The sequence below is a fragment of the Globicephala melas genome, chromosome 8 (assembly GCF_963455315.2).
Source record: "Globicephala melas chromosome 8, mGloMel1.2, whole genome shotgun sequence".
Classification (NCBI taxonomy): domain Eukaryota; kingdom Metazoa; phylum Chordata; class Mammalia; order Artiodactyla; family Delphinidae; genus Globicephala; species Globicephala melas.
In genome coordinates, this window is record NC_083321.1 from 30,308,531 (window position 1) to 30,380,619 (window position 72,089).

The 72,089-nt window shown below is 38.6% G+C and overlaps 1 protein-coding gene across 1 annotated transcript; it reads left to right on the forward strand.

Annotated features, from left to right (window-relative positions):
• The first annotated feature begins 1,585 nt into the window (after positions 1-1,585).
• Positions 1,586-55,668, forward strand: CCDC34 (coiled-coil domain containing 34). Its single transcript, XM_030864844.2, has 6 exons — positions 1,586-2,040; positions 6,803-6,938; positions 26,944-27,051; positions 47,160-47,318; positions 47,878-48,019; positions 49,441-55,668. Exons 1-6 carry the CDS (start codon positions 1,586-1,588, stop codon positions 49,653-49,655), a joined length of 1,215 nt encoding a protein of 404 aa, XP_030720704.2. The 3' UTR covers positions 49,656-55,668.
• The last annotated feature ends 16,421 nt before the right edge of the window (positions 55,669-72,089 follow it).

The window sequence follows — 72,089 nt, forward strand, 5'->3', positions numbered from 1 at the left end:
ATTTTAGATCCCATAGCAAGAGGTTACAGTGGAACAGTTTTGGAGTTTAAATGATACAAGTTACCATTTACCATTTTCTCTTGTCTGGTCCTGTGCTAGAAGCTTTGAGAATTAATAAAATATGACTGGGAGATAGATTATTTCCCTATTTTACAGAGGAGTAAGTCAGAACTTGGAAAGGCAAAACAGCTTGTTTAGGGAAAACTAGCAAATAAGAGGAAAACCATGGATTCAAATACAGGTCTCTTACATACTAAAACTTGGTGTTTTTTTTTCCTACTATGCTTCAGTAATGTGGGGTGATGTTTGTTGGGAATAGCTTCTCAAGTTTACCCCCTTATGAAGCCCTAAAGTGGCCCAGGGTGATGCTGTTGTTATTGATTCGAGAGATGCTCTCCTAAAAGGTTTTAACCAGATACACCAATATTGAGTAATTGGGATACAGAATGAAAACTCAAAGCCATTTTATTCCTCCATCAATTCTATCACTCATTTAAATTGCTCTAGTTTTCTTCCATTTTCATTGTTTTTACTGAAAATTTTAACAAAACTTACATTCCATTTAAATAGTTTTAACCATGTCATATTTTATTAACCATAGCTTCTGTCTTCTGGATTGCCCTTAGTTACTATTATTTCTACTATAATTCTTTGGTGTCAAATTTTGCAGATCTAAATTTCATTGAAGATTTCATATCACTCTTTGGTCAGTGACAAATCCTGTGTGCTGTTTTAGCCATTGTCAGTTTTCATTGTGTGGTATTTCTACAGCAATATGCATTATGAGCTGGATAAAGCCCATTTACTTAGAAGTGTACACAGTTCTGTCAGCATGAATAAAGGAACCAGCTTTAATATCTATCACCTCTTCCTTACTACCTTCATCCCCATCCCCAATCCCTGAAGAGAGTTCTCCTTCTGAAGTCCCACAAAATGTTTTCATTCCTCACAAAATGCATATAACAGAATATTTTAACGGTATGACTCTTCACCACAAAAGAATGAGGAGCTTGTAACGGCTTGTTAACGGCAAGGCTTGTATTTTATATATCTCCAGTGCTTAGCACAGACCGTAGTACACTAGAGCCTTCAGAAAGGCCCCGATGTTCATATGCACTAAACAAACGAGTTCCTGTAAGATGCTAGGCAGATGAAAGGCTACCAAAAACAATGAAAGATTGTACCAAAAGTGCATTTTTAGATACACCTCTAAACTTGGATAATGTTCGCCCCCCACCCCCTAAAATACGGCCGTGTGCTGAGAGAAATCACGGCTGATCCTTGTAACCCTGACCTTGTAATGATACGGGGTTAGTTCTCGCTCCTGCTTTTCCCCCTCAAAATATCTGCCTTACTCAGTGATAGCACATTTCCTGTACCGAATGAACCACAGCAAACAAGGGACGGGCCCTCCAAGCTGTCAGCCGGGAGCGGGACCTTATCCGTGAGCGGAGCGCGGGTTTAAGTCAGAAGAAGCAGCGCAGGTCCAGGCCAGGGAGGAGAGCGGGCTGCCAAGAGCCTGCAGGGCGCCGGAAGCCACCTTCTACAGGGCTGGACAAAGCCCAGGCGGCCTCCACGCGTCGCCATGGCAACGCAAAGTCAGCGCCCGTCCGGATTGGCCGCGCCGCCGCGCGCGGGGCCTGCTGGGAGAGCACGTCCCCGCCGCCGTAGCGCTGCCGGTTTGAAGTTGGCGGGCTCCATGAGGGCTGTGGGGCGGTGGGGGGTTGTTTTGCCCCTTCCCGACTCCCGGTTCTTGGCCGACTGCAGGTCCAGGCCTCGGCCCTCCTCGGGCTCCTTCTCCGTCCTCATGGCGGGCGCCCGGGGGCAGGGGCTAGAGGCGGTGGAGGTGTGCTCGCTGTCGCCGCCGCTGAGCTGCGGCTATTCCACCATGTCGCTGTTGTCTCCCCTCGGCCACAAGAGCTTCCCGTTTGACGACGACGACGGTGACGGGGAGGAGGAGGTAGATGTGAACGAAGATGCTCATGACTCAGAGGCCAAGGTGGAGAGCCTGAGAGGAATGGAGTTACAGGGGTGTTCCAGGTAAACCCGAGGCCGCCGGCCGATACAGCCTCTCTCAAGATTTCTTAGACCTTTCTAAGTACTTTCTTCTGGCGGCCAAACACCCTCTTGTCTTCCCTCTCAAAGGCTGCACGGGCACCTGCATCCACAGGTGCTGCTGCTTTTGGCGCATAGAGTCTGGGCCGGTTCTTACACATGACCACAGATTTATCATCGTTCTTAATCCTTTTTCCTGAGAATGTGATGATTCCTACAGTCTTGCTCCCCAGAGAAACGCACCTAGTCTTAAACATAAACTTTTGCTGCAATTTCAGGAGTTTTATGAAAACTCAGAAAACAGATTGGGGACACTAGAACTCTTGTCCAAACCCTTAATACCAAAATGTAGTTGACTGCACCTTAGTGATACCTGGAGCTATTTTGAAAACAGTGTGATTGTCAGTGAAGTATGTTGTAGTAAGCAGTATACTTTTTATGTCATAGATTAAGAGCTGAAGCTTGGAGGCTAGCAATGTCAACTTCAGCATCCAGAGACAATGTTGGGTCTGCTCTGAGCACTTAACAGTAGAAAAGAAGTCATTGAATCAGAGAATGTTAGAATCAAAGGGATTATTAAAGCCATCTTAATTTATTTATTTCTGCAGTTCATTCGGCAAACAGTTTGTGCCATATGGGGCCCATAAACAAGATAGGCATTGTCTTTACTCTCATGGAATTAAAGCCTACATCTAGCCACTCATTTTACAGATAACAAAACTGGCTCAGGATACAAATAAAAAGTCTAATTCAAAGGCATACACCTAGTTATTAGCAAAGCTGGGCCTAGTCCCAAGGTATATTGCTCGTGTTTTCTCTTCCCTATGCTACGTGCCTATTGTTGGGCATAAAGAAATAGGAGCAAAGGGCCTATCCCTGCAGGAATATCTTTTTCTGGGACAGACTTAGTGATGCAGGTCCATTCAGAGGTAGACTCATTGTGTCATCTAAAGGAAGCATTTACAAGTTTCTGATTGTCAAGCTGCACAAGGCACAATACAGGAGATCTAAGACATACAGACCAAAGAACCCATGCTTTATGTGTAAGCAACCAGTTAAACCCCTTTGCTATAAGACATGCATACACAGAGTGAGTAAATGGAATATGGAACCATATGAAGTGACTCACATACACAGTTACAACAGTGAGTCTCTTAAGAATGAGAAGTAAACATTAGTACTTTGGTAGGAATGGAGATCAGTAAGAGTGACCAAGCAAGCCACTTGTCCAGACTGGTTGTAACAACAAGAAAGTTTCAGGAGTCCGTTTTCATGTGGGCCTTTGTACAGATTCTTCAGGATCGAGTTGGTCTCAGTGATTTTTAAAATAAATGATTTTAAAAATAATTTTAAAATAAAGTACCTTCTGAGCCTAATCAGCAGGACTAAGCAATGTAGACAGTTTAGCAACCCAAGGAATGATGGCCATGAAAACTACAGCTCAGCTACTGAGACCTTGCATTAGCTTCCAAGAGCCAAAGCCCTGACCAAATGGAGCTCATTACAGGAGGAGCCAGTCATATTTATGTCAAACCTTAGCCAAAGCACGAATGAGCTGGTAACACCCCAGGGCCATAGCTGCCTTCCTATCACAGTTCATCCCCTCTGAATCAAGGCAATAGGTAAGATGTGGTCTGGAGAGAATGCAGGAATTGTCAGGCCTGTGTGTGGCAAGTGTCAGATGCTTATTAGGTGTTCAATAAACATATGCTGAAGAAATGCCTATTTCCCACTTCCTAGAGAACAGATAGTTGTGGTGATTGTTTTCAAATGCTTCAGAAAACCCAGCACTTCTTTTCAGGAAAGAGAAGTGTTTAGAACATTTCCTTATTCCTCCTCCCTACCTCTCACCTTTAGTTGGTGCCCTGACAGTTTGGGGGTGATGGGATGAAGAGGGCAGGTGCCTGAGCTGTAGCGGTGAGCATCCTCTTGTGGACCAGAGTGTGGAATTTTATGCCTTTTTTTTTTTTCCATCCTTCACCTGCCACAGGGATCTGACTGTGGCAAAACCAATAGGGTGAGGCTTTCTTGGGATAGACTCAGGCATCAGCTGCACATGATGGGGTTGAGCTGCAGGTATTTTCGGTGTATAGAGCTGTGCTTAGAGGACGCACTGACCTTCAGGTGTGTTGGATAGCACTGCGGTAAATAAAGCTCACAGGTGACTTCAGACAAGATAATGAGAAATATTTTCCTGGAGTCTTTTGTAATATGCATTGGGCCTGCTGTTTGTTCAGCTTTATCCTGGAAACCCATTAGGAAACCTGTGCCTTAATAAACGTCTTGGTCATAAACAGCTGCTTATCAAGCCTCTCTTGATTATGAGTAGAGCTGTAGTATATATGCCACACATTTTGAATATATTTGTTAAAACTGATGAGGCAAGAAATGTAATATTTAAAGTGTCATTTTAAAAAGAAAACACTGATCTCACTGATTTCTTCTTTCAACAAACATTTCTTAGGAGCCTACTATATTCTAGGCTCTAAGCTAGACTCTTGAAATAAAAAATGAGTTAAGACATGTTTTCCGTCTCTTAGGAATTCATGGTTTCTGGCAGAGATGGACAAGTGACAGAAAGCCTAAGGCACTTAGTCCAGATTTTTTGCAGAATGAGGCAATAAAGGTTAAAACCTGAGCTAAATCTTAAAGGGAGAGTAGGAATTAGCTATACTCCTCCTAGTAGTACTAACTGACACGTTCCAAATGCTTACTGAGTGCCTGCAACTGAGGTAAGTGCTGTAGTGTGGATCGTTCATGCCACAGTACCTGTGAGGTAGCCACTACTATGTTCTCCACTTAACAGATGAGAAACGGAGGCTTAAAGAAACGGAGGCTTAAAGAGGGTAAAAAATGTACATAGCTAGGAAGCAGCAGGTAGAGATTCACCCAAATGTTTTACTCCCAAATCTAAACTCTTACTTTGGCCGTGTGTGGAGGTGGAGGAAAAGAATTTCAGAATTTTAAGCAAAGCTGCAGAGCACAAGGGCGTGGCATATTCATCAACGTGCCTAAGTTCCATAAGACTGAAACGTAGAGTCCAGATCAGCTATTGGTGGAAGAAGAGGCTGGAAGATAAGCAGGGCCGATTCATGGGTGTCAGGCTGTGGAGTGTGGATTTCATCCTATGGGCAGAGGAGCACTGAAGAATTTTGAGATGGGGAGTGACATGTCGGAAGGATGCATTTGAAGGATGAATCTGGCAACGGTGGAGAATAGTTTGAAATGGAGGGAGAAAGGCCGGTTATGACCAGACAGCAGTTGTGAGGTTGTAGAAGAGAAGAATGGCTTGAGAAAACTGAAAGAAGTAAAATAGACAGGATGGGGTGATTATATGGGTGTGGGACCTAGAGGTACCAAATGTGGACGGGAAGCAGGAGTCAAAGATCTGGCTTCTGGCTTGGCTAACTGGGTGGGTGTTGGTACTCTTCCCCGAGGTAGGATTATAAGAGGAGGAGTAAGATTCTTCTTGTTGGGGAGGGTAGTGAGTGGGTGGTAGATGATTCGACTTGTTTTAGACTGGTTGAGTTTGGTATTTAAGTGGAGCTGTCTATTGGATGGTTGAAAATGAAAGTTTGGAGCTGAAGGGCAAGGTTTAGCCTGGAATGCCCGATCCGGGCCTCATCAGCACCTAGTGACAGTGGAAGCTCCGGGAGGGTAAGGTGGTGCTCTGCAAGACTGGCAAGGAAAGATATAGGAAATAAATGACACATCAACAGTGTCCCTTTCCCACTAGAATACAAATTCCATAATGACATGGATGAATGAAGAAACAGCAGAAAAAAACAAGTAAATGGAAGCTACAAGGCAGAAAAAGCTGAGCATGGCAGTGGATGAGGCAGTTGGTTGCCTGAGGCAGGAATGTTAGGGACAAAGAGGGGCTGAGTCTATAGTAATGTAGTGTTTTGAGCTGCCTCGGGTCCTGAACAAGCTTTCTTTCCATGCGTGCTCATGGTTCAGCTGTTCCTGCTTTATGGGGCTTGTGTATCTGGCCAAGGCCCTGTGTTCTTTATGTATGTATGTTCTCACAGTACTTCTCCTCTCCTCTTCTTTTGAGCTTGAGTGAGTGCTTACTTTTCCACATACCCAGAAGAGACAGACTGACAGAGGTTCGTGGTGGAGACTATGGTAGGAGGTAACCCAACTCTGGGGAGCTGTGGACACCCTATCTGAGAACTGGCAAAAGGGAGTCCACCAAAACATGAAAGATTACAAGGACCATATATTTTTGATACCTTTTTATTTCAAAACAATTTCAAACTTACAGAAAAGTTGAGAGTGTAAAGAACTCTGTCTGCCCTTCACACCAAAACCTTAATTGTTACCACATTCGCTTTACCATCCTCGCTGTGTAGGTATGTATTCTTCCCTTCGTGAAGTATTTAAAGGAGGAAAAGGGAAAAGTCTGCTCCAGGATCTGGCTAGACACATGTGTTGTAATTAGTAGTCCAGATATAAGATTTTTAAGAATAAAAAAAAATTGAGGCAAATGGACTGGGTGTGATTTTAGAACATGAGAGAATTCAAAGGCAGTCCGAAGGGTAAACTAATTCAAACATTGGACTTTCTGATCATGGTTTTTCAAGTGTATATTTATATATGATTAATTCAGCATATTTATATATAAAAATCACAGTATTGTAAATTTGTTGTGGAATTCTGCTTTCATTGTACAGCTAAGTGACTTTGACTGCTAAGCCAAAGAGTTTTGAGTACAAGTGCTGTAGTATCCTCTCTTTTGCAATAGTGTGGTTGGACCCGAAGATAACCAAGAAGAACAGAAACAGGTGCAGTTACCAGAAAGCAGCCTGACACCGTGGGAAGTGTGGTTTGTTGGCAAAGAAAAAGTAGAACGTGACCGTCTGCAACGGAAGGCTCTAGAGGTAAAACTAGACAGTATTCTTTCTGTTTAGTCCATGAACTCACAAAGTAGAGCTGCTGTCGAAATTAAAATGTTATTGTTATTATCCCTCACAACAGACTTTTTGCATTTTCTTGTATCAGTTTTGCTATATTGATATTAATAACTTACTGGAGAAATAATACATGTTCATTATAAGAACATCTGGAAGATACAGCTAAGCATAATTAGGAAAATGAAAATCTCTAATCTTGTCCCCTGGAGATAACTATTGTTTGTTTTTGTGGTTTTTTAAATTATTTATTTATTTATTTATTTTTGGCTGCAATGAGTCTTGGTTACTGCACTTGGGCTTTTTCTAGTCGTGGTAAGCGGGGGCTACTCTTTGTTGTGGTGCGCGGGCTTCTCATTGCAGTGGCTTCTCTTGTTGCAGATGGAGCATGGGCTCTAGGCGCGCGGGCTTCAGTAGTTGTGGCACGCAGGCTCTAGAGCGCAGGCTCAGTAGTTGCGGCACATGGGCTTAGTTGCTCCACGGCATGTGGGATCTTTCCGGACCAGGGCTCGAACCTGTGTCCCTGCATTGTCAGGCAGACTCCCAACCACTGTGCCACCAGGGAATTCCCCATAACTATTGTTAATATTATGGCATATAGCCTTCCACATTTTCTTCTATGTAAATTTTAAAAAACATGTGCAAATGTATATTCATATAGTGTCACCATATGTACATTTAACTAAAGTCAGCTGCATATACTTGGTAAAATTTTTAAGAGAAATAAAAATTGAAGTAGAGGCTGGAAATCTATCCCCATATCACTCAGAGCATGTGTCCCAGAGTGAGTTTGTGCTGGGAGATGGGAATCTTCTGGGCTTTCAGGTTTTTTCAGTTTCTTTTTGCCTCCCTGCCTCACTTGTGGACATTTTTGTATTCGTAATTCTCTCTGAACTCTGTCCAAACTCAAAAAATAGTTTGAGATACATTTTCACATGAATCCGTCATTCTTTGAACTCTTATCATTTGCTGTTTAGAACCTAGCAGCCAAATAGATTTGGATAGTTTGGCATCCTCCAGTATCTAGACCAACTGAATTCTCTCTATCCAGACACAGAAACCAGGTAGATTTGAGTGGTGAGGGATATGTCTTGTTTTTAATAAATAGGATCACTCTTTTGTAACCTGCTTTTTTCTGCTTATTGCATTATTAATGTTTCTGTATCATTAAATATTTTTATAGCATCATTTAAAAATGGCTAAGATTATTAAAATATATTTAGAATGTATTGAATATATAATAGAATATAGTTAACCAGTTCACTATTGTTGCATATTTAAGTTTATTCTAATTTATTACTCTCCCTGTTACTGTAAAATCCTTGGAATTGAAACTTCGCCCTCCATGATCTTCTTGGAGTAAATTTTCCATTTCAGTTTTGAAACTAGTTGTTCTTTCTGTGATGGCTTTCTAGCCAGGTAGGCAGTCTTGGCATGATTCAAATGATTGTAGAAGCCAGTACATTCTGCAATTTCCCTATTGCAGTATACTTTGTATTCTAAGTACAAATTTATTCCTGGAAAAGTACACAGTAGTATTTGTTTCTGCTTAGAAGGGCACAGGACTTGAGAAAGACCTTATGGTTTGATGTCAGGCAGGCTTATTTAAACTTTTACACTACCATTTCCTCATCTCTACAGTAAGGATAAAATAATGCTATCTGGTCACAGGGTTTTTTAGAGCAGCGGTCCCCAGCCTTTTTGGCACCAGGGACCAGTTTCATGGAAGACAGTTTTCCCATGGATTTGGGGAGGGGGGGATGGTTCAGGCGGTAATGCAAGTGATGGGGAGCAGCAGATGAAGCTTTGCTCACTTGCCCACCACTCACCTCCTGCTGTGCGGCCCAGTTCCTAACAGGCTGCAGACCAGTACTAGTCCACAGCCTGGGGGTTGGGGGACCCCTGTTTTAGAGGATTAAATGAGACAAATTATAAAGATGGCTGGTGTTTTTATTGGTATTATTATTGATATAATTGCTAGTCACAGTCTTTTTCTTTCTCTTTTATTGAATTATGGTTGATTTACAATGTTGTATTAGTTTCAGATGTATAGCAAGCTGATTCAGTTTTATATATACATATGTACACATACATATACACATTTTCAGATTCTTTTCCATTATAGGTTATTACAAGATATTGAATATAGTTACCTGTGCTATAGAGTAAATCCTCGTTGCTTATGTATTTTATATACAGTAGTGTGTATCTGTTAATCCCCAACTCCTAATTTTTCCCTCCCCCATCTTTCCCCTTTGGTAACCATAAGTTTGTTTTCTATGTCTGTGAGTCTATTTCTGCTTTGTAAATACATTCATTTGTATCATTTTTTTAGATTCCACATATAAGTGATATCATATGATATTTGTCTTTCTCAGTCTGACTTCACTTAGTGTGATAATTTCTAGGTCCATCCATGTGCTACAAATGGCATTATTTCATTCATTTTTATGGCTGAGTAATATTCCATTGTGTGTGTGTATACACACGTGTGTGTGTGTGTGTGTGTGTGTGTGTATGTATGTGTGTATATATATATCCCACATCTTTTTTATCCATTCATCTGTTGATGAACATTTAGGTTGCTTCCATGTCTTGACTATTTGAAATAGTGGTGCTGTGAACATTGGGATGCATGTATCTTTTCAAATTAGAGTTTTCATCTGTTCTGAATATATACCCAGGAGTGGAATTGTTGGATCATATGGTAACTCAATTTTTAATTTTTTAAGGAACCTCCGTACTGTTCTCCCTAATGGGTACACCAATTTACATTCCTACCAACAGTGTAGGAGGGTTCCCTTTTCCTCCTCACCCTCTCCAGCATTTATTATTTGTAGATTTTTTGATGATGGCCATTCTGACCAGCGTGAGATGATACTTTATTGTAGTTTTGATTTGCATTTCTCTGTAATTAGCTATGTTGAGCATCTTTTCGTGTGCCTGTGGGTCATCTGTATGTCTTTGGAGAAATGTCTATTTACATTTTCTGCCTATTTTTTGATTCTGTTGTTTCTTTTTTTTGATAATAAGCTGTATGAGCTTTTTGTATATTTTGGAAATTAATCCCTTGTTAGTTGTATCATTTGCAAATATTTTCTCCCATTCCGTAGGTTGTCTTTTCATTTTGTTTATGGTTTCCTTTTCTGTGTATATAAGCTTTTAAGTTTAATTAGGTCCCATTTATTTGTTTTTGCTTTTATTTCCATTACTATAAAAGACAGATCCAAAAAAGTATTGCTGCAGTTTATGTCAAAGAGTGTTCTGCCTATGTTTTCCTCTAAGAGTTTTATAGTATCTGGCTTTACATTTCGGGCTTTAATCCTTTTTGAGTTTATTTTTGTGTATGGTGTTAGAGAACGGTCTAATATTATTCACTTACATGTAGCTATCCAGTTTTCCCAGCACCACTTATTGAAGAGACTGTCTTTTCTCCATTGTATATTCTTGCTTGTTTTGTCAAAGCTTAACTGACCATAGGTGCGTGGGTTTATTTCTGGGCTTTCTATCCTGTTCCATTGAACTATATTTCTGTTTTTTGCACCAATACTATACTGTTTTGATTACTGTAGCTTTGTAGTATAGCCTGAAGTCAGGGAGCCAGATTTCCTCTTGCACTGTTTTTCTTTCTCAGGACTGCTATTGGGGTCTTTTGGCTATTTGGGATCTTTTATATTTCCTTACAAATTTTAAGATTCTTTTGTTCTAGTTCTATGAAAAATGCCATTGGTAATTTGGTAGGGATTACATTGAATCTGTAGATTGCCTTCGATAGTGTAGTCATTTAGACAATATTGATTCTTCCAACCCAGGAACATGGTATATCTTTCCACATGTGTGTGTCATGTTTGGTTTCTTTCATCAGGGTCTTATAGTTTTCTGAGTACAGGTCTTTTGGCTCCTTAGGTAGGTTTATTCCTAGGTATTTTATTCTTTTTGATGTGATGGTAAATGGAATTGTTTCCTTAATTTCTCTTTCTGCTCTTTCATTGTTAGTGTATAGACATGCAGCAGATTTCTGTGTATTAATTTTGTATCCTGTAATTTACTGAATTCATTGATGAGCTCTAGTAGTTTTCTGGTAGCATCATTAGGATTTTCTATGTATAGTATTATGTCATCTGCAAACAGTAACAGGATTACTTCTTCTTTTCCAATTTGGATTCCTCTTATTTCTTCTCTGATTGCTGTGGCTGGAACTTCCAGAACTATGCTGAATAAAAGTGGCAACGTGGACATCCTTGTCTTGTTCCTAAATCCTAGAAGAAATGCTTTCAGCTTTTCACCATTGAGTATGATGTTAGCTGTGGGTTTATCATATATGGCCTTTAGTTTCTTGAGGTAGGTTCCCTCTAAGCCCACTTTCTGAAGAGTTTTTTTTTGTTTTGTTTTGTTTTTTTAACATCTTTTTTAGAGTATAATTGCTTTACAATGGTGTGCTAGTTTCTGCTTTATAACAAAGTGAATCAGTTATACATATACATATGTTCCCATATCTCTTCCTTCTTGCGTCTCCCTCCCTCCCACCCTCCCTATCCCACCCCTCTAGGTGGTCACAGAGCACCCAGCTGATCTCCCTGTGCTATGCGGCTGCTTCCCACTAGCTATCTGTTTTATGTTTGGTAGTGTATATATGTCCATGCTACTCTCTCGCTTTGTCACAGCTTACCGTTCCCCCTCCCCATATCCTCAAGTCCATTCTCTAGTAGGTCTGTGTTTTTATTCCTGTCTTACCCCTAGGTTCTTCATGACTTTTTTTTTCTTAAATTCCGTATATATATGTTAGCATATGGTATTTGTCTTTCTCTTTCTGACTTACTTCACTCTATATGACAGACTCTGGGTCCATCCACCTCATTACAAATAGCTCAATTTCGTTTCTTTTTATGGCTGAGTAATATTCCATTGTATATATGTGCCACATCTTCTTTATCCATTCATCCGATGATGGACACTTAGGTTGTTTCCATCTCCTAGCTATTGTAAATAGAGCTGCAATGAACATTTTGGTATATGACTCTTTTTGAATTATGGTTTTTTCAGGGTATATGCCCAGTAGTGGGATTGCTGGGTCATATGGTAGTTCTATTTGTAGTTTTTTAAGGAACCTCCGTACTGTTCTCCATAGTGGCTGTACCAATTCACATTCCCACCAGCAGTGCAAGAGTGTTGCGTTTTCTCCCCACCCTCTCCAGCATTCATTCTTTCTAGATTTTTTGATGATGGTCATTCTGACCGGTGTGAGATGATATCTCATTGTAGTTTTGATTTGCATTTCTCTAATGATTAATGATGTTGAGCATTCTTTCATGTGTTTGTTGGCAGTCTGTATATCTTCTTTGGAGAAATGTCTATTTAGGTCTTCTGCCCATTTTTGGATTGGGTTGTTTGTTTTTTTGTTATTGAGCTGCCTGAGCTTCTTGTATATCTTGGAGATTAATCCTTTGTCAGTTGCTTCATTTGCAAATATTTTCTCCCATTCTGAGGGTTGTCTGTTGGACTTGTTTATGGTTTCCTTTGCTGTGCAAAAGCTTTGAAGTTTCATTAGGTCCCATTTGTTTTATTTTTGTTTTTATTTCCATTTCTCTGGGAGGTGGGTCAAAAAAGATCTTGCTATGATTTATGTCATAGAGTGTTCTGCCTATGTTTTCCTCTAAGAGTTTGATAGTGTCTGGCCTTACATTTAGGTCCTTAATCCATTTTGAGCTTGTTTTTGTGTATGGTATTAGGGAGTGAGCTAATCTCATACTTTTACATGTACCTGTCCAGTTTTCCCAGCACCACTTATTGAAGAGGCTGTCCTTTCTCCACTGTACATTCTTGCCTCCTTTATCAAAGATAAGGTGACCATATGTGCATGGGTTTATCTCTGGGCTTTCTATCCTGTTCCATTAATCTATATTTGTGTTTTTGTGCCAGTACCATACTGTCTTGATTACTGTGGCTTTGTAGTATCGTCTGAAGTCCAGGAGCCTGATTCCTCCAGCTCCGTTTTTTGTTCTCAAGATTGCTTTGGCTATTCGGGGTCTTTTGTGTTTCCATACAAATTGTGAAATTTTTTGTTCTAGTTCTGTGAAAAATGCCAGTGGTAGTTTGATAGAGATTGCATTGAATCTGTAGATTGCTTTGGGTAGTAGAGTCATTTTCACAATGTTGGTTCTTCCAATCCAAGAACATGGTATGTCTCTCCATCTATTTGTATCATCTTTAATTTCTTTCATCAGTGTCTTATAATTTTCTGCATACAGGTCTTTTGTCTCCTTAGGTAGGTTTATTCCTAGATGTTTTATTCTTTTTGTTGCAATGGTAAATGGGAGTGTTTTCTTGATTTCACTTTCAGATTTTTCATCATTATTGTATAGGAATGCCAGAGATTTCTGTGCATTAATTTTGTATCCTGCTACTTTACCAAATTCATTGATTAGCTCTAGTAGTTTTCTGGTGGCATGTTTAGGATTCTGTATGTATAGTATCATGTCATCTGCAAACAGTGACAGCTTTACTTCGTCTTTTCTGATTTGGATTCCTTTTCTTCTCTGATTGCTGTGGCTAAAACTTCCAAAACTATGTTGAATAAGAGTGGTGAGAGTGGGCAACCTTGTCTTGTTCCCGATCTTAGTGGAAATGCTTTCAGTTTTTCACCATTGAGGATGATGTTGGCTGTGGGTTTGTCATATATGGCCTTTATTATGCTGAGGAAAGTTCCCTCTATGCCTACTTTCTGCAGGGTTTTTATCATAAATGGGTGTTGAATATTGTCGAAAGCTTTCTCTGCATCTATTGAGATGATCACATGGTTTTTCTCCTTCAGTTTGTTAATAGGTGTATCACATTGATTGATTTGCATATATTGAAGAATCCTTGCATTCCTGGAATAAACCCCACTTTATCATGGTGTATGATCCTTTTTATGTGCTGTTGGATTCTGTTTGCTAGTATTTTGTTGAGGATTTTTGCATCTATGTTCATCAGTGGTATGGGCCTATAGTTTTCTTTCTTTGTGACATCCTTGTCTGGTTTTGGTATCAGGGTGATGGTGGCCTCGTAGAATGAGTTTGGGAGTGTTCCTCCCTCTGCTATATTTTGGAAGAGTTTGAGAACGATAGGTGTTAGCTCTTCTCTAAATATTTGATAGAATTCGTCTGTGAAGCCATCTGGTCCTGGGCTTTTGTTTGTTGGAAGATTTTTAATCACAGTTTCAATTTCAGTGCTTGTGATGGGTCTGTTCATATTTTCTATTTCTTCCTGATTCAGTCTTGGCAGGTTGTGCTTTTCTAAGAATTTGTCCATTTCTTCCAGGTTGTCCATTTTATTGGCATAGAGTTGCTTGTAGTAATCTCTCATGATCTTTTGTATTTCTGCAGTGTCAGTTGTTACTTCTCCTTTTTCATTTCTAATTCTATTGATTTGAGTCTTCTCCCTTTTTTTCTTGATGAGTCTGGCTAATGGTTTATCAATTTTGTTTATCTTCTCAAAGAACCAGCTTTTAATTTTATTGATCTTTGCTATTGTTTCCTTCATTTCTTTTTCATTTATTTCTGATCTGATTTTTCTGATTTCTTCTGCTAACTTTGGGGTTTTTTTGTTTTTCTTTCTCTAATTGCTTTAGGTGCAAGGTTAGGTTGTTTATTTGAGATGTTTCCTGTTTCTTAAGTTAGGATTGTATTCCTATAAACTTCCCTCTTAGAACTGCTTTGCTGCATCCCATAGGTTTTGGGTCGTCATGTCTCCGTTGTCATTTGTTTCTAGGTATTTTTTTATGTCCTCTTTGATTTCTTCCGTGATCACTTCGTTATTAAGTAGTGTATTGTTTAGCCTCCTTGTGTTTGTATTTTTTACAGATCTTTTCCTGTAATTGATCTCTAGTCTCATAGCATTGTGGTCGGAGAAGATACTTGATACAATTTCAATTTTCTTAAGTTTACCAAGGCTTGATTTGTGACCCAAGAGATGATCTATCCTGGAGAATGTTCCATGAGCACTTGAGAAAAATGTGTATTCTGTTGTTTTTGTATGGAATGTCCTATAAATATCAATTAAGTCCATCTTGTTTAATGTATCATTTAAAACTTGTGTTTCCTTATTTATTTTCATTTTGGATGATCTGTCCAGGGGTGAAAGTGGGGTGTTAAAATCCCCTACTATGAATGTGTTACTGTCGATTTCCCCTTTTATGGCTGTTAGTATTTGCCTTATGTATTGAGATGCTCCTATGTTGGGTGCATAAATATTTACAATTGTTATATCTTCTTCTTGCATCGATCCCTTGATCATTATGTAGTGTCCTTTGTCTCTTCTAATAGTCTATTTTAAAGTCTATTTTGTCTGATATGAGAATTGCTACTCCAGCTTTCTTTTGGTTTCCATTTGCATGGAATATCTTTTTCCATCCCCTCACTTTCAGTCTGTATGTGTCCCTAGGTCTGAAGTGGGTCTCTTGTAGACAGCATATATATGGGTCTTGATTTTGTATCCATTCAGCCAGTCTGTGTCTTTTGGTGGGAGCATTTAGTCCATTTACATTTAAGGTAATTATCAATATGTGTGTTCCTATTCCCATTTTCTTAATTGTTTTGGGTTTGTTATTGTAGGTCTTTTCCTTCTCTTGTGTTTCTTGCCTAGAGAAGGTCCTTTAGCATTTGTTGTAAAGCTGGTTTGGTGGTGCTGAACTCTCTCAGCTTTTGCTTGTCTGTAAAGATTTTAATTTCTCCATTAAATCTGAATGAGATCCCTGCTGGGTGGAGTAATCTTCGTTGTAGATTTTTCTCCTTCGTCACTTTAAATATGTCCTGCCAGTCCCTTCTGGCTTGCAGAGTTTCTGCTGAAAGATCAGCTGTTAACCTTATGGGGATTCCCTTGTGTGTTATTTGTTGTTTTTCCCTTGCTGCTTTTAATATGTTTTCTTTGTACTTAATTTTTGACAGTTCGATTAGTATGTGTCTTGGTGTGTTTCTCCTTGGATTTATCCTGTATGGGACTCTCTGTGCTTCCTGGACCTGATTAACTATTTCCTTTCTCATATTAGGGAAGTTTTCAACTATAATCTCTTCCAATATTTTCTCAGTCCCTTTCTTTTTCTCTTCTTCTTCTGGAACCCCAGTAATTCGAATGTTGGTGCGTTTAGTGTTGTCCCAGCGGTCTCTGAGACTGTCCTCAGTTCTTTTCATTCTTTTTTCTTTATTCTGCTCTGCAGTAGTTATTTCCACTATTTTTTCTTCCAAGTCATTTATCCGTTCTTCTACCTCAGTTATTCCGCTATTGATCCCATCTAGAGTATTTTTAATTTCATTTATTGTGTTGTTCATCATTGCTTGTTTCATCTTTAGTTCTTCTAGGTCCGTGTTAAATGTTTCTTGCATTTTGTCTATTCTGTTTCCGACATTTTGGATCATCTTTACTATCATTATTCTGAATTCTTTTTCAGGTAGACTGCCTATTTCCTCTTCATTTGTTAGGTCTGATGGGTTTTTATCTTGCTCCTTCATCTTGTGTGTTTTTCTGTCTTCTCATTTTGCTTATCTTACTGTGTTTGGGGTCTCCTTTTTGCAGGTTGCAGTTTCATACTTCCCGTTGTTTTTGATGTCTGTCCCCAGTGGCTAAAGTTGGTTCAGTGGGTTGTGTAGGCTTCCTGGTGGAGGGGACTAGTGCCTGTGTTCTGGTGGATGAGGCTGGATCTTGTCTTTCTGGTGGGCAGGTCCACGTCTGGTGGTGTGTTTCGGGGTGTCTGTGGACTTATTATGATTTTAGACAGCCTCTCTGCTAATGGGTGGGGTTGTGTTCCTGTCTTGCTAGTTTGGCATAGGGTGTCCAGCACTGTAGCTTGCTGGTCGTTGAGTGAAGCTGGGTGCTGGTGTTGAGATGGAGATCTCTGGGAGATTTTCGCCATTTGATATTATGTAGAGCTGGGAGGTGTCTTGTGGACCAGTGTCCTGAAGTTGGCTCTCCCACCTCAGAGGCACAGCATTGACTCCTGGCTGCAGCACCAAGAGCCTTTCATCCACACGGCTCAGAATAAAAGGGTGAAAAAGTAGAAAGAAAGGAAGGAAGGGAGGAAGGAAGGAAGAAGGGAGGGAGGGAAGCAGGGAAGAAAGAAAGAAAAGAAAGAAAGAAAGAGGAGAGAGGATAAAATAAAATAAAGTAAGATAAAATAAAGTTATTAAAATAAATATAATTATTAAGAAAAAAAATTTTTTTAAGAGAAAGAAAAACAGATGGATAGAACCCTAGGACAAATGGTGACAGCAAAGCTATATAGACAAACTCTCACATAGAATCATACACATACACACAAAAAGAGGAAAAGGGGAAAAAATAGTAAATCTTGCTCTCAAAGTTCACCTCCTCAATTTGGGATGATTTGTTGTCTATTCATGTATTCCACAGGTGCAGGTACATCAAGTTGATTGTGGAGCTTTAATCCGGTGCTTCTGAGGCTGCTGGGAGAGATTTCCCTTTCTCTTCTTTGTTCTCATAGCTCCTGGGGCTCAGCTTTGGATTTGGCCCCACCTCTGTGTGTAGGTCGCGGGAGGGCATTTGTTCTTCGCTCAGACAGGACGGGGTTAAAGGAGCAGCTGCTTTGGGGACTCTGGCTCACTCAGGCCGGGGGTAGGGAGGGATGTGGATGCAGTGCGAGCCTGCGGCGGCACAGGCCGGCAGGACGTTGCACCAGCCTGAGGCACGCCATGCGTTTTCCCGGGGAAGTTGTCCCTGGATCCCGGGACCCTGGCAGTGGCGGACTGCACAGGCTCCCTGGAGGGGAGGTGTGGATAGTGACCTGTGCTCACACACAGGCTTCCTGGTGGCGGCAGCAGCAGCCTTAGCGTCTCATGCCTTTCTCTGTTGTCCGTGCTGTTAGCCGTGGCTCGTGCCCGTCTCTGGAGCTCCTTTAAGCAGCGCTCTTAATCCCCTCTTCTCGCGCACCAGGAAACAAAGAGGGAAAAAAAAGTCTCTTGCCTCTTCGGCAGGTCCAGACTTTTTCCCGGACTCCCTCCCGGCTAGCCATGGTGCACTGACCCCCTGCAGGCTGTGTTCACACCGCCAACCCCAGTCCTCTCCCTGGGATCCGACCTCCGAAGCCCGAGCCTCAGCTCCCAGCCCCGCCTGCCCCGGCGGGTGAGCAGACAAGCCTCTCGGGCTGGTGAGAGCCATTTGGCACTGATCCTCTGTGTGGGAATCTCTCCGCTTTGCCCCCTGCACCCCTGTTGCTATGCTCTCCTCCGCGGCTCCGAAGCTTCCCCCTCCGCCACCCGCAGTCTGTGCTCGTGAAGGGGCTTCCTAGTGTGTGGAAACTTTTCCTCCTTCACAGCTCCCTCCCAGTGGTGCAGGTCCTGTCCCTATTCTTTTGTCTGTGTTTATTCTTTTTTCTTTTGCCCTACCCAGGTACGTGTGGAGTTTCTTGCCTTTTGGGAGGTCTGAGGTCTTCTGCCAGCGTTCAGTAGGTGTTCTGTAGGAGTTGTTCCACGTGTAGATGTATTTCTGGTGTATCTGTGGGGAGGAAGGTGATCTCCGCGTCGTACTCTTCCGCCATTTTCCCGATCTCTCAAGATTCGGGAATTTTTAAATCACAGTTTCAGTTTCAGTACTTGTGATTGGTGTGTTCGTATTTTCTATTTCTTCTGGTTCAGTCCTGGAAAATTGTACCTTTCTACGAGTTTGTCCATTTCTTCTAGGTTGTCCATTTATTGACATATAGTGGCTTATAGTAGTCTCTTATGGTCCTTCGTATTTCTGTAGTGTCAGTTGTAACTTCTCATTTTCATTTCTAATTTTATTAATTTCAGCCCTCTCCCTATTTTTCTTGATGAGTCTGGCTAATGGTTTATCAATTTTGTTTATCTTTTCAAAGAACCAGTTTTTACTTTCATTGATCTTTTCTATTTTCTTTGTGTCTATTTCATTTATCTCTACTCTGGTCTTTATGATTTCTTTCCTTCTACTAACTTTGGGTTTTGTTTGTTCTTTCTCTAGTTGCTTTAGGTGTAAGGTTAGGTTGTTTATTTGAGATTTTCTTGTTTCCTGATGTAAATTTGTATTGACCTAAACTTTCCTCTTAGAACTGCGTTTGTTACATCTCGCAGCGTTCGGATCATTGTGTTTTCGTTTTCGTTTGTCTCTAAGTTTTTTTTTTATTTCCTCTTTAATTTTTTCAGTGATCTATGTTTAGTAACATATTGCTTAGCCTCGACATGTTTGTGTTTTTTACACTTTTTTTCTTGCAGTTGATTTCTCATCTCATAGCATTGTGGTCAGAAAAGATGATTGGTATGTTTTCAGCTTTCTTAAATTTACCAAGGTTTGCTTTGTGGCCCAGCATGTGATCTGTCCTGGAGAATGTTCCATGTGCACTTGAGAAGAATATGTAGTCTGCTGCTCTCGATGGAATGTTCTATAAATATCAATTAAGTCTCTCTGGTCTAAAGTGTCATTTAAGGCCTGTGTTTCCTTACTGATTTTCTGTCTGGATGATCTGTTCAGTGATGTAAGTGGGATTTTAAAGTCCCCCACTATTGTGTTACTGTTGATTTCTCCTTTTATGCCTGTTACCAGTTGCCTTATATATTGTGGTGCTCCTGTGTTGGGTGCATATATATTTACCATTGTTATATCTTCTTCGTGGATTGATCCCTTGATCATTATGTAGTGTCCTTGTCTCTTTTAACAGTCTTTATCTTAAAGTCTATTTTGTCTGATATGAGTTTTGCTACTACAGCTTTCTTTTGATTTCCGTTTGCATGGAATACCTTTTTCGATCCCCTCACTTTTAGTATGTGTCCCTAGATCTGAAGTGGATCTCTTGTAGACAGCACATATATGGGTCTTGTTTTTGTATGCGTTCAGCCAGTCTGTATCTTTTGGTTGGAGCGTTTAGTTCATCTACATTTAATGTAATTGTCGATATGTATGTTCTTCTTGCCATCTTGTTAATTGTTTAGGATTTGTTTTTGTAGGTTTTTTTTCTTCCCTTTCTCTTTTGTTCTCTTCTCCTGATTTGATGACTATCTTTTGAGGTGTGTTTGGTTACTTTTTCTATTTTACGTGTGTATCTATTGTAGATTTTTTGTTAGTGCTTCCCATGAGGCTTTGATACAGCATTCTATATGTATACACAAGGTTTAAGTTGCTGGTCTCTTAATTTCAAATGCATTTCCAATATCTTGCATTTGTAATTTCTTCTCACGATTGCTGGTTTTGATATCATGTTTGTGTGTGGATATTTTCCTATCTTTATGTTTGCCTTTACCAGGGAGCTTTTTCATTTTGTAATTTTCTTCTTTCTAGTTGTGGCCTTTTTTTTTCGCCCAGAGAAGTTTCTTTTACATTTGTTGTAACACTGGTTTGGTGGTGCTGAATTCTTTTAGCTTTTGCTTGTCTGAAAAGTTTCTGATTTCTCCATTTAATCTGAATGAGAGCCTTGCTGGGTAGAGCATTCTTGGTTGTAGGTTTTTCCCTTTCATAACTTTAAACATATCATGCCACTCCCTTCTGGCCTGCAGAATTTCTGCTGAAAACTCAGTGGATAGCCTTAAGGGAGTTTCCTTGTACGTTATTTGTTGCTTTTCCCTTGCTGCTTTTAATATTCTCTTTTTATCCTTAATTTTTGGTTACAATGTGTCTTGGTATGTTCCTCTTTAGGTTCATCCTGTATGGGACACTGTGCTTCCTGGCCTTGGGTAACATTTTCCTTTCCCAGGTTAGGGAAGTTTTCAGCTATTATGTCTTTAAATATTTTCTCTGGCCCTTTCTCTCTCTCTTATCCTTCTGTCACCCCTATAATGCAAGTATTTATATGCTTGATGTTGTCCCAGATGTCTCTTATACTGACCTCATTTCTTTTCATTCTGTTTTCTCTTCAGTGGCAGTGATTTCTACTACTCTGTCTTCCAGCTCACTGATCTGTTCTTCTGCCTCATTTAGTCTACTGTTGATTCCTTCTAGGGTATTTTTCATTTCAGTTATTGTATTCATCTCTGTTTGGCTGTTCTTTATATTTTCTAACTCTTTGTTAAAAACTTCTAAGTTCTCGCTGTGGCATCCATTCTCCTCTCAAGTTCTTTCCTCATCTTTATGATCATTACTCTTAACTCTTTCTTGGGTAGATTGCCTATCTCCACTTCACTTAGTTCTTTTGGGGTTTTATCTTGTTCCTTCATCTGGAACATATTCATTTGCTGTCTGTGTTGGTATTTGTATTTTTATGTATGTGGCAGGGTAGTTACCTTTCTCGACCTTGCAGAAGTAGTCTTCTATAGGAGACGTCCTATGTGTTCCAGTAGTACACTCCTGTCTCGTCACCCAAGCTATATGCCTGCACGGGTCCTTCTGTTCTGGCAGGCTGACTGTGTGGGTGGTCTAGTAGGCTTGGTTGGCCACTAGTCTATTTGGTTGCCAGGCACTGCGTTGTGTGGATACTGCTGGCTGTTGTTCAGTGGGGCCTGGTCATGAGGCAGCTTTTGCAGAACCTTAGGGGGTCCTGGGGGTAGTGCTGGCTCACTGGTGGCTGGAGTCAGGATCCTGAAGACTCTGGAGTGTTGCCCCTCTACTGGCAGGTGAAGCCAGATCCTGGGGTTAGTGCGGGACTACTGGCAGACAGAGCTGGGTCCTGGAGCCTGGCTTCAGGGCCCAGGGATACCAGAGCTTGTTTTAAATCTGGTGTTGGGGGGCTGGTTCCCGACACAGTTGGGTATGGGGTCCAGGGTGTCCCAAAGGTTACGTTAGCCTGCTAGTGGGCAGGGCCAGGGCCCAGGTGGTCCCAGGGTAGGGTCTGGCCTGCTGTTGCTGGACTCAGTGTGCGACCTGTGGTATTGTATTTTTCTTGCTTCTGGTCTGCCCCCTGGTGGATGAGGTGGTCCAGAGGCTTGTGCAGGCTTCCTGGTGGGAAGGGCCTGTGCCTGCCCACTCGTGCGTAGAGCTGGGTCTTGGCCCTCTGATGGGGAAAGCTGTGTTTAGGGCCTTGTCTGGAGGTGGCTGTTTGTTCAGGAAGTCTTTAGGCAGCCTGTCTGTTGGTAGGTGAGTCTGTGTCTCTGTTCAGTTAGTTTGGCTGGAGGCATCCCAGCACTGGCACCTACAGGGTTTTGGGTGGGTCCAGGTCTCGGTGATAGTGAGCCAAGATGGCAGCCTCCATCAGCTCACAGCTGAATGCCCTCAAATGTGTCTGTCACCAGTGTCCATGTCCCCAGGGTGAGTCGCAGCCACCTCATGCATCCCTAGGAGACTCTCCAAGACCAGTAGGTAGGTCTGACCCAGGCTCCTATCAAATTACTGCTTTTGCCCTGGGTCCCAGTATGCATAATATTTTGTATGCACCCTTTAAGTTTGAAATCTCTTTTCCCCTAATTCTGTGAGGCTCCTGCAGTTAAGACCCGCTGACCTTCAAAGCCAAATGCTCTGGGGACTCGTATTCCCAGTGCTGGACCCCAGGGCTGGGGAGCCTTACCTGGGGCTCAGAACTCTCATTCCTGTGGGAGAGCCTTTGCAGTGTATTTATTCTCTACTTTGTGGGTTGCCCACCCTTGGGGGGTAATGTGAGTCTGTCCCTCCTACCTGTCATTGTGGTTCCTTCTTTATGTCTTTAGTGGTAGAAGATCTTTTCTGGTAGGTTCCAGTCTTTTTCATTGATTGTTATTCTGTAGATAGTTGTGATTTTTTTTGTTGTGCTTGTGAGAGGAGGTGAGCTCAGGGTCTCTCTCCTCCATCGTCTTGGCCACTCTCTTTGGTCATAGTCTTCATATTTTCAGAATTAGTGTGTTGTTGAGACCCCAGACTCTTACTTCTCTTACTTCAACCTCAAGTTTTAACATTACTAATTCCATTATTTAGTAGCTTTCAAAATATTTGTTCACAGTGAGAAATCTACTTTGCTTCATGTCACACACAAATGCATACATATATGTAATGCCTGCTTACATATGTATCTGAAATATCTTAATTTTGTGCAGAACCTGGTAATATTCTATTCTATTCTATTTTTTCTTTTCTTTTTTAAATGCTAGTCATAACCCAGACATTGGTTTTAGACTCACAGTTGGGAAACACTGATCTAGTGAATCAGTGGTATTGTGGAGCTCACTTATGGTATTTAGCTTCATCTCTAGCCTCACTAGAAGTCACTTGTTACACTAAGAAAAGGAGGGTCACTTCAAGTCATTTTTAGAGTCATCATTACCATAAAGTTAATTAAATTACACTAAATTATAAGGAACCCTGGGCTTTGGAGTAACATGGAACTAGGCTCAAATTCTAGTCTTGCTGTTCTAAATCTGTGATCTTGGAAAAGTTACTTAACTTCTCTGAGCCTCAGTCTCTTCATCTATAAGCCACATGTTAGAGAGGCAGTAGTAGAGAGGTTAAAAACATAAATTCTTGAGTCGTACATCCTGGATTCAAAACTGAGACCTTGGATCTTTAACCTCTCTGCCTGGATTATCAGTGAAAGCGGAGAATAACATTCACCTCATAGTGTTTTGGGGACTAAGTGAACAGCAGGATGTGGCCTAATATATAGGAAGCACTTAGTAAAAGTTAGTTGTTGTTACGTGTTAAAGGAGATGATAGTAACTACTAAAGATTTATTTTGAGAACAGATTAAAATAATGAATATAAAGTTCCTACCTCAATGATTAAGCAGGTAGCAGAGTATAATTGAATGATTTAAACCTTTTCACATATTTAGTAGTTGGACATTTCTTATATCTATGTCATTACTCAACTCTGAAGCAGTTAAAATATTTTAGCATGAGTCTTAACCATATCAGTTATGCCAGGGATATCATAACATATGGGTAAACTACTCACTTTGGTATAAACTTATTTTGAGCTCTTGCGGTATTCACATTTTTTTCATGCCTTTCCCTTTGTTTTATTTTCTAAGTCATGTTTTCCTTATTTTCTGTCCTTATTTACTGTATTCTCTAACTTATTTATAAATCATATCATTAAAAGCACAGATTTTTAACCACAAGGAACAATTCATCTCAGATCCCTATTAAAACATGAGAGCCAGAGAGTAGCTTTGCCAAGGTTTTTTCAGTTAGTGGCAAAGCTGGGACTGGATCCTAGTTTTTTTGACTTCCAATTTAATAAGTGTTTTTTTCTACAATACCAAGATGCATTTTAGAAATAAAGGGGTCAGACTTAGTATTTAATTTTAAATTTACCCTGGCTTTCTTATATTCTTCCTTGAAATCTTGAAGGAAAATTTAAAGGTAATTGGGTCATTAAAAAGATCATCCCCCATCATAAATTTGATTTCAGCAACATTTAGATTTGTTTCAGATATCCCTGTAAGATTGAGTTAAAAATTATTTTAACTCATCAAAATTAGGCTTACAATTTTTTTTACATTTGTAACTATGTTGAGGTGATAAAATGTGGTAAATATTGAACATTAGTATTGTGAAAAGCTACCATATTGGTTTTGTAGGGCATGTAAATTTTACTTAAATTTTTATTATTTAAAAAAATTCTTTAGCAGACTACCTTAAATTCTCTATGGCCTTTGGCTAATTTTAATTTTTAACATTTGCTTTAACATTTTAGTATCGTCTATTCTAAATTATAAAAATTATCTAATTTGTGAATAATTCAGGTGCTTTTTTTTTTTTCCACCATCATGCTTTGGCCTTTGATTCATTCATCAGCCCTTAATGAAGGAATAGGGCAGGATATAGAGTTGGTGGAACTCAGATATTGAGTTTTTCTAATTGTTACCTTTAGTGGTAAAACTTTCTTTGAAAGTCAGCAAAAGCTATTGAAATTAAAAATACATGTTTAGGATTCTCTTTGGATTTTGGTTTTCTATAATCAAGTGTTTACGCTGTGGGAAGATATATAATTCTGTTGAAATTCAGTGGTGTACCAGAAGATGACATAGGGGCCTTGTGAGAGAAGACTCCAGCTGTGTCTGGAAGAGGCTGGCCTTAGTGGCAAAAAGATGGAGGCATTTAAGGTGGGAAATTCTGAGGGGAGCCAGCCTTGGAAGGGAGGGTTGTTTCTCAGAATGTGATGTATATTCTGAGGTTGCAAATCACTTGAACAGACATCCTGAGATTAAAGCACTGTTTGGGTCAGTGGTAGCATTTTCTAGGTACTTTTGACCCTTCCTTCATCTTTAACTCTTATGTCAGCATTAACTAAAATTTGTGAACCATAAAATAGGAATACAATGTCTGATTTTTTTTCTGACTTTTGAGTTTAATTATATGAAGAATTTTAAAGGGTACATAAATGTAACCAGTCCTATCTTTAGTTGTATATTTAAATAACTTTCTTGACGATCAAATTTAGGACTATTTTGGAAAATGTGGTTGTCAAATCTATATCGTCTGTCATGCACATGCACATATTCCCCCTTGTTTCGTGACACTAGTCCAGACTTTTGTCCCCTTCCAACTTGTACTGTGGCAACCTCCTAGTCAGTCTCCCTCATGATAGTTCTGATCCCTTCAAATGCAGTTTTCATCATTAAGAGTTTTAAATCTTTTGCCATGTATTCCTGCTTCATAGTGTTTAATTTACTCTGCCTGTCTCAAAAGACCTTTTTCCATCTAGTTAGTACCACAGTCTGACTTTCTAGTCACCTCCCCTCCCTGTTCTAGTCAAGCCATCTCCTCACTGTTCCTCTCATGGTGCTCGTTTTTTACTACCCTGAACCGTACTCTTTCTCCTCTCGTCTTCCCTTCCCTTTTCTGAGCTCTTATTCTACACAGTATCTCACAATGCAGCGCTTCATTATTTTGTGTATACGGAATTAGATTACATCAGAGACTTCTGGAATTTCATCCCTGCATCTCAGTTCTTGCTATCTTTATAGTAAGTGCTCCATTAAAAAAAAAAAGTATTAAGTGAGTAATCAAGGGATAGTAGCTGCAGAGGTAATGAAGAGTCCTTTTAAAACCAAAATGGATATTTTACTTTGGGGGGATGGGGGGAGTATAGTGTTTAAAAGTTGGAAGACTCTGAATGAGTGAGGGAAGCTATTTCCGATGCAGCAGAATTCTAGGATGAGAGATCACGGAAGACAGGTATCCTTAGACCAGTTGTTCTCAAGTATACAAGATATGTTCTTGGTGTCAAGTTTTATCTTCATTTCATTTAACACACTGGAATTGTCTGAGAGTTGAAAAATTGTCTTTCTCACTGCCACCCATGCTGAGGTAGGTAGGTCTTTGGGAAAGGGAGGCATGGGGATGAGGTCCAGTGGAAGACATATAAAAGTATCCAATTTCTGGTATCTAAGGAGAGAGAAGAATAACCAGTAATTATGGTAGTAGAGTCCTAGGAGTCTAGTTTGAACAGCATTCTCAACTAATGCAGTAATGTAACTGATGAGTGACAGAGTGGTGGCATTCAGCTTGTAGTTTTATTTGGCCATACTTTCCACATTCTTTCTCCTGAGGAAATGCCCAAACGTGTAGATTCGAGTGACAGCAAGGCAGTTAAATAATCTAGGATATGAATGTGGTTTTGTTTTACACTCCAGCAGCTATAAAATCAGCAAAGAAAAATCTGGATCCTTTTCTTCCCTACATTTCTTCTTTGCTGTAACTCTGAATTAAAAGTTTAATTTAGGGATTATTTAATTCCTACCCTTTATTTTCATCAAGAATCTAGAAGCTTTTTATAACTGTAAAAAAGTTGCAATTTTCTTGAGCTTCTGCCAGTAGTGTACAGTGATGCCAAAATTTATGTGTGGGAAAGTTGATTTCAATGAGGGTAATTTAGCTGAAGTTTAGTCTAAGAAACTAGTGTTTTGCTGCCAAGCAATTATTTGCATTTCTAGAAAATGACTTACACTTTTTACCAATGCCTTCCTTTCATCATAGACTAGTTGCTTAAGTTAGTTATTGTCACTAATGGTATATTTTCTATAAAGGAAACTATATTCTTGTTTAATTTGGTTAACCTCAGACATTAAAAAAAATATGTGAGGTTGAGTACTTCTATTAAATGTTGCCTTTTGCTTGAATAAAATCCACAGGAATTAAATGAACAGCTAGAGAAAAAGAAAGAAGTGGAAGAACGTGAAAAGAGAAAGATAATTGCTGAAGAAAAGCACAAGGAATGGGTTCAGAAAAAGAATGAACAGGTAAGGAGAAAAAAGTGTGCACATATACTGACGTCTCCTTTGCAAAGTCTTCTTCCTGTTACTCCTTGTCATTACCTATGTTTTCTCATTTTCTCTTAGATTCTTTCTTCTCTAACCCGATTTTTTTTTTCTCCCCTCAGGGACATTTATCAAATCTTTTGCCCTTTGCTCTCTGCTTCTCTCCCTTCTCCCTCATGTGGCTTCCACTCGTATCTGACTGCAGGTAGTCATGAAGTTTGTATCTCCAGACCTGACCTCCCAGAGCCTTGGATTTTCATCTGTTAGGTTGGTAGGGACCTCTGGACCTGCAAATATAAAACAACCCATTTTTATCCATTTTCCTCTCATAGAACCATCATTCTGACTCCTTGATTTCTGATATTAGTACTACTATCATCTCAATCAATCACCTAGGCATAATCAGAATTCTTTTGTTTCTAATCATCCTCGCCTTTCCTTTACAGTCACCACTCTCCTGTTTGTGATCTCTTCCTGTCAGGTCTTAGCACATTTTTCAACTTATTTATTGTTTATTTCCCCATACTGAAATGTAAGCCCCATAAGGGCAGGGATTTCTGCCTCTTGTTCAGTTATCCAGCAGCTAGATCAGTACCTGATGCTTAAAAATGCCCCAAAATATGACTTCATCCTCTGTGTCCTTGCCAGACTAATCTTGCCAAAAAGTCAGGTGTCATCCCTCAGTTCAAAATATATCTTTCATGATTCCCCACTGTCCTCTGAATAACATTTGAACTGTTCTAGCCTGGCTGGTTAAATACCTTCTACTCTCTGCTCTCCGAGCCACATCTCCTTCCAACTGTGCTGCCCTTCATTCCATACTGTCAGCTTCTGACTGGCATCTTTGGGGAGCACACTCAGGATAAGCATGGCCCATCTTCTTGGAGTATTAGTGTTGCTGGAAAATTTTGAAAGGAAAAATGTTAGTTTTATGTTAAAGCAAGCATAGATATTTAATAGAGTAGAACATAAATTTTATATTATTTTTAAAATACACAGTAGATTTCAAAGAAATCTTGGGCTTTGGACTGTGCTCCCCCGCCCCTAGGAATATATGTTCATGAGAAGTTTTGAGAACACTTCTGTGTCTCATTTCCTTTTTTTTAATATGGTATCTCTTCAGTATGGGATCTCATCACATTTTTCACCCTACCTTTCATTATCCAACTCAAAGTATTTCCTACATGAATCATTTGCTGATCACATGCTGGAAATTCTTTTCTTCTGAGTCCTTGTTTAATTTATATCACTTTATACAAAATACAATGCAGTATATGATATACTTTGTTGCTAGTTGTATTATGCACATGTCTTTACTTCCCTTGTAAGTAAGTTTTTTCTTTTTTTAATAAATTTATTTTTGGCTGCGTTGGGTCTTCGTTGCTGCGTGCAGGCTTTTCTTTAGTTGTGGCTCACAGGGGCTACTCTGTTGTGGTGCACAGGCTTCTCATTGCAGTGGCTTCTCTTGTTGTGGAGCACAGGCTCTAGGCGTGCAGGCTTCAGTAGTTGCGGCTCACGGAATCTAGAGCGCAGGCTCAGTAGTTGTGGCCCACGGGCTTAGTTGCTCCGTGGCATATGGGATCTTCCCGGACCAGGGCTCAAACCCATGTCCCCTGCATTGGCAGGTGGATTCTCAACCACTGCACCACCAGGGAAGCCCCCCTTGTAATTTTAAGACTCTTAAGGATAGGAGCTTTTTGGTTTTTTTGGTTTTTTTTAAGTTATTTTCTATCCATTACAAGATCTAACTAACATAATGCTTTGTAATATAGTAAGCATTTGTTTTTGGAATAAATGAGTGAATGAATAAATGTATCATTTTCCTTTCAGTTTTAATACAGTCTTGTATTAGATCTCAAATTAGAAATGTAAAAAATATCTTGTCACTTTGTTTTCTGTTGTGATTTTTTTTACACATTTAGAATGGTACTGCTTTTATTATTAATATCCAATTTTATGAATTCAGTCAAATGTTTAAGTTGTAAGACAAAAATTTTAAATTATTTCTAACTTTTGGGTTCTAACTATTATTGAATGCAGTGCGTAGTGGTATTAATAATAGTACCTAGTAAATAATTCCAGTAAATTGAAGATGACATAGCTTTCTTCATCCAAGTATTATAAGAAGGAAATTGGCTAGGCGTGTGTATGTTGTAACCATAAATATATTTGTTCTTTACTTCAGAAGTAAATTATTTTTTTTAAGTTTGCTACATCCCATAATACAAGAAAGAGTTCTTTGTGAATAAATGCCAAGATCAAAATAAGCCTGTGTAACTACAACCAAGCTTTGAGTGATACTTTTTTGAAATAAATAGCTAGAAAATAAAAGTTTTGCATGTACTGAATAGTATGCTCTCTCCTCTAAAAGCTTCTCTTATCTTCTGACTCCATTAAGCTCATTTTACCATGCTAATCAAACATAGTTGTTGTTTGTCTAAGAATGTAGAGATGATATATTCTCTGTTTTAATTAGTGGCAGTAGATCTAATCCAATTATTTGAGAAAAATTATTTCTTTCTTTTGAAGGGAAGTGGCTTGCCCTGACATAAATCACTAATTATCGAAAGCAAGATTCCATAAGGTTGAGAAGAGTTTAAAAATGAACCTTGAAAAATTTACTTATTCTGCAGAATTCCTGTGCATACTAAGGAATAATTGATCACTCTTGTTTTTTTTTTTTTTGTTTTGTGCCTTAAGAACTATCAGATTTCTTATTTCAGTCTTGGTTATACTTACCTCTATTTGTAAAGACTGCTCTTCTGGTTCTTCTCTTCCTGTCTGGCATCTAGCTTTTTTCTCCTCTGTTTACATTTCATGGTGTGTGGTCCTCTGCTGCTTCCAGCTTCATTCACATTTTAGATGTATCTGTGGCATTATTTTCTCTAAGTCATTTTCACTGTGTTCTATCAAAAAATCAGACAAAAAGAATTTATGTATCCATTAGCAAAGCTAATTTCTTATATTGTGCTATAAATCGTTAAATCCTTTTCAAATAAATGGCTTATCTCATCTGGTACTCTGACATTTGTGTTGCCATGCTAATTCATTTTTTAGATTTGTTTTTTTACAGTGTATTACCACATATCTTGCAAAAGGGCATTTGCCTTCATTGTTTGAGAATTAAAAATTTATTTTTAAACAGTTTTTTTAAACTATGGAACTGCTTTTTTAATGTAAAAAATTAATTCCAATCAGCAAAGTGTATGATTGATAACACTGTCATCAGTGCATCATTCATGCATTCAACACGTTTATCATGTGCCAGATACTGTTGAAGAAACCAAAATAGAAATTCAGAAACTTTGAGTAGTCAGTTGGTTTGTTAGTTTCCTTTAGTTTGAAGAAACAAAGGTTCTCTCAGGGCACCATCTTAAAAAAAAAAAAGATTTATTGTTATTCTCTGTGTGGTACAGCACTGCAGTGCCAGAAAATCTGAAGCCACTTAGTGGCTGGCTGCTCTCTCTCAGTACTTCTCTCTGAATGTCTGCTCTGGTCTCGTTTTGCTAACTAAAGGCATTCTATCCTCTCTTCTGTAGTTTAAATGCTGCAGAGGGCCTGTCTGTCTGATGTTTTAAAATCAACTTCATTGAGCAATAATTTACATACAATAAAACACACCCATTTTAAGTTTGATGAGGTTTGACAAGCTTATGTACCTGTGAAACCGGCATTACAGTCAAGGTAGAGAACATTTCCTTCACTCCAGATAGTTCCCTTGTGCTCCCTTGCATTCAGCCCCTGCTTCCCACCAACTAACCCCAGCTCCAAGGAAGGATAAGTCTGCTTTCTGTTCCTGTAGATTAGATTTGCCTTTTCTAGTATTTCCTATAGGTAGAATCATTCAATATATATTCCTTTGTGTCAAGCTTCTTCTGTTTTTAAAAATTGCTGATATTTCAGGTATTAAGATTGTTCTTTTTTATTGCTGAGTGATATTCTATTCTGTGGAATACCACAAGTTGTCTAACCATTCACTAGTTGATGGATAATTGGGTTGTTTCCAGTTTTGGGATATTATGAATAAAATTCTGTGACCACTTACGTACAAGTCTTTTTGTGGATACTTGTTTTCATTGCTCTTGGGTAAATGCCTAGGAACTGAATTCCTGGGTTGTATGGTAAGTGTGTGTTTAACTTTAAAAAATAGTTCAGCAATTTCTTATAAAGTGCTTGTGCCACTTCTACATTCCTACCACTATTGTCTGAGAGTTCCAAGTGCACCACATCCTTGCCAGATTCTCAGTCTTTTTAACGTTGTCATTCTATTAAGTGTGTAGTAGTTTATCATCGTTGTTTTAATTTCCATTTTCCTGAGATCTAATGGTATTTACCATCTTTTCATAAGCTTATTCTCTTTGTCTGCTAGGGCTGTCGTGACAAAATATTGAATACCACAGATTGAGTGGCTTAAAAAAACAGAAATTTATTTTCTTACAGTTCTGTAGGCTGACAGTCCAAAATGAAGGTATCTGGAAGGTTTGGTTTCTCTTGCAGCCTCTCTCTTTGGATTGCAGATGACTGCCTTCTCTCCATACCCTCACATGGCCTTTTCTGTGTACATGCCCATCCCTGATGTCTCCTCTTCCTCTTGTAAGGACACCAGTCCTTTTGGATTAGGGCCCCACCTTTATGAACTTGATTACCTCTTTAAAAGTCCTGTCTCAAAATACAGTTACAGGCTGGGGAATCAAGATGGTGGAGGAATAGGACAGGGAGCTCACCTACTCCCACAAAAACATTCAAAACACATCTGCAAGTGGAACGATTCACATAGAATATCTAATGAACGCCAGCAGAAGACCTCAAACTTCTGAAAGGACAAGAAAACCTCCAAGTAACTGGGTAGGACAAAAGGAAATAGAAAAGAATGGGGACGGGCCTGCACCACAGGGAGGGAGCTGTGAAGGAGAAAAGGTTCCCGCACCCTGGGAGTCCCTTCACTGGTGGGGGATCAGCCTGGATGGAGGCGGAGCTTCGGAGCCTAGGAGGAGAGCACAGCAACTGGTTTGCAGAAGGCAAAATGGAGAGTAACCTGCACAGAAGGTCGGCACCACCACCTTGCGTTCTCCAGCCTGAGATGCTCCTCTGTTGATGCGGGTGGGGACTGGGTGCTGAAGCTCAGGCCTCAGAGGTCAGACCCAGGGAAGGGACCAGGGTTGGTTGTTCAGAGACAGTCTGCAGAGGCTAGCTTGTGGCAACTGAGGGTGTACTCAGGAGAAGCTGGTGCCTGCCAGAAAAGTAAGGTGCCACTATTAGGGGCACATGAGGAGAGGGACAGGACCACCATAAGAGCTTCTTTCCCTGTAAGTGCTCCCAGGCAACGGGACACTGCCTACAGAATCTCTGGGTGTGGGCTCAAGTCACCACTGCAATCATGGGCTCCATAGGCAGGCACGGGCCACCACTACGAGATCCACAAGAAGTTGCCAAGTGCTGCCCACACTGTCCGGGGAGTGCACAAGGGCTGCTGCACCTGCACACCCCATATCAAGGGGATAACAGCCAGCCCATGCTGAGGAAAGAGACAGCAAGCATCCAAACTAAAAGCAGCCCCTTGATTCTGGAAAAGATGGTGGAGTAGAAGGCCTTGAGCTCACCTCCTCTCATGAAAATACTATAATCACAACAAACTGCTGAACAACTATCAACAAAGAAGACTGGAACCTACCAAAAAAGATAGTTTACATTCAAAGACAAAGAAGAAGCCACAATGAGATGGTAGGAGGGCGCTTTCACAACATAATCAAATCCCATACCCGCCAGGTGGGTGACCCACAGACTGGAAAATAATTATATCACAGAGGTTCTCCCACAAGAGTGAAAGTCCTGAGCCCCACTTCAGCCTCCCCAGGCTGAGGGTCTGGCATCAGGAAGAGGAATCCCAGAGCACTTGGCTTTGAAGACCAGTGGGGCTTGAGTGCCGGAGGTCCACAGGACTGGGGGAAACAGAGACTCCACTCTTGGAGGGCACACACAAGGTTTCATGTACACTGGGACCCAGCACAAAGAAGTAATTCCATAGGAGCTTGGGCTGGACCTACCTATGAGTCTTGGAGGGTCTCCTGGGGAGGTTGAGATTGGCTCTGGATCACTATGGGGGGGGGCAAGGACACTGGTGGCAGAGGCCCCAGAGAATATTGATTGGCTTGAGCTCTCCCAGAGGTTGCCATTTTGGCATCAAGACCTGGCCCTACGCAGCAGCCTAGAGGCTCCAGTGCATGAATGCCTTAGGCCAAACAACCAGCAAGATAGGAACACAGCCCCACCCATCAGCAGACAGGCTGCCTAAAGCCGTACTGAGCTTACAGCCACCTCTAAACACACCCTGTGACATGGTCTGCCCGCCAGAGGGACAAGACCCAGCTCCACACACCAGTGGGTAGGGACCAGTCCCACCAGGAAGCCTGCACAAGCCTCAGGACCAAACTCACCTACCAGAGGGCAGACACCAGAAGCAAGAGCTATGATCCTGCAGCCAGTGGAAAGAAGACCACAAACACAGAAAGCTAGACAAAATGAGATGGCAGAGAAATATGTTCCAGACAAAGGAACAAGATAAAAACCCACAAGAACAACTGAATCAAGTGGAGATAGGCAAACTACCTGAAAAAGAATTTAGAGTAATGATAGTAAAGATGATCCAAAATTTCTGAAAAGAATGGAGGCACAGATTGAGAAGATACAAATGATGTTTAACAAAGAGAAGATCTAAAGAATAAACAAACAGATGAACAATACAATAACTGGAATGAAAAATACACTAGAAGGAAGCAATAGCACAAGAATTGAGGCAGAAGAAAGAATAAGTGAGCTGGAAGACAGAATGTTGGAAAACACTGCTGCAGAACAGAATGAAGAAAAAAGAATGAAAAGAAATGAGGACAGTCTTGGAGACCTCTGTGACAACATTAAATGCACCAATATTAGCACTGTAGGGGTCCCAGAAGGAGAAGAGAGAAAAAGCCTGAGAAAATATTTGAAGAGATTATAGCTGAGAACGTCCTTAACATTAGAAAGGAAACACTCAAGTCTGGGAAGCACAGAGAGTCCCATACAAGATAAACCTAAGGAGGAACAAGATGAGACACACACTAATCAAACTGATGAAAATTAAATAGAAACAATTAAAAACAACAGGGAAGAGAAACAAATAACATACAAGGGAATCCCCATAAGGTATCTGCTGATTTTTCAGCAGAAAATCTGCACGCCAGAAGGGAGTGGATGATATATTTAAAGTGACAAAAGGGACAAACCTACTACCAAGAATACTCTACCCAGCAGACTGGCATTCAGATTTGACGGAGAAATCAAAAGCTTTATGGACAAACAAAACCTAAGAGAATTCAGCACCACCAAACCAACTTTGAAACAAGTGCTAAAGGAATTTCTCTAGGCAGAAAAGACCACAACTAGAATCAAGAAAATTATGAATGGGAAAGCTCACCAGTTAAGACAAACATAAAGCAAAGGTAGGAAATCTCCACACACAAATATGATAGTAAAACCAGCAGTCGTGAGAAGAGAGTACAAATGCAGGATATTGATAATGCATTGGAAATTAAGAGACCAGCAAGTTAAAACAGTCTTGTACATATATAGACTGCTAGGTCAAAACTTTTTGGGAACCACAAACCAAAATTCTACAATAGATACACACACGAAAAAGAAGAAGCAACCCAATCACAACGCTAAAAGATAGACATCAAATCACAAGAGAAGGGCTTCCCTGGTGGCACAGTGGTTGGGAGTCCGCCTGCCGATGCAGGGTACATGGGTTCGTGCCCCAGTCCGGGAGGATCCCACATGCCGGGGAGCGGCTGGGCCCGTGGGTCACGGCCGCTGAGCCTGCACGTCCAGAGCCTGTGCTCTGCGGTGGGAGAGGCCACGGTAGTGAGAGGCCCGTGTACCGCAAAGGGGGAAAAAAGTCACAAGAGAAGAGGAAGGGAAGAAAAAAAGGCCTACAAAAACAAATCCTAGTTAACAAATTGGCAGTAAGAACAGACATACCGATAATTACCTTAAATGTAAATGGATTAAATGCTCCAACCAAAAGACACAGACAGGCTGAATGTATACAAAAACAAGACCCATATATATGCTGTCTACAAGAGACCCGCTTTAGCCCTAGGGACACATACAGAGGGAATGTGAGGGGACGGAAAAAGGTATCCCATGCAAATGGAAATCAAAAGAAAGCTGGAGTATCAAAACTCACATCACACAAAATAGACTTTAAAATAAAGACTGTTACAAGAGACAAAGAAGGACACTACATAACGATCACGGGATCAATCCACGAAGAAGATATAACAATTACAAATATATGTGCACCCAACATAGGAGCACCTCAATATACAAGGCAAATGCTAACAGCCATAAAAAAAGAAATTGACACTAACACAATAATAGTGGGGGACTTTAACACCCCAGTCCCATCACTGGACAGATCATCCAGACAGAAAATCAACAAGGAAACACAGGTCTTGAATGACATACTAGACCCTATGGACTTAATTGGTATTTATTACAACATTCCTTTGATTGTTCTCAAGTGCATATGGAACATTCTCCAGGATAGATCACATCTTGGGCCACAAATCAACCCTCAGTAAATTTAAGAAAATTGAAATCATATCAAGAATATTTTCTAACCACAACACTATGAGATTAGAAATCAATTACAGGAAATAAAAACCGTAAAAAACACAAACACATGGAGGCTAAATAATATGTTACAAAACAACCATGGATCACTGAAGAAATCAAAGAGGAAATTAAAAAATACCTAGAGACAAAAAATAAATAAATAAATAAATAAAAAATACCTAGAGACAAATGACAATGAAAACACGATGATCCAAAACCTATGGGGTGCAGCAAAAGCAGTTCTATGAGGGAAGTTCATAGCAATACAGTCTTAACTCAGGAAACAAGAAAATCTCAAAAAAACAACCTAACCTTACATGTAAAGGAACTAGAGAAAGAAGAACAAACAAAACCCAAAGTTAGTAGAAGGAAAGAAATCATAAAGATCAGAGCAGAAATAAATGAAATAGAGATGAAGAAAACAGTAGTAAAGATCAATGAAACTAAAAGCTGATTCTTTGAGAAGATAAACAAAATTGATAAACCGTTAGCCAGATTCATCAAGAAAAATGAGGACTCAAATCAATAAAATTAGAAATGAAAATGAGAAGTTACAACTGACACCACAGAAATACAAAGGATCATAAGAGACTACTACAAAAAACTATATGCCAATAAAATGGACAACCTGGAAAAATAGACTAATTCTTAGAAAGGTACAAGCTTCCAAGACTGAACCAGGAAGAAATAGAAGATATGAATAGACCTATCACAAGTACTGAAATTGAAACTGATTAAAAAGCTTCCAACTAACAAAAATGCAGGACCAGATAGCTTCACAGGCGAATTCTATCAAACATGTAGAAAAGAGTTAACACCTATCCTTCTGAAACTATTCCAAAAATTGTAGAGGAAGGAACACTCCCAAACTTCCTACGTGGCCACCATGACCCTGATACCAAAACCAGACAAAGATACCACAAAAAGAGAAAATTACCGGCCAGTATCACTGATGAACATAGACGGAAAAATCCTCAACGAAATACTGGCAACCTGAATCCCATACACCATGATCAAGTGGGATTTATCCCAGGGATGCAAGGATTCTACAATATCCACAAATCAATCAGTGTTATACACCATGTTAACAAACTGAAGACTAAAAACCATATGATCATCTCAATAGATGCAGAAAAAGCTTTTGACAAAATTCAACACCCATTTATAATAAAAATTCTCCAGAAGTAGGCATAAAGGGAACTTAACCTCTACATAGTAAAGGCCTTATATGACAAGTCCACAGCTAACATTCTCAACAGTAAAGAGCTGAAAGCATTCTCTCTGAGATAGGAACAAGACAAGGATGTCCACTGTCACCACTTTTATTCAGCATAGTTTTGGAAGTCCTAGCCACAGCAATCAGAGAAGAAAAGAAATAAGGGGAATGCAAATTGAAAAAGAAGTAAAACTGTCACTGTTTGCAGCAACATGATATTATACATAGAAAAGATGCTACCAGAAAACTACTAGAGCTCATCAGTGAATTCAGTAAATGTACAGGATGCAAAATTAATACACCAAAATCTTGCATTCCTATACACTAACAACTAAAGATCAGAAAGAGAAATCAAGGAAACAATCCCATTTACCATCGCATCAAAAAGGATAAAATACATAGGAGTAAACCTACCTGAGGAGACAAAAGACCCGTATTCTGAAAACTATAAGACGTGGTGAAGGAAATCAAAGGTGACACAAAGATGACGTGGAAAGGTATTGTTTTGGATTGGAAGAATCAATATTGTCAAAATGACTATGCTACGCGAGGCAGCTACAGACTCAGTGGAGTCCCTGTCAAATTACCAATGACATTTTTCACAGAAGCAGAACAAAGATTTTTAAAATTTATATGGAAGCACAAAAGACTCTGAATAGCGAAAGCAATTCTGAGAAAGAATAATGGAGCTGGAGGAATCAGGTTACCTGACTTCAGACTATACTGTAAAGCTACAGTAATCAAAACAGTATGGTACTTACACAAAAACAGAAATACAGATCAATGGAACAGGAGAGAAAGCCCAGAAATAAACCCACCCACCTATGGTCAATTAATCTATGACAAAGCAGGCAAGAATATACAAAGGAGAAAAGACAGTCTCTTCAAAAAGTGGTGCTGAGAAAACTGGATAGCTACATGTAAAAGAATGAAATTAGACATTTCATAAACACTATACATAAAAATAAACTCAAAATGGATCAAAGACCTAAATGTAAGGCTACACACTATAAAACTCTTAGAGGAAAACATAGGCACAATACTCCTTGATGTAAATCGCAGCAAGATATTTTTTGATACACCTCCTAGACTAAGGAAAATAAAAACAAATATAAGCAAATAGGACCTAATGAAACTTAAAAGCTTCTACACAGCAAAGGAAACCGTAAACAAAATAAAAAGACAACCCACAGAATGGGAGAAAATATTTGCAAACGAAGCAACTGAAACGGGATTAATCTCCAAAATATACAAACAACTCATGCAGCTCTATATCAAATAAACAACCCAATCAAAAAGTAGGTAGAAGGCAGACTCTGGGAGGGCTCACACCAAGGAGTACTTGCCAGAACTTCTGCTTCCAGTGTCCTTGTCCCCACAGTGAGCCACAGCCACACCTTGCCTCTGCAGGAGACCCTTCAACACTAGCAGGTATTGTAAGATTCAGGCTGCTAATGTTGGCATATGCGCATTTAGCCTTAAAGAGATTAAGTTGAGAAGCAAGAAGAACTACAATCCTGCAGCCTGTGGAACAAAAACCACATTCACAGAAACATAGACAAGATGAAAAGGCAGAGGGCTATGTACCAGATGAAGGAACAAGATAAAACCTCAGAAAAACAACTAAATGAAGTGGAGATAGGCAACCTTCCAGAAAAAGAATTCAGAATAATAATAGTGAAGATGATCCAGGACCTCGGAAAAAGAATGGAGGCAAAGATCGAGAAGATGCAAGAAATGTTTAACAAAGACCTAAAAGAATTACAGAACAAACAAACAGAGATGAACAGTACAATAACGGAAATGAAAACTACACTAGAAGGAATCAATAGCAGAATAACTGAGGCAGAAGAACAGATAAGTGACCTAGAAGACAAAATGGTGGAATTCACTGCTGTGGAACAGGAAAAAAAAAAGAATGAAAAGAAATGAAGACAGCCTAAGAGACCTCTGGGACAACATTAAATGCAGCAACATTCGCATAATAGGGGTCCCAGAAGAAGTGAGAAAGGACCAGAGGAAATATTTGAGGAGATTATATTCGAAAACTTCCCTAACATGGGAAAGGAAATAGCCACCCAAGTCCAGGAAGCACAGTGAGTCCCATACAGGATAAACCCAAGGAGAAACACATCAAGACACATACTAATCAAATTGGCCAAAATTAAAGACAAAGAAAAATTATTGAAAGCAGCAAGGGAAAAACGACAAATAACATACAAGGGAACTCCCATGAGGTTAACAGCTGATTTCTCAGGAGAAACTCTACAAGCCAGAAGGGAGTGGCATGATATACTTAAAGTGATGAAAGGGAAGAACCTACAACTAAGATTACTCTATCTGGCAAGGATCTCATTCAGATTCGATGGAGAAATCAAAAGCTTTACAGACAAGCAAAAGCTAAGAGAATTCAGCACCACAAAACGAGCTCTACAACAAATGCTAAAGGAACTTCTCTAAGTGGGAAACACAAGAGAAGAAAAGGACCTACAAAAACAAACCCAAAACAATATAAGAAAATGGTCATGGAACATACCTATCAATAATTACCTTAATCGTGAATGGATTAAGTGCTCCAAGCAAAAGACACAGGCTTGCTGAATGGATACAAAAACAAGACCCATATATATGCTGTCTAAAAGAGACCCACTTCAGACCTAGGGACACATACAGACTGAAAGTGAGGGGTTGGAAAAAGATATTCCATGCAAATGGAAATCAAAAGAAAGCTGGAGTAGCAGTACTCATATCAGATAAAATATACTTTAAAATAAAGAATCTTACAAGAGACAACGAAGGACACTACATAATGATCAAGGGATCAACCCAAGAAGAAGATATAACAGTTATAAATATATATGCACACAACATAGGAGCACCTTAATACATAAGGCAACTGCTAACTGCTATAAAAAAGGAAATCGACAGTAACACAATAATAGTGGGGGACTTTAACAACTCACTTACACCAATGGACAGATCATCCAAAATGAAAATAAATAAAGAAACAGAAGCTTTAAATGACACAATAGACCAGATAGATTTAGTTGATATTTATAGGACATTCCATCCAAAAACAGCAGATTACACTTTCTTCTCAAGTGTGCATGGAACATTCTCCAGGATAGATCACATCTTGGGTCACAAATCAAGCCTCAGTAAATTTAAGAAAATTGAAACCATATCAAGCATCTTTTCTGACCACAATACTATGAGATTAGAAATGAATCACAGGGGGAAAACACATAAAAAACACAAACACATGGAGGCTAAACAATGCGTTACTAAATAACCAAGAGATCACTGAAGAAGTGAAACAGGAAATTAAAAAATACCTAGAGACAAATGACAATGAAAACACGATGATCCAAAACCTATGGGATGCAGCAAAGGCAGTTCTAAGAGGGAAGTTTATAGCTCTACAAGCCTACCTCAAGAAACAAGAAAATTCTCAAACAATATAACCTTACACCTAAAGGAACTAGAGAAAGAAGAACAAACAAAATGCAAAGTGAGCAGAATGAAAGATATCATAAAGATCAGAGCAGAAATAAATGAAATAGAAACAAAGAAAACAATAGCAAAGATCAATAAAACTAAAAGCTAGTTCTTTGAGAAGATAAACAAAATTGATAAACCATTAGCCAGACTTGTCAGGAAAAAGAGGGAGGACTCAAATCAATAAGATTAGAAATGAAAAAGGAGAAGTTACAACAGACACTGCAGAGAAACAAAGCATCCTAAGAGACTACTACAAGCAACTCTATGCCAATAAAATGGACAACCTGGAAGAAATGGACAAATTCTTAGAAAGGTATAACCTTCCAAGACTGAACCAGGAAGTAATAGAAAATATGAACAGACCAGTCACAAGTAATGAAATTGAAATGGTGATTAAAAATCTTCCAACAAACAAAAGTCCAGGACCAGATGGCTTCCCAGGTGAATTCTTGGAAACGTTTAAAGAAGAGCTAACCCCCATCCTTCTCAAACTCTTCCAAAAAATTTCAGAGGAAAGAACACTCCCAAACTCATTCTATGAGGCCATCATCACCCTGATGCCAAAACCAGACAAAGATACTACAAAAAAGAAAGTTACAGACCAATATCACTGATGAATATAGATGCAAAAATCTTGAACAACAAACTAGCAAACAGAATCCAGCAACACATTAAAAGGATCATACATCATGATCAAGTGGGATTTATCCCAGGGATGCAGGGATTCTTCAATGTACACAAATCAATCAATGTGATACAGCATATTAACAAATTGAAGAATAAAAACCATATGATCATCTCAATAGATGCAGAAAAAGCTTTTGACAAAATTCAACACCCATTTATGATAAAAACTCTCCAGAAAGTGGGCATAGAGGGAACCTACCTCAAAATAATAAAGGCCATATACGACAAACCCACAGCAAACATCATTCTCAATGGTGAAAAATTGAAAGAATTTCCTCTAAGATCAGGAACAAGACAAGGATGTCCACTCTCACCACTGTTATTCAACATAGTTTTGGAAGTCCTAGCCACGGCAATCAGAGAAGAAAATGAAATATAAAGAATACAAATTGGAAGTGTAGAAGTAAAACTGTCACTGTTTGCAGATGACATGATACTATACATAGAGAATCCTAAAGATGCCACCAGAAAACTACTAGAGCTAATCAATTTGGTAAAGTTGCAGATACAAAATTAATGCACAGAAATCTCTTGCATTCCTATACACTAATGATTTTCAGAAAAATCTGAAAAAAGAAATTAAGGAAACAGTCCCATTCACCACTGCAACAAAAAGAATAAAATACCTAGGAATAAACCTACCTAGGGAGACCAAAGACCTGTATGCAGAAAAGTATAAGACACTGATGAAAGAAATTAAAGATGATACCAACAGATGGAGAGATACACCATGTTCTTGGATTGAAAGAATCAATATTGTGAAAATGACTATACTACCCAAAGCAATCTACAGATGCAATGCAATCCCTATCAAATTAGCGATGGCATTTTTTAAGGAACTAGAACAAAAAATCTTAAAATTTGTATGGAGACTCAAAAGACCCCAAATAGCCAAAGCAGTTTGAGGGGAAGAAAACGGAACTGGAGGAATCAGGCTCCCTGACTTCAGACTATACTACAAAGGTACAGTAATGAAGACAATATGGTACTGGCACAAAAACAGAAACATAGATCAATGGAACAAGATAGAAAGCCCAGAGATAAACCCATGCACCTGTGGTCAACTAATCTATGACAAAGGAGGCAAGGATATACAATGGAGAAAAGACAGTCTCTTCAATAAGTGGTGCTGTGAAAACTGGACAGCTACATGTAAAAGAGTGAAATTAGAACACTCCCTAACACCAAACACAAAAATAAACTCAAAATGGATTAGTGACCTAAATGTAAGACTGGACACTATAACACTTAGAGGAAAATGTAGGAAGAACACTCTTTGACATAAATCACAGCAAGATCTTTTTTGATCCACCTCCTAGAGTAATGGAAATAAACACAAAAATAAACAAATGGGACCTAATGAAACTTCAAAGCTTTTGCACAGCAAAGGAAACCATAAACAAGAAGAAAAGACAACCCTCAGAATGGGAGAAAATATTTGCAAACAAATCAACGGACAAAGGATCAATCTCCAAAATATATAAACAGCTCATGCAGCTCAATATTAAAGAAACAAACAACCCAGTCCAAAAATGGGCAGAAGACCTAAATAGACATTTCTCCAAAGAAGGCATACAGATGGTCAAGAAGCAGATGAAAAGCTGCTCAACATCACTAATTATTAGAGAAATTCAAATCAAAACTACAATGAGGTATCACCTCACAGTGGTTAGAATGGGCATCATCAAAATGTCTACAAACAACAAATGCTGGAGAGGGTGTGGAGAAAAGGAAACCCTCTTGCACTGTTGGTGGGAATGTAAATTGATACAACCACTATAGAGAACATTATGGAGGGTCCTTAAAAAACTAAAAATAGAATTACCATATGATCCAGCAATCCCACTACTGGGCATATACCCAGAGAAAACCATAATTCAAAAAGACACATGCACCCCAATGTTCTTTACAGCACTATTTACAATAGCCAGGTCATGGAAGCAACCTAAATGCCCATCAACAGACAAATGGATAAAGAAGATGTGGTACATAAATGCAATGGAATATTACTGAGCCATAAAAAGGAATGAAATTGGGTCATTTGTTGAGACATGGATGGATCTAGAGACTGTCATACAGAGTGAAGTAAGTCAGAAAGACAGAAACAAATATCATATATTAATGCATGTATGTGGAACCTAGAAAAATGGTATAGATGAACTGGTTTGCAGGGCAGAAGTTGAGACACAGATGTAGAGAATAAACTTATGGACACCAAGGGTGGAAAGCCACGGGGGTGTGGGTATGGTGGTGTGATGAATTGGACGATTGGGATTGCAATGTATATGCTGATGTGTATAAAATTGATGACTAATAAGAACCTACTGTATAAAAAAGTAAATAAAATAAAATTTTTTGAAAACGTAGGCAGATCTAAGTAAACATTTCTCCCAAGAAGACATACAGATGGCCAAAAAGCACATGGACAGATGCTCAACATAACCAATTACCATAGAAAGGCAAATCAAAACTACAATGAGGTATCACCTAACACCGGTCAGAATGGCCATCATCAAAAAGTCTACAAAGCATAAAATGCTGGAGAGGGTGTGGATAAAAGGGAACTCTCCTACACTGTTGGTGGGAATGTAAATTGGTACAACCAGTATGGAGAACATTATAGAGGTTCCTTAAAAAACTAAAACTAGAACTACCATATGATTCAGCAATCCCACTCCTGGGCATATATTTGGAGGAAACCATAATTCAAAAAGATAGGTGTACCCCAGTGTTCATTGCAGCACTATTTACAGTAGACAAGACATGGAAGCAATCTAGTGTCCATTGACAGAGGAATAAAGAAGAGTTGGTACATACTTACAATGGAATATTACTCAGCCATAAAAAAGAACAAAATGCCATTTGCAGCAACATGGATGGACCAAGAGATTATCATACTTAGGGAAGTAAGTCAGAGGAAGAGAAATATCATATGATGTCATTCATATGTGGTATCAAATTTTTAAAAAATGATACAAATGAACTTACTTACAAAGCAGAAAGAGACTTACACATATTGAAAACAAAGTTATGGTTACCAAAGGTGAAACATGGGGGGGGTGATAAATCAGGAGCCTCGTGATTAACATACGCACACTACTGTATACAACAAGGACCTACTGTATAGCACAGGGAACTCTATTCAATATTCTGTGATAACCTATATGAGAAAAGAATCTGAAAAGTAATGAATGTGTCTGTGTATAACTGAATCACTTTGCTGTACACCTGAAACTAAACACAACATTGTAAACCACCTATACTCCAATTTAAAAAAAAGAAAAAAAAGTTACATTGAGGATTAGGGCTTCTTGTTTTTTGTTTGTTTAGTTTAGTGTTTAAGTTTTTCCCATTTTGTGTGTCTTAATAGTAAGTTGTAAGAATTCTTATATTCCTTTAAGTCCTGTAACATGTATTATAAATATTTCCTCCTTTTAATTTTTTTATATGTTTAAAGAGCAGAAATTTTAAATTTTGGTTAAGTTCCATATTTCTGTTTTTTCTTTTATAGTCTGTGGGTTTTGTGTTCTATTAAAGAAACGTTTGCCTATGCCACGGTTATAAAATATTCTCCATTGTTTTCTTCTAGAAGTTTTATAACTTCAGCTTTTACCTATTTGCATTTTGAGTTAATTTTAATGTTGGCATGTGACAAGGGTCAAGGTTCATTTTTTTGGAATATGGATATACAGTTGTTCCAACACTGTGTTGAAAGATAATATTTTCCCTACTCAGTTACCCTGACATTTTTATTTCAAATCTATTGACCAAATACGTCTGGGTCTATTTCTGGACTGTATTCTGTTCAATTGACCCATTTCCTATGCCAGTACTACACTATCTGCTTACTATAGCTTTATATAGTAATTCTTGAATTTAAAATTCTTCTAATCAAATAGTGTAAGTCTTCCATCGTTTTTCTTCTATTTCAGAATTGTTTTAGCTGCTCTGCACCCTTTCCGTTTAGAATTAGCTTATCAATTTCCCTAATCATGCTTGCTTGAATAGTGCCTGATACTATTGGGATTGCATTAAATATATAGATCATTCAGGAGAAAATTGCTATCTTAATAATATCAAATTATAAATCTATAAACATGATTTTTTTTCTATTTATTTAAGCCATATTTATCTGTTTTTTTCTTCTTCTTTTTTTTGTTTTCAGTGTACAGGGGTATTATACGTCTTTTTAAAATGTATCCCTAAGTATTTCATGTTTCTGATGAGAGCAGTTATCTTGACTTATTCCTAATATTATCTTGTAATTTTCATATTTGGTTTGGACTTTAGAGAAATAGTGGGCTCCTAAAATGAGCTTGGAAGTGTTCCCTTTTTCTGTTTTTTAAAACAATTTGTGTAGTAATTGGTACTGTTGCTTCCTTAGACGTGTGATAGACTCTACCAGTGAAGCAACTGGAGGCTAGAGTTTTCTTTGTGGGAAAGTTTTAAATTCTGAATTGTTTTACAAGTAGAGGTTCATTCAGTTACTCTGTTTCTTCTTGAATCGGTTTTGGAAAGTGATGTATTTTTAAGGAATTTTGACATCTTATTTAAATTGAATTTATTGGCAAAAAATTGTTTTCAGCGTTCTCTCATATGTATATAAGAGATATGTAGTGATCTGTCATTTACCATCTGTGCGACCTTGGGCAGATTACTTAACTTCTTTGTGGAATTTAACCCAATAGTTAAATTCCAGCATTATTTCAATGGATATTGAGTTCTCAGCAAGAAAGGATTTCCTTTTGCAGCTATTGGCAGACCAACAATAAGGAAATATAGTAACCTGGGGAATGACAGGGGCTTTAATTTTTTTATTCTTTGGCCTCTCCTCGAGGCTTGTGGGATCTTAGTTCCCTGAGGAGGGATTGAACCTGTGCCCTCAGCAGTTAAAGCACGAAGTCCTAACCATCGGACCACCAGGGAATTCCCGTGCTTTGATTTTTAAGGCCCGCCTTTCCTGTACAGCACTGGACACATGTTGTATGTAACTGATGTTCGTTACTTGGGTCTTACTTGAATTGCTTGTATTAAAGTATTCTACAAGATGCTTTTAAGGGAAGAATTTCTTGGCTCATATTTCTTTGCTCAATGAAGGGTGATGTATACGGCATTTGTATTGCATATACTTCATGTTTGCAGATTATTTTCTAAACCTTTGATAAAGAGAGCTAGCCATGTCATTGGTTATTTAGAATTTAGCTGTGTTGGTAGATTATCTTTTGAGTGAGAAAAGGAAGAAACATTGACTTATAGTCTGTGTCAAGTTTTTTCTTCAAGGGGCTAGATAAAATTTTAGGCTTTGTGGACCATGCAATCTCTGTTGCAACTATTTAACTTTGCTGTTGTGGTGCAAAAGCAGCATAGACAAGAAATATGTAAATAAATGTGTGGCCACATTTCAGTAAAACTTTGTTTACAAATACAGGTGGTTGATGGACCATATTTGGCCTGCAGGCCATAGTTTGCCAATCCTTGGTCTGTGTAAGGCGTATAAGAATTACATAGCCAGAGATTTGTCTGTATGTGCCCTTATAGCAGTACTTAATGGCCCAAAATTTGTGCTCTGTAACTCTTTGATGGTGAAAATTTATCCAAGTATTTGTATTGGCAAATTGTCTGGGGAATGTGTACACATGTGGCTCCTGTTTTAGAGTGGGGGTAAACATCCATCAAAAAACACTAAGATTCAGGACAGTCTAATAGGTCATAATTTCTGTCCACTAATTTACTCAGCAAATCTTTATAGAACACCTACTATTTACTTAACACTGTTCCAGTCTCTGAGTGTACTTTGTCAAGCAAGACCTTTGTTATGGCCATCATGAAACGTATACTCAAGCTGGTAGACTAAAATTGATCAGGTAAGTGCAGGTATGTTATATATTTTCATAAGCCACACTGTGTCAACCACTATTTTACCACCTATTTTAAGAAATAACTGAAGTTTAGAGAATTGCTGCATATAACACTTCTCCCTTGTATGAGGATGATTACAGATACTCCAATTAAAATTCCTTCATTTTTATTTAAGAAAAGAAAAGAAAGGGAACAAAAAATTAATAAAGAAAAGGAGGAAAAAGCAGCAAAGGAGCTGGAGAAAGAACATTTACAAGAAAAAGCAAAAGAAAAATATGAAGAATGGTTAAAGAAAAAAAATGCTGAAGAATGTGAGAAGAAGAAGAAAGAAAAGGTATTTTCACTAAAGTGATCAGTTAGAATACATGACTTTCGTGTTTACATGTGCCAGCTATATTGTATAAAGAGTTTCTAATAGAAAATTGGCACTATCTTATCATAATATAAATACATGTAGCTACCGCTACTTGTTATACTATAATTAAGCTTCAGAAATGAATATGCATTTGTGGTTTTCTTAGGTTGAGAAGTATTAATAAGCCTATTGATATTTCTGCAGTCAGGTTCAAACTTTTTATTGTTGTTTATGCTTTTAAATATTATTCAATGCACTTTTATGGAAAGTTTTATTACATTATTATAAATTACTATTCTATTTTAAAACAGCAAATTGCTTTTTTCTTCTTAGGTTTAATGTCATTGTTTAGAGGCAGCCACCTTCATATCACATCCCTGATCATGTTAAATTTTGCTCTCTATAGAATTATGATTCAGTATTTCTGATCAGAAAGCCATTGGGATGGGGAGCTACTGGGGAAAAGAGTCAGTAGAATTTGAATAGAATTTTTAGTTACAGAATATCCCTGGAGATTCTTTGGTCTTGTCATTTTAAGGAAAAAGAAAAACAACGGCAGGCTGAATTACAGGAAAAAAAGGAAATAGCAGAAAAAAAGTTTAAGGAATGGTTGGAAAATGCAAAAAATAAACCTCGTCCAGCTGCAAAGAGCTATGGCTATGCCAATGGAAAACTCACAGGTTGGTTTTTATGTTATGTGGGTTACATAAATATGGCTTGCAGGAGTGAATATTATATATTATGTTTCCTTTTGACAGAAATAGAAATGTGTAAAAATCTTTTTTCTTTCAAATTACTATTTTCTGGAAGATTATAACATACTGTATTCCTGTGGAGATACTACAAATTTGTTGTCATTCTCTAAAACCAGATACATTTTAAAGGCAATAGTGGTAAAACTGCAAAGTAATGATTTCTAAGGTTAAGAAACAAGTAAAATTTTCTTACATTCCTTGGATTTTAAAGCCTTAATCAGGATATATTGAAGGGGTCATTTTCTTCCCCTTTTCTAACCCTCTCTGAGGCAGAGCTTCCAGTGTCTTTGGCACATTCTTTTTGCAGGGTGGAATACTAGACAGCACATGAACCAGACACAGACCTGGTTGGCCTTTAGGCTTGGTCTGATTATAAATGGCAATGCATGTTTTTCTTTGTACTTCATGTTGGAAGCTCATGCCTTGCTGACAGCTGCCTTCACTTGTTTAAGTGATTTATTATTAAAAATACTCCCATTCTGTTTTGTTCACACAATAGGACATATTCCAGACTTTGTTTTGACCATCGTGGTGAAGTGTGTGTTGACATATCTATGCAGTCAAAGTGGGTTGCCAATGTCTGAATGACACATTCCTGCTGTCAGGATTTAGGCCTCTCCTGCATGTCACAGAGGTCATCCATTACAGCTACCGAGCAGGGTCTGCTCTGTTTTTTTGTTCTCTTATTTGAAATAAGAGTAATAAGCAGTGGTTTTAACCAAATGATTGGATAGTAAAGTTAAAACTTAGGTGGAATATACATATTGACTAGAAGTTAATTGGTGAAATAATGGATTATTTTATTTTTTGCATTTAAATAAGTTTTATTCTAATAAATATCTTTGCAAATGCTCTACTGCTCTTAATTATCAAAATTACAGTGATATTATGAAATCTGATTGACAGTGATTTAGAATTTAAGTGGTTCTAAACAAGAATCTTGATTCACTTTAGCTACATATGCAACATACATTTTTTCTGCAAACTTTAGTGTCCAACTAGGGGAAACATGTACACAATCAGCAGTTTCCCAGACTGAGTTAAAATGAAGATTTTGTTCTTTTTAAGGGTTCTAAAATTAATTTCTTAGGAGAACTTTTATGAGTTTCTATATATATAGATGTGAACATTAATGTTCTTTGAATGCTTAGATTTATATTTTAATTTTTACTTCAGTACTTACTGTGTTTGAAAATATTTGAGAGTTCAAGTTTTAAATGAGTCAAATTGGTTTATCAATAATATTTTTGCCCTTTTAACATTTTTCTGTGAATTTTAAAATATGTAGTTTCTTTGATCTCAAAAAGTTTTCTTCTTGTTTTGTTCTGATTTTTTCATAATTTTAGGTTTTTACAGTGGAAATTCTTATCCAGAGCCAGGCTTTTATAACCCAATTCCATGGAAACCAGCTCCTGTGCCTCCTCCCAAAGGAGCAAAGGATCTATCAGGAAAGAAGACTAAAAGGCCTGTGATAAGCCAGCCAAACAGGTCATCCTCTCTGGTAATGCATAAATCCAGAAGCAGTCTTTGCCTTGGAACTCTGTGCAGAATACAAAGATAGTAGATGTGGGAAATTACATGCTTTTACCTGGAGCTATTTAATTTTAAAATCAGAAATTGTTTTTTTACTGCTCAATTAGTTGCTCAACATTTGATATATTATTGATAAGTTCAAATTCTTGCATTTGTATACAGAGTCCTTAGAGTTAATTGAGGAAGATATTTTATACATTTTCATTTTTATAAATGCTTCAAGGTTGATCTTGGCATATTGTTTTGCAGGATACGTGACTGAATCTAACAATTGTGTTTGTATTTAGCTTGTATTAAAACTACCCTCTAATACCAGTAAAAGCAACAATTTTTCATGTGTTCTTTCATACTATATGTTGTGTGTTTATGTTTATGAACAATGTAAGATTAAGTTGTTCAAACAAGCATTTCTAAACTGCATGCTCAAGATAATTCTTAGAAGAATCTAAATGGGTTAGAATCCCAGAGTAATCAAAAACAGTCTTTGTTGATGGCTTTTGGTATATTTTTCCCTGTGTAAATATTTGTAAATCGCTAACTGAAGTCATGTTTGGTAACAGAGAAATGAAGTTTGGGTTTTGAAAGGAAAATTTAAAAACACTGTTTTGGACTCAATCTTAGATTGGTATGTAGTAATCTTGAGACACTAATATTTTGCTATACTTTGCTATACTTTGTACAAATAGTTATAATTAGTTACGTTGTTAATTTTAAAATTAGAAATATCAATGCATTATTTTTTAATGTTAAATGTTGAGTGATATTTTACTGAAGTGAAATCAAAAATCTTAATAAATACACGTTAAGGATAGTATATCAACGGATTACTAAAGTAGCACTCAACGCTTTTTATTAAGTTTTAGAAGTCTGTATCTTTTCTTAGTGGGCTATCAAGAAATGAAAATCTGTTGGGGCAATATAAAGTTCAGTACATTCATTTAAAAGTGATTCCTATTTAGACTGTATTTCATGTTTCTGCTAGGTTAGTCAGTTGTCAAGTTTCTAGTGATTAACCTGCAATGGTGTTGATCAACTGCAGGAAACAGCAATGGGATCTTTGAAGAATATTCATATTGTCAGAAATCTAGAAAAATTCTTTTTTTTTTTTTTCCTGCTCATGGGGGTGTGTGAGCCCCATAAGAACTGAGCACTCAATTCAGGCTTCTTCATTTGGTTTTATTTTATTTTTTCACTTCTAAGCAGAGAACAGTTTGGGAGGAGTCAGAGTTTGTTGGGTCAAAATATTGGTGAGATTTTGTGGCCTGACCATCCTTCTTGGAACCTGTTAGATGCAGTGAAACTTAACAGGTGATCATTCTACACGAGCAAATTCTCCTATGTGGAGAGAATGTAGAATTTGCCAGGGTAGCAATAAACTTGTGTGTAAAAAACAGCATATATAGGCTTGTGTTCCTGGGCGTTTTAGATATAGTTGTTATATCTAAAAAATCTTCAGTTTTACACAGGTTAAGTCATTTAGGCAACTTTTAGCTGTAACCATAATCCTAATAAAACTTTTCATTCAATCAGTAATTAATTAGTTTGACCAATGTTAGTTGAACATTTGCTCTGTGAGAAATGTTTTGCATATTGATTTAGGAATTTGAATGATATATTTCTTTAATTCAGTAAACATTTACAGCCTAGCCAGGAAAACATAGAATAAATGCTGTAATACATTATACTTAAAATCATGCTCAGAGTTCATCTGAGAACATAGATAAGAGATAGCTCAGCCTGAGAAGGAATTAAGAAAGGTTACAAAGAGGAGGTGACATTTGAGTTGGTGAAAGATAAGCAGGAATTTTCTAGATGGTTATGAGGCTGACCTTAACCATCATGAACATGTGGTGAGAAGTAGCTGGGAGAGAAGCAGGGGTCGCAGTAAAAAGGTTCTGTATACTACAGAATTTGGACTTGATCCTGTGGGCCTGTGATACCCTGTTTTACTACCCCAATGGTGCATTTTTTAAAAGATTTTGACCACCAAACATTTATTACTAAAATTCCATTTTTGTTCATCAAAGACTTCTTCAAACCAATCAATACACCTGTTACTAGGAGATTAGTGTTTTTAACCTGAATCAATTTTTCTTAAAGTCAAGATACTTGGTATTCTAGGCATTGTAAACTATATTAACTGTTTGAAATTTCTATTGAGGTTTTTAAAATATCTTTTTGACTCTACTGCTACTTGATTGGAACTGCTCTAAAATATCTAGGTAACCTATAATGTCAACAAATTCATGATCTGAAAGAAAGAACACAGGTATTATAGACCTAGTTTTACATCTGCTTATCTGGAAGGTGCCTCATTTTTTTCAATGTTCAATACCTTATCTAATTTAGAAACTTATTGTGGGGATGTAAAATAATACATGGAAGTACCAAAAAATGCAAGTTTGTTTCTTTTTTGTATGATGATAATTCTGATAAGATGTACCAATATTCTTTCTTTAGTGATAATTGATTTACATAATAACTGACTTTGTTTAACATACCAATCTTGACTGGTGATATATCAAAATTAACTTGTCAGTACTTGGAGTGGATCTTCATTTACCCCTGTGCTAAGGGCAAAAAGTGAATACTGTTGTCTTCATTTTCTTCAAGTTGAATCAATGTTTACTGAATATCTACTATGTGCGAATGAGTATTCTAGATGCTGGAGATTCATCTGTGAATAAGAGAGGGTCCCTGCTGCCCACATGGGATCTTACATGACAGTGATAGGAAACAGATACTAAACATATAAACAATTTATGTGGCTCTAGGTGCTATAAAGAAAATAAAACAGGGCACTATTGGGATAAATAGTGACTGGGTGGAGGAGTGGGTCCACTCTTTTAGGTGGATGGGCATCTCTGAAGTGGTAACATGCTGCTGAGCTAGCCTTGCCTTGCTAAAATCTGCAGAAAGAGATATCCAGTCAGAGGAAACAGCCAGTGCACAGGCCCCAATGCAGAAATGAATCTGATGTGTTTGAAGAAAGGTTGGTGTGGCTGGAGTGGAGAAAGCAATGGGGAAAATAGTAGGAGTGAAGGTTGGAGAGTCAGGCAGCACCAGATCATATATAATCCTGAGTTCAGTAGTTCAGATTTTATCATAATTGTATTGGGAAGCCCTTGAAAGTTTTTAAGCAGGGAATTGATGTGATCTGTTTTATACTTTGAGATTACTCTGGCTGTGTGAGGAAATTGGCTTGCTGGGGACCAAGAATCAAAGCAGGGAGACTCATTGGGAGGATTTGCAGTGTCCAGGAAAGAAATTGTGATAGTCTGTATTAACGTGGCAACAGCAACATGATAAGAAATAGAGGTGGATTTGGGATGTATTTTGGAGGTGAGGCAAACAGGACTGCTAACATTTGGGTGTCTGGTTGAGGGAAGGAGGAAAAATCAGATATGACTTCTAGTTTTTAGGCCTGATCCACTGGGTGAATGATGATAACTATCACAGAATTAGAAAGTGATAGGAGCAGATGTATAGGCTGAGAATGGAAAGAGGGGAGTCCTTCAGAATTCTGTTCTAGGTCTGTTAGATTTGTGGTACAACTTAATATCCTGGTAGAAATGGCAGTTAGATACTTGCCTGATGCTCAGGGGAGAGCCAGGATTGGAGATACAAATTTAAGCAACATCAGTATGTAGGTGGTATTTAAAAGCACGGGACTGGATCAGGTTACCTAGGAAGAGTTTAGATAGTAAAAAGAAGGCTGAGTATTCAGATATTTAGAAATTGAGCAGCTAGCAAGGATGCTGAGAAGGAGCAGCCATGAAGTAGAAGGAGACCCAGTAGAGTATGATGTCACAGAAGCCATGAGTAGAAGTGTTAGAAGCAGGGAATTGTGCAGTCTGTCCAGTGCTACCTGACAGACGAGGAAAAGCAGGAAAGAGCCTTCCTTGTTGCATATGGTAAGATAGCAAACACGTATTGAATACTTTCTATATGCCTGGCAGTATTCTGTGTGCTTTTATATGTGCTAACTCATTTAGCCTCACAACAACCCTATGAGATACTTTTATTATCCCCATCTTATAGTTGAAACTGAGGCACTGAGAAGCTATGCTGCTTTTATACAAAAAAGTGAGTCACAGAATAGGGATAAGAACTAAGTTCAAAGTCCAAGCTTAACAACCATGTTCTATGTCCCTCCTGTGTAATATATATATATATGATATGAAAAACTAGTATGAAAGTGCAAAGTAAGTTGAGAGAATGGGAGGTAACAAAGTGGAGACCATATCTGAAGACAACTCTTGGGAGAAGTTTTAGAGTGACGAGAAGATAAGTGAGGTGGGAGCTGGAAGAGGGCATAGGTCAAGGACATTTTCTGTTTGTTTTGCTTACAATAGGTGATAATAAACAGGTGTCCCTGCTGATGTTGATGATCTAGGTGAAGGAGGGTACTTGAAGATTTAGGAGAGATCAAGGACGTTTTTAGCAGTGCAGTTCTTAAATAGCAAAAAAAAAAATGATGGCTTATGTGGGAGCAAGGAAATTTCTTCCATTTTTTCAGGAGAGAATGCATAGTACATAGGCTCAGGTGTAGCTTGAGTTAATAGCATTGATGGTAGGAGGAGGATACGGGCAGTTCTTGTCTGATAGCTTCTGGTTTTTCAATGAGGCCTGAAAGGGAGGCAAGGCTGTCAGCCAAGGGATGGCATGTGTTGTTGCAAGTAGGAAGGGGAAAAGGTTACAGAGAAGTGAGCATTTTGGAGAGCGGAGGACAAATTTACCAGGGAAATCAGTGGGACTGACCAATGGGCAATGTTATTTGCCGTTTGATAATTTTGGTCCAAAAAGGGACCAATTAGCAGGATTCTGTCATGTTTTTCTCCATTTCTGGAGGAAAGTTTAGCTACTTGGGTTTAGGAGCAGAGTAAGGCTTAATTAGGGTTGGACAAGCAGGGCAAGTAGGATGGAGAGAGAAAGGAGCAAAATGATTTCAAGGGGGTGATCATAGCACTGAAAACATGGTATTTAACAAGGGCTGAGTGATGGGTGGTGAGGAAGAATTTTCAGTTGATGAGCATTTCCAGTGCTATTGGAGAATGTTGGGTCAGGGATGCTTGAGGGAAACTGGAGAGGAAGGAGCTTGTAGTTAGAAGGTGGTGACAGCAAGATCCAGAGTATGACCACAGCAATGGTGACCCAAATGGAGTATATCAATGAAGTTGAGGAAATTTAAAAAGTAAGAGGCCAGAGTATTGGAAGGATTTTTTTAAAAAAATATGGATGTTGAAATTGTCAAGGATTATGATAGAAGTAGTGGTAGAAAGAAAGTTGGTGAGCCGGGTGCTAGAATTTCAGTGAACCAATGTAACTTATTAGCCAGGTAACAGTCAAAAAGAGCAATATTGGCTAGTATGGTCAGATGAAATATTCTTCAGAAGAACTTGGAGTTTTGAAGAAGGTAGGGAGGTTTAGGAGTGGCCTTGGTGAATAAGGTAGGTAGGGACAGTACCTACCTACCAACTCTAAGCCTCAAGGTTTATGTATCCCAGAGGTAGGGGACTGCAAAAGAAGAGCATTGTCAGCAGTCCATTGCAGGCAAGAAAAACTTTTAAAAGTATTTCAAAAAAAAAAGGGGGGGGGACTTCCCTGGTGGTCCAGTGGTTAAGTCTCCACACTTCCAATGTAAGGGGTGTGGGTTCAATCCCTGGTCAGGGAACTAAGATCCCACATGCCGTGTAGCCGAAAGAAAGCATTTCAATAGCAGGATGGGGGCAGTGCAGGGAGGTAGAGGCCAAAAACAGAGCTAGCAGTAATGATATTGTGGAACTATTCCAGGGAGAGGTGACAGGATCAGGTGAGGACAGTAGAGATAGAGAAGAGATGTGTGAAAAATCTGTCCAGAGTAGAACTTGTTTTAGAGCTGACTGGTGATGATAACATTAGCAGAGAAAGGGAATACAGAAAAGGACAGATTTGGGGGTAAGAAACTGAGGGGTTTTTTTGTTTGTTTTCTTATAAATTGTTTGTCATGGTAGTAAATGCACAGTGTAAAAATAAAAAAGTAATAAAAGCTTTGCCTCACTTCTCGCTACCTCACAGTCCTGCTTCCAGGGGGATATTTACTTGTATTACTTCTTTGATAATTTCCTCCCCACAGAATTCTCTGTTGTCTTTTTCTGCGATTTGTTTAGGCAATTATTGTCTTCCTGAATCAATTCTCTAATTATTTTTTTAAAGTGTTTTTTCCCCTCTAATCTTACCTTTCTTTTTTCTTTTCCCTGGTAAGAGGGACTACTTTTTGTGAGGTTTCTTTGATGTTATCTTCTAATTTTTGAATAATTTTTTATGGCTATCTTATTTTAAATCCCAAGCACTCTTTGTTTTTTCTGTTTATTCCCTTTTTCATAACATCCTGTACTTTTTTTATTGTAATATCTTTTCTCATCTCTAAGTACATCAATTGCCATTTTTTTCTTTGTACTTAACTGGCTCTGTTTCTTCCGGGTGCCTTTTCTCCCCCTTCATTTTCTCTTTTTCAGTTCTCAAATGTTTGTTAATCCCCGTCTGACATTTATGTTCACAATGTGAATTTCTGTCTGTTCATACTTAAGAATGGGGATTAAAAAGCTGAATGGAAGCTATGTTGGCATAAGCAGGGCTTGTTGATAGTGGATTTTGTTGTTGAGGGAACCTCCAAATACCTGGAAGCCTTCCCCTTAGGCTATTTAATTTCTCAGAGAACATTCTTCTCATCTTCCTGGTGAATATAAACCAGCTGCAGTTTTCCTGAGTAGCATCTGAGAAGGTGGCTCTGTATATCACATTTCATTATGAAACACTGTCACTTTACCTATGTTTCAGTTCAGATAGTGCATAAGCTCTGTTCTCCGTGGTACCTGGGGTCTCCATATGCTGAGCCCTTCCAGGGTTCTGTAGGCTGAATCAGCTTTGTTTCCCCCCTTCACACCCTGCCCTCAACCCAGTATCTGTTTTATCATTTAGAAACCTTTAAAAGGAAAAGAGAAACGGAAGGGGGGAAAAGGCACCCGGAGGAAACAGAGCCGATTTAAAAAGCAGAAAAAAATTGTAACTTATTAATATTCTTAGTGATGAGATAAAACACCACATCCCTACTGTCCTAATCCCCGCTACTCTCCTAACTCAGTTATTTTCACCTCTGTCCATTTTCCACCTTCCAGAAATTTGTTGAAATCTTTAGTTAACTGTTCTCTTCTGTCCTCTTTACCCTTGTGGATTTGTACATTTTTCCCCCTTTCTTTCTTAAAGAAATTCCTTTGCCATCCTTTTAGCAGAGATTGGGGAAGGAAAAGAGATAATTGTATATGATTATTCTGTTGTATTTAATTGGAAATCTTTAGTTGTAAACATATTGACATGGGGTACTTGTGGAGATGCAAGTTTATTGCCCAGGTGAGAAATACAGTTTAGGGATAGATATTTAGACCTCATCAGTTTGACTTAATTATTGAAGCTATGGGGATGGATCACATTTCCCAGGAGAAGTTTGAAGCATGATATTCATTCATTCATTCAACACATATTTATCAAATGCCTACCGTGTGCTGACAGGGAGAAGATGGACTAGGCTGGAATATAGAGAAAGGACATAAAGAACATAGGGATAGGGAGAGAGGGGCCAAGATACTGGAGTAGAAAGACCTTGAGCACATCTCCCCTCATGAGCACACCAAAATCACAACTGTCTGCAGAACAGCTATCTGTGAAACAGACCGGAATCTAACAGAAAAGATTTTCTAAAACTGAAGACAAAGAAGGAACCACAACAAGATGGGCAGGAATGATGGACTTGTGATATCAAGTCCTATACCTTTGGGTGGGTGACCCACAAACTGGAGAATAATTATATTGCAGAGGTTTTCCCACAGGAGTGAGAGTTCTGAGCACCACATCAGGCTCCCCAGCCTGGGGGTCCTGTACCAGGAAGATGAGCCCCTAGAGCATTTGGCTTTGAAGCCCAGCAGGGCTTATTTTGGGAGTCCCACAGGACTGGGAAATAGAGACTTCACTCTTAAAGGGTGCACACAAAATCTCATGTACACTGGGACGCAGGGCAAAAGCAGTAATTTGATAGGAGCCTGGACCAGACCTATCTACTGGTCTTGGAGAGTCTCTTGGAGAGGTGGGGGCAGGGGGCCCCTGCAACTCGCCCTTGGGACATAAACACTGGTGCCAGCCATATTTGGGAGCTTTCTACCACATGGGTACATCTGCTGGTGGCTGCTATTGTGGGATCCTCCCTTTAGCTCATTAGCACCAAGATCTGGCCCCACCCAACAGCCTGCAAGCACCAGTGCTGGGACACGTCAGGCCAAACAACTAACTGGGCAGGGACACAGCCTCACCCATCAGCAGACAGGCTGCCTAAAGACCTCCCAAGCCAACAGTCACCTCTAGACACAGTCCTAGACACACCTCTGCCCACCAGAGGGCCAAGACCCAGCTCCACCCACCAATGGGCAGGCACCGCCAGTGGCCTCCAGGAAGCCTGCACAAGCCTCTAGACCAGCCTCACCCACCATGGGGCAGACACAAGACTTAAGAAAACCACAATCCTTAGCCTGCAGACCCAGCCCACCCACAGCAAGCCAGACCCTATCCTGGGAAGAGTTGGGCCCTTGTCTTGCTGATCAGCAGGTCAAAACAAGTTTCAGGACACTCTAGGCCTCATATCCAACTGTGTCAGGAACCAGTACCCCCTCCACCAGTTATCTGACCAGCTCTGGGAACCCTGGGCCCTGCAGCCACACTCCAGGACCTGGCTATGCCTGCTAAAAGTCTGGTACTAACTCCAGGATCTGGCTTCACCCACCAGTTAAGGGGCAACACCCTCGGAGTCTTCTAGACCCTGACTCTGCCCAACAGAGAGCCAGCCCTAGACCTGGGTCCCACTGGGGTTCTGCAGGTAGCTGCCTTGTGGCCAGGCCCCACTAACTAGCAGCCAGCAGCATCTGCACAAGGCAGGACCTGGAAACTAACCAGGCTAGGGACCAACCAAGCCTACCAGACTGCCCACATAGCCTGACACAATAGAAGGAAACATGCAGTCTTCTTAGGGGAAACACTTAGAGCATATAGCTTGGGTGACAAAATGGGAGTGTGCTTGCTGGGATGCATAGGACGTCTCCTACAGAAGGCCACATCTCCAAGGATGAGAAACGTAATTAATCTACCACATCCATAAAAGTACAGATACCAACTTAGACAAAATTAAGCAGCAGAGGAGCATGTTCAAGAAGAAGGAACAGTGGGAATTCCCTGGTGGTTTGGACTCTGTGCTTTTACTACCGAGGGTGTGGGTTCAATCCCTGGTCGGGGAACTAAGATCCCAAAAACCGTGCAGCCTAGGCAAAAAAAAAAAAAAAAAAGAGGAACAAGATAAAACCCAAGAAGAACTAAGTGAAATGGAGACAGGCACTCTACCAGAGAAAAAGTTCAGAGTAATGATCATAAAGATGATGAAAGAACTTGGGAGGAGAAGTTAGAAGTTTTTAACAAACAGTTTGAAAATACAAAGAACAAGCAAAGAGAGATGAACAATACAATAACTGAAATGAAAAATACACTAGTAGGAATCAATAGTAGACTAAATGAGGCAGAAGAACGGATCAGTGAGCTGGAAGACAAAGTAGTGGAAATCATTGCCACTGAACAGAAAAAAGAATGAGAAGAAATGAGGACAGTTCAAGAGACATCTGGGACAACATCAAGTGCACTAATATTCACATTATAGGGGTCCCAAAAGGAGAACAGAGAGAAAGGGTCTGAGAAAATATTTGAAGACGTAAGAGCTGAAAACTTCCCTAACCTGGGAAAGGAAAAAGTCACCTAAGGCCAGGAAGTACAGAGAGTCCCATACAGGATGAACCCAAAGAGGAACACATCAGGACACATTGTAATCAAAATGACAGACATTACAGATAAAGAGAGAATATTAAAAGCAGCAAGGGAAAAGCAACAAATAACATACAAGGGAACTCCCATAAGGCTATCAGCTGAGTTTTCAGCAGAAACTCTGCAGACCAGAAGGGAGTGACACAGTATATTTAAAGTGATGGAAGGGAAAAACCTACAAACAATAATATTATATCCATTGAGGCTCTCATTCAGATTTGATGGAGAAATCAAAAGCTTTTCAGACAAGCAAAAGCTAAAAGAGTTAAGCACCAACAAACCAGCTTCACAACACATGTTAAAGGAATTTCTCTAGGTGCAAAAGAAAAGGCCACAACTGGAAACAAGAAAGTTATGAAATGAAAAATCTCACCGGTAAAGACAAACATACAGTAAAGGTAGTAAATCATCCACACACAAAAGTAGTAGGGTGGTTAAAAGACAAAACTACTAAAATCATCTGTATACACAATAAGCAGTTAAGGGATAACAAAACAGATGTGAAATATAATGTCAAAAACAGTAATAGTGAGGGGAGGAAAGTACAAATGCAGGGTTTTTAAAATGTATTTGAAATTAAGAGATCAGCAACATAAAACAATCATATTATAATTAATATATATTAAATATATAATTTATATTAAACAATATATAATTAATATATTAAATAATATATATTATATATGTATATATGTGTGTGTGTATATATATATACTGTTATACAAAAACCTCAGGGTAACTGCAAATCAAAAATCCACAATAGATATACACACAAGAAAGAAAAAGGAACCCAAACAAAACACTAAAGATAGTCATCAAATCACAAAAGAAGAGAAGAGAAAAAAAGACCTACAAAAGCAAAAACAAAACAATTAACAAAGTGGCAGTAAGAACAGACGTATCAAATACTACCTTAAATGTAAATGGACTAAATGCTCCAATCAAAAGACAGAGTGGCTGAATGGATAAAAAAAACAAGACCTGTATATATGCTGCCTACAAGAGACTCACATCAGATCTACTGCCACACAGATACTGAAAGTGAGGGGATGGAAAATGCTATTCCATTCAAATTGAAATTTTTAAAAAAATCGAGTAGCAATACTTATATCTGAAAAAATAGACTTTAAAATATGGCTGTTACAAGAGACAAAGAATGATACTACATCATGGTTAAGGACACAATCCAAGAAATAAGATATATATATATAACAATTGTGTATATGTACATAGATATGCACCCAACGTAGGAGCAGCATAATGTATAAGGCACATAGTAACAGAAATAAAAGGAGAAATTGACAGTAACACAATAATAGTAGGGGACTTTAAAACCTTACTTACACCAAGGGACCAATCATTCAGACAGAAAATCAATAAACATGGACCATAAATAACACATTAGACCAGATGCACTTAATTGGTAGCATTCCATCCCAAAGCAGCAAATTCACATTCATTTCAAGTGCACATGGAACATTCTCCAGGATAGATCACATGCTAGGCCGCAAAACCAGCCTTGGTAAATTTAAGAAAACTGAAATCATATCAAGCATCTTTTCTTACCAGAATGCCATGAGACTAGATATCAACCACAAGAAAAAAAGTGCAAAAATCACAAACACGTGGAGGCCAAACCATATGCTACTAATCAACAGATGGATCACTGAAGAAATCAAAGAGGAAATTAAAACATTCCTAGAGGAAATGAAAACAAAAAGATGATGATACAAAACCCATGGGATGCAGCAAAAGAAGTTCTAAGAGGGAACTTTATAGCAATACAAGCTTACTTCAGGAAATAAGAAAAATCTCAAACAACCTAATCTTACACTTAAAGAAATTAGAGAAAGAACAAACAAAAGCCAAAGTTAGTAGATGGCAAGATATCATAAAGATCAGAGCAGAAATTAATGAAATAGACACAAAAACAAAAAAACAGAAAAGAGCAATGTAACTAAAAGCTGGTTCTTTGGAAAGATAAACAAAACTGATAAACCCTTAGCCAGATTTGCCAAGTAAAAATTGGAGAGGAACCAAATCAATAAAATTAGAAATGAAAAAGGAGAAGTTACAACCAACATCACAGAAATACAAAGGATCATAAGAGACTGCAATGAAAAACTATACACCAATAAAATGGACAACCTAGAAGAAATGGACAAATTCTTAGGTACAATATCAAAAGACTGTACTAGGAAGAAATAGAAAATATGAACAGACCAATTTCCAGTAATGAAATTAATCAGTACTTTAAAAACTTCCAACAAAAGCCCAGGACCAGATGGCTTCACAGGTGAATTCTGCCAAACATTTAGATACGAGTTAATACCTATCCTTCTCAAATTTCTGCAGTTAACTTCAGAGGAAGGAACACTTCTGGACTCATTCTCTGAGGTCACCATCAACCTGATACCAAAACCAGACAAAGACATCAAAAAAAAAGACAGAGAGAGAGAGAGAAATTAGAGCCCAATATAACTGATTAACATAAATGCTAAAATCCTCAACAAAATATTACTAAACCAAATCCAAGAATATATTAAAAGGATCATACACCATGAACACGTGGGATTTATTCCAAAGATCCAAGGATTTTTCAGTGTCCACAAATCAATCAAAGTGATACACCACATTAACAAATTGAAAAAGAAAAACCATATGAACATCTCAATAGATAAAGAAAAAAGCTTTTGATAAAATTCAACATCCATTTACACTAAAAAGTCCCCAGAAAGTGGGCATAGAGGGAAAATACCTCAACATAATAAAGGCCATATATGACAAACCCACTGCTAACATCATACTCAATGGAGAAAAGCTGAAAGCATTTCCTCTGAGATGAGGAACAAGACAAACATGCCCACTCTCGCCACTTTTATTCAACATAGTTTTGGAAGTCATAGCCACAGCAATCAGAGAAGAAAAAGAAATAAAATGAGTACAAATTGGAAAAGAAGTAAAACTGTCACTGTTTGTAGATGGCATGATATACAGAAAATCCTAAAGAGGCCACCAGAAAATTACTAGAGCTTATCAATGAATTCAGTGAAGTTGCAGGATATAAAATTAATATACAGAAATCTGTTCCATTTCTCTATACTAACAATGAACTATCAGAAAAATGAAACAATCCCATTAAAAAATAGAACAGTCTTTGACATAAACCACAGCAATATTTTTTTATGCTATCACTTAAAAGGAAGGAAATAAAAACAAAAATAGACAAATGAGATCTAATTAAAACTAAAAGCTTTCACACAGCTAAGGAAACCATCAACAAGACGAAAAGAAAATGTACTGAATGGGAGAAAATATTTGCAAACGATATGAACAATAAGGGGTTAATATCCAACATATAGAAACAGCTCAAAAACTTCACATCAAAAAAACAAGCAACCCGATTAAATGGGCAGAAGCACTAAATAGACTTTTCTCCAAAGAAGACATATAGATGGCCAGAAAGCACATGAAAAGATGCTCGACCTCATTCATCATCAGAGAAATGTAGATCAAAACCAAAATGAAATATCACCTCACATCTGTCAGAATAGTTATTAACAAAAAGAATCGCAAATAACAAACACTGGAGAAAAAAGAACCCTTGTACATTGTTTGTGGAATGTAAACTGGTGCAGCCACTGTGGAAAACAGTATGGAGATTTCTCAAAAAACTAAAATAGAACTACAATGAGACCAGCAATTACACTCCTGTGTATATATGTATATTAAAAAAATTAATTGGAAAAGATACATGCACGCCAATGTTCATAGCAGTGTTATTTACAAGTGGCAAGATATGGAGGAAACCTAAGTGTATATCAAGCGATGAATAGATAAAGATGTGGTATATATATTCAATGGAATACACATACCTCATGGTAACTGCAAACAAAAATCTACAATAGATACACACACAAAAAAGAAAAAACAATCCAAACACAACACTAAAGATAGTCATCAAATCACAAGAGAATAGAACAAAAGAAGGGAATGAAAAGACCAACAGAAAAAAAGCCAAAACAATTAACAAAGTGGCAATAAGAATAGACATATCAATAATTACCTTAAATGTAAATGGATTAAATGCTCCAACCAAAAGACATAGACTGGCTGAATGCGTACAAAAACAAGACCCGTATATATGCTGTCTACAAGACACCCACTTCAGATCTAGAGCCACAAACAGACTGAAAGTGAGGGGATGGAAAAATGTATTCCATGAGAATGGAAATTAAGATGGAGGGCTTCCCTGGTGGCGCAGTGCTTGAGAGTCTGCCTGCCGATACAGGGGACATGGGTTTGTGCCCCAGTCTTGGAAGATCCCACATGCCACAGAGCGGCTAGGCCTGTGAGCCATGGCTGCTGAGCCTGTGCGTCCAGAGCCTGTGCTCCACAGCAGGAGAGGCCACAACAGTGAGAGGCCCGCATACCGCAAAAAAAAAAAAAAAAAAGAGATGGAGTAGTAATACACGTATCAGACAAAATAGACTTTCAAATAAAGACTGTTACAAGGACACTACAGCCCCCCCATCAGGATGCTTGCACAGGCCGCTTACATAGCCTCATCCACCAGAGGGCAGACAGCAGAAGCAAGAAGAACTATAATCCTGCATCCTATAGAACGAAAACCACATTCACAGAAAGACAGACAAAGTGAAAAGGCAGAGGACTATGTACCAAATGAAGGAACAAGATAAAACCCCAGAAAAACAACTAAATGACGTGGAGGTAGGCAACATTCCTGAAAAATAATTCAGAATAATGATAGTGAAGATGATCCAGGACCTTGGAAAAAGGATAGAAGCAAACTCAAGAAGATGCAAGAAATGTTAACAAAGACCTAGAAGAAATACAGAACAAACACGTAGAAGAATTAAAGAACAAACAAACAGAGATGATAAATACAAAAACTGAAATGAAAAATACACTAGAAGGAATGAATAGCAAAATAACTGAGGCAGAAGAATGGATAAGTGACCTGGAAGACAGAATGGTGGAATTCAATGCTGCAGAGCACAATAAAGAAAAAAGAATGAAAATAAATGAAGACAGCCTAAGAGACCTCTGTGACATTAAACGCAACAACATTCACATTATAGGGGTCCCAGAAGAAGAGGTAGAAAAAGGACACAAGAAAATATTTCAAGAGATTATAGTTGAATACTTCCCTAACGTGGGAAATGAAATGGCCACCCAAGTGCAGAAAGCACAGAGAGTCCCAAGCAGGATAAACCCAAGGAGAAACACGTCAAGACACAGTAATCAAATTGACAAGATTTATAGACAAAGAAAAATTATTGAAAGCAACAAGGGAAAAATGACAAATAACATACAAGGGAACTCCAATAAGGTTAACAGCTGATTTCTCAGCAGAAAGGAGTGCCACGATATATTTAAAGTGATGAAGAACCTACAACCAAGATTACTCTGCCCACCAAGGATCACATTCAGATTCGACGGAGAAATCAAAAGTTCACAGACAAGCAAAAGCTAAGAGAATTCAGCACCACCAAACCAGCTCTACAACAAATGCTAAAGGAAACATAAGAGAAGAAAAGGACACACACAAAAAAAAAACCCCAAAACAATTAAGAAAATAGTAATAGGAACATACATATCGATAAATACCTTAAAAGTGAATGCATTAAATGCTACAACCAAAAGACAAACACTGGCTGAATGGATACAGAAACAAGACCCCGGGGGCTTCCCTGGTGGCGCAGTGGTGGAGAGTCCGCCTGCTGATGCAGGGGACACGGGTTCGTGCCCCCATCCGGGAATATCCGGCATGCCACAGAGCGTCTGGGCCCTTGAGCCATGGCCGCTGGGCCTGCATGTCTGGAGCCAGTGCTCCACAACGGGAGAGGCCACAACAGTGAGAAAAAAAAAAAAAAACCAAGACCCATATATATGCTGTTTAAAAGAGACCCACTTCAGACCTAGGGGCACATACAATTTGAAAGTGAGGGGATAGAAAATGATATTTCATGCAAATGGAAACCAAAAGAAAGCAGGAGTAGCAATACTCATATCAGATAAAATAGATTGTAAAATAAAGAATGTTACAAGAGACAAGGAATAATATGATCAAGGGATCAATTCAAGAAGAAGATATAACAATTATAAATATATATGCACCCAACATAGGAGCACCTCAATAGATAAGGCAACTGCTACCAGCTATAAAAGAGGAAATTGACAGTAACACAATAATAGTGGGGGACTTTAACACCTCACTTACACCAATGGACAGATCATCCAGACAGAAAATTAATAAGGAAACACAAGCTTTAAGTGACACAACAGACCAGATAGATTTAATTGATATTTAAAGGACATTCCATCTGAAAACAGCAAATTACACTTTCCTTGCAAGTGCACATGGAACATTCTCCAGGATAGATCACATCTTGGGTCACAAATAAAGCTTCAGTAAATTTAAGAAAATTGAAATCATATCAAGCATCTTTTCCGACCACAATGCTATGAGATTAGAAATCAGTTACAGGGATAAAAACGTAAGAAACACAAACACACGGAGGCTAAACAATACGTTACTAAATAACCAAGAGATCACTGAAGAAATCAAAGAGGAAATAAAAAAAAATACCTAGAGACAAATCACAATGAAAACACAATGATCCAAAACCTATGGGAGGCAGCAAAAGCAGTTCTAAGAGGGAAGTTTATAGCAATACAATCCTACGTCAAGAAACAAGAAAAAACTCAAATAGACAATTTAACCTTACACTGAAAGGAACTAGAGAAAGAAGAACAAACAAAAACCAAAGTTAGTAGAAGGAAAGAAATCATAAAGATCAGAGCAGAAATAAATGACATAGAAGAAAAGGAAACAATAGCAAAGATCAATAAAACTAAAAGCTGGTTCTTTGAGAAGATAAACAAAATTGAGAAACCCTTAGCTGGACTCATCAAGAAAAAGAGGGAGAGGACTCAAATCAATAAAATTAAAAATGAAAAAGGAGAAGTTACAATGGACACCTCAGAAATACAAAACATCATAAGAGACTACTACAAGCAACTCTATGCTAATAAAATGGACAACCTGGAAGAAATGGATAAATTCTTAGAAAGGTATAATGTTCCAAGACTGACTAGGAAGAATAGAAAATAGGCACGGACTAATCACAAGTAAGGAAATTGAAACTGTGATGAAAAATCTTCCAACAAGCAAAAGCCCAGGACCAGATGGCTTCACAGGCGAATTCTATCAAACATTTAGAGAAGAGCTAACACCCATCCTTCTCAAACTCTTCCAAAAAATTTCAGAGGAAAGAACACTCCCAAACTCATTCTACGAGGCCACCATCACCCTGATACCAAAACCAGACAAAGATACTACAAAAAAAAAAGTTACACAGCAATATCACTGGTGAATATAGATGCAAAAATCTTCAACAACAAACTAGCAAACAGAATCCAACAACACATTAAAAGAATTATACATCATGATCAAGTGGGATTTATCCCAGGGATGCAGGGAATCTTCAATATACGCAAAACAATCAATGTGATACACCATATTAACAAATAGAAGAATAAAAACCATAAGATCATCTCAATAGATGCAGAAAAGGCTTTTGACAAAATTTAACACCAATTTATTATAAAAACTCTCCAGAAAATGGGGATACAGGGAACCTGCCTCAACATAATAAAGGCCATATATGACAAACCCACAGCAAACATCATTCTCAATGGTGAAAAACTGAAAGCATTTCCTCTAAGATCAGGAGCAAGACAAGGATGTCCACTCTTGCCACTATTATTTAACATAATTTTCGAATTCCTTGCATGGCAATCAGAGAAGAAATAAAAGGAATACAAATTGGAATAGAAGAAGTAAAACTGTCACTGTTTGCAGATGACATGATACTATACATAGAGAATCCTAAACATGCCACCAGAAAACTACTAGAGCTCATCAATGAAGTTGGTAAAATTGCAGGATACAAAATTAATGCACAGAAATCTCTTGCATTCCAATACACTAACAATGAAGATCAGAAAGAGAAATTAAGGAAACAGTCCCATTCACCACTGCAACAAAAAGAATAAAATATCTAGGAATAAACCTACCTAAGGAGGTAAAAGACCTGTACTCTGAAAACTATAAGACACTGATGAAAGAAATCAAAGATAACACAGATGGAGAGATATACCATGTTCTTGGATTGGAAGAATCAATCATGAGAAGATGGCTATACTACCCAATGCAATCTACAGATTCAATGCAATCCCTATCAAATTACCGATGGCATTTTTTATGGACCTTGAACAAAAAATCTTAAAATTTGTACGGAGACACAAAAGACCCTGAATAGCCAAAGCAGTCTTGAGGGGAAAAAACGGAGCTGGAGGAACCAGGCTCCTTGACTTCAGACTATACTGCAAAGCTACAGTAATCAAGACAATATGGTACTGGCACAAAAACAGACATATAGATCAATGGAACAAGATAGAAAGCCCAGAGATAAACCCACGCACCTATGGTCAACTTATCTATGTCAAAGGAGGCAAGGATATACAATGGAGTAAAGGCCATCTCTTCAATAAATGGTGCTGGGAAAATTGGAGCGCTACATGTAAAAGAATGAAATTAGAGCACTCCCTAACACCATACACAAAAATAAACTCAAAATGGATTAAAGACCTAAATGTAATACCAGATACTATAAATCTCAGAGGAAAACATAGGCAGACCACCCTTTGACATAAATCAGCAGTGGTATCTTTTAGGATATGCCTTCTACAGTAATGAAATAAAAACAAAAATAAACAAATGGGACCCAATTAAACATAAAAGCTTTTGCACAGCAAAGGAAACCGTAAAAAAACTAAAAGACAACCCACAGAATGGGAGAACATATTTGCAAATGAAACGACCAACAAGGGATAAATCTCCAAAATATACAAACAGGTCATGCAGCTCTGTTTGAAAAAAACCCAAAAAACAAAACCCCAATCAAAAAATGGGCAGGGTGGGGGCCCTGAACCAAGATGGCAGAGTAGAAGGACGTGCTCTCACTCCCCCTTGTGAGAACACAAGAATCACAACTAGCTGCTGGACATCATTGACAGGAAGACACTGGAACTCACCAAAAAAGCTACCCCACATCCAAAGACAAAGGAGAAACCACAATGAGATAGTAGGAGGGGTACAATCACAGTAAAATCAAATCCCATAACTGCTAGGTGGGTAACTCACAGACTGGAAAACACTTATACCACAGAAGTCCACCCACTGGAGTGAAGGTTCTGAGCACGACATCAGGCTTCACAACATGGGGGTCAGGCAATGGGAGGAGGAATTCCTAGAGAATCAGACTTTGAAGGCTAGTGGGATTTGATTGCAGGACTTTGACAGGACAGGGGGAAAGAGATACTCCACTCTTGGAGGACACACACAAAGTAGTGTGTGCATCAGGACCCAGGGGAAGGAGCAGTGACCCCAGGGGAGACTGAACTAGACCTACCTGCTAGTGTTGGAGGGTCTCCTGCAGAGGTGGGGGGTGGCTGTGTCTCACCATGGAGACAAGGACACTGGCAGCAGAAGTTCTGGGAAGTACTCCTTGGAGTGAGCCCTCCCAGAATCTGCCATTAGCTCCACCAAAGAGCCCAGGTAAGCTCCAGTGTTGGGTTGCCTCAGGCCAAACAACCAACAGGGAGGGAACCCAGCCCAACCCATCAGCAGTTAAGCGGATTAATGTTTAACTGAGCCCTGCCCATCAGAGCAACAATCAGCTCTACCCAAAACCAGTCCCTCCCCTCAGGAAACTTGCACAAGCCTCTTAGATATCCTCATCCACCAGAGGGCAGACAGCAGAAGCAAGAAGAACTACAATCCTGCAGCTTGTGGAACAAAAACCACATTCACAGAAAGATAGACAAGATGAAAAGGCAGAGGGCTATGTACCAGATAAAGGAACAAGATAAAAACCCTAGAAAAACAATTCAGTGAAGTGGAGACAGGCAACCTTCCAGAAAAAGAATTCAGAATAATTGTAGTGAAGATGATCCAGGACCTCGGAAAAATAATGGAGGCAAAGATTGAGAAGATGCAAGAAATGTTTAACAAAGACCTAAAAGAATTAAAGAACAAACAAACAGAGGTGAACAATACAATAACTGAAATGAAGAATACACTAGAAGGAATCAATAGCAGAATAACTGAGGCAGAAGAATGGATAAGTGACCTCGGAGACGGAATGGTGGAGCTCACTGCTGCGGAACAGAATAAAGAAAAAACAATGGAAAGAAATGAAGACAGCCTAAGAGACCTCTGTGACATTAAACACAACAACATTCACATTATAGGGGTCCCAGAAGGAGAAGAGGTAGAAAAAGGACATGAGAAAATATTTCAAGAGATTATAGTCGAATACTTCCCTAACGTGGGAAAGGAAATAGCCACCCAAGTGCAGAAAGCACAGAGAGTCCCAAGCAGGATAAACCCAAGGAGAAACACATCAAGACACACAGTAATCAAATTGACAAAGAAAATTTATAGACAAAGAAAAATTATTGAAAGCAACAAGGGAAAAATGACAAATAACATACAAGGGAACTCCCATGAGGCTAAGAGCTGATTTCTCAACAGAAACTCTCCAAGCCAGAAGGGAGTGGCATGATATACTTAAAGTGATGAAAGGGAAGAACCTACAACCAAGATTACTCTACCTGGCAAGGATCTCATTCAGATTCAATGGAGAACTCAAAAGCTTTACAGACAAGCAAAAGCTAAGAGAATTCAGCACCATCAAACCAGCTCTACAACAAATGCTAAAGGAACTTCTCTAAGTGGGAAACACAAGAGAAGAAAAGAACCTACAAAAACAAACCCAAAACAATTAAGAAAATGGTAATGGAACATACCTATTGATAATTACCTTAAACGTGAATGGATTAAACACTCCAACCAAAAGACACGGGCTTGCTGAATGGATACAAAAACAAGACCCATATATATGCTGTCTAAAAGAGACCCACTTCAGACCTAGGGACACATACAGACTGAAAGTGAGGGGCTGGAAAAAGATATTCCATGCAAATGGAAATCAAAAGAAAGCTGGAGTAGCAATACTCATATCAGATAAAATAGATTTTAAAATAAAGTATGTTACAAGAGACAAGGAAGGACACTACGTAATGATCAAGGGATCAATCCAAGAAGAAGATATAACAGTTATAAATATATATGCACCCAACATAGGAGGAGCTCAATACATAAGGCAACTGCTACCAGCTATAAAAGAGGAAATCGACAGTAACACAATAATAGTGGGGGACTTTAACACCTCACTTACACCAATGGACAGATCATCCAAACAGAAAATAAATAAGGAAAAAAAAGCTTTAAATGACACAATAGACCAGATAGATTTAGTTGATATTTATAGGACATTCCATCCAAAACAGCAGATTACACTTTCTTCTCAAGTGCGCATGGAACGTTCTCCAGGATAGATCACATCTTGGGTCACAAATCAAGCCTCAGTAAATTTAAGAAAACTGAAATCATATCAAGCATCTTTTCTGACCACAACACTATGAGAGTAGAAATGAATTACTGGGGGAAAAAACGTAAAAAACAAACAAATGGAGGCTAAACAATACGTTACTAAATAACCAAGAGATCACTGAAGAAATCAAAGAGGAAATAAAAAAAATACCTAGAGACAAATCACAATGAAAACACAATGATCCAAAACCTATGGGTTGCAGCAAAAGCAGTTCTAAGAAGGAAGTTTATAACTCTACAAGCCTACCTCAAGAAACAGGAAAAATCTCAAACAATCTAGCCTTACACCTAAAGGAACAAGAGAAAGAAGAAGAAACAAAACCCAAGGTGAGCAGAAGGATGGAAATCATAAAGATCAGAGCAGAAATAAATGAAGTAGAAACAAAGAAAACAATAACAAAGATCAATAAAACTAAAAGCTGGTTCCTTGAGAAGATAAACAAAATTGATAAACCATTAGCCAGACTTGTCAAGAAAAAGAGGGAGGGGACTCAAATCAATAAAATTAGAAATGAAAAAGGAGAAGTTACAAGAGACACTGCAGAAATACAAAGCATCCTAAGAGACTTCTACAAGCAACTCTATGCCAATAAAATGGACAACCTGGAAGAAATGGACAAATTCTTAGAAAGGTATAACCTTCCAAGACTGAACCAGGAAGAAATAGAAAATATGAACAGATCAATCACAAGTAATGAAATTGAAACTGTGATTAAAAATCCTCCAACAAACAAAAGTCCAGGACCAGATGGCTTCACAGGTGAATTCTATGAAACATTAAGAAAGAGCTAACACCCATCCGTCTCAAACTCTTCCAAAAAATTGCAGAGGATGGAACACTCCCAAACTTGTTCTATGAGGCCATCACCACCCTGATACCAAAACCAGACAAAGATACTACAAAAAAAGAGTTATAGACCAGTATCACTGATGAATATAGATGCAAAAATCCTCAACAACATACTAGCAAACAGAATCCAACAACACATTAAAAGGATCATACACCATGATCAAGTGAGATTTAAC

Bases quoted from the DNA above. Each gene is read 5' to 3' on its own strand.
- CCDC34 (XM_030864844.2), top strand. From the start codon at position 1,586: ATGGCAACGCAAAGTCAGCGCCCGTCCGGATTGGCCGCGCCGCCGCGC. The intron at 6,939-26,943 runs GTAAAACTAGAC...TAAAATCCACAG, and splicing joins TGCAACGGAAGGCTCTAGAG to GAATTAAATGAACAGCTAGA. The intron at 48,020-49,440 runs GTTGGTTTTTAT...TCATAATTTTAG, and splicing joins TGCCAATGGAAAACTCACAG to GTTTTTACAGTGGAAATTCT.